At 45.2% G+C, this 60,948-nt stretch overlaps 2 protein-coding genes and 2 long non-coding RNA genes across 4 annotated transcripts; 3 read left to right on the forward strand and 1 right to left on the reverse strand.

The window, feature by feature from the left end:
* Positions 1-33,433: 33,433 nt before the first annotated feature.
* LOC136466253 (uncharacterized) lies at positions 33,434-35,080 on the reverse strand. Its single transcript, XM_066464659.1, has one exon. The coding sequence runs from the start codon at positions 35,078-35,080 to the stop codon at positions 33,434-33,436; it is 1,647 nt and encodes a 548-aa protein (XP_066320756.1).
* Positions 35,081-37,675: 2,595 nt separating this feature from the next.
* LOC136464716 (uncharacterized) lies at positions 37,676-38,732 on the forward strand. Its single transcript, XR_010761253.1, has 3 exons — positions 37,676-37,921; positions 38,499-38,570; positions 38,654-38,732. It is a non-coding gene; the product is annotated as an uncharacterized lncRNA (long non-coding RNA).
* Positions 38,733-39,329: 597 nt separating this feature from the next.
* On the forward strand, positions 39,330-41,320 carry LOC136464717 (uncharacterized). The gene is made up of 6 exons (XR_010761254.1): positions 39,330-39,490; positions 39,574-39,783; positions 39,873-40,046; positions 40,121-40,511; positions 40,599-40,799; positions 41,095-41,320. It is a non-coding gene; the product is annotated as an uncharacterized lncRNA (long non-coding RNA).
* A 2,963-nt stretch (positions 41,321-44,283) lies between these two features.
* Positions 44,284-46,860, forward strand: LOC136464718 (uncharacterized). The gene is made up of 2 exons (XM_066463672.1): positions 44,284-46,302; positions 46,387-46,860. Exons 1-2 carry the CDS (start codon positions 44,284-44,286, stop codon positions 46,708-46,710), a joined length of 2,343 nt encoding a protein of 780 aa, XP_066319769.1. The 3' UTR covers positions 46,711-46,860.
* Positions 46,861-60,948: the final 14,088 nt, after the last annotated feature.

The following is a 60,948-nucleotide window of genomic DNA, read 5'->3' on the forward strand; positions in this document are numbered from 1 at the left end:
GCACGACGCCATGGAAAGGTGCTCGGATGGGGTAGAGGTTCGTTCGGTCGATGCCCATCTCATCGAGCACCTTGGCGTACATGATGTTGAGGCCGCTGCCTCCGTCCATCAGTACTTTCGCAAGCTGCTTTGGGCCGACGATCGGGTCGACGACAAGCGGGTACCTTCCCGGGTGTGGGACGGCATATGGATGGTCGGTCCGGTTGAAGGTTATGGTGGATTCTGACCACCGGAAGAAGGCAGGCGTGGCCGGTTTGGCCGTATAGACCTCGCGGCGCGTGACCTTCTGGTGGCATTTGGAGTCATAGGCCGCTGATCCTCCGAAGATCATGAGGGCGCCATTCGGCGTTGGGAAGGCGTCGTCCTTCTCCTCGGCATCGTCTATGCTGGGGGTAGATTCCTTCCCCTACTCCCCTTTGTTGAGCCCTCCAGACAAGTATTTGCGCATGAGGCCACATTCCTTGTATAGATGCTTGGCCGGGAAAGCGTGGTTTGGGCATGGCCCCTCGAGCATTTTTTCAAAGTGGTTCGGAATGCCCTCCGCGGGCTTTCAGCCACCTTTGGGGTCAGCAACGACCACGAGCAAGTTGTCGCGTTGTTGCTTCTTATTCTTTCTTTTGGCGGGACGGTTGGAGGTGCCTTCGCCGATGTCCTCATCCCGCCTTGCCTTGCTGTCGGGGCGGTCGAAGATGGCTCCGACCGCCTCCTCTCCTGAGGCATGGCTGGTGGCGATGTCCAGGAGTTCCTTGGTGGTCCGCGGGCCCCTGTGCCCCAGCTTGTGGACCAAGGATTCGCAGGTTGTCCCGGATAGGAAGGCTCCTATCACATCGGCATCGGTGACGTTAGGGAGCTCGTTGCACTACTAGAAGAAGCGTCGGATATACTCATGGAGGGTTTCATCGGCCTTCTAGCGGCAGTTCTTGAGATCCCATGGGTTTCCAGGGTGTTTGTACGTGCCCTAGAAGTTCCCCACAAAGATCTCCATCAGATCCGCCCAACTTTGAATGGCGTTGGACGGTAGGTGCTCCAACCACGCTCGTGCCGAATCGGCCAAAAATAGCGGGAGATTGCGAATAATGAAATCGTCATCACTTGCACCACCGGCTTAATAGGCAAGCCGATAGTCTTCGAGCCAAAGCCCGGGGTTTGTTTCTCTAGAATATTTAGGGATATTGGTGGGCGGTCGGTACCTCGGTGGGAAAGCAGCGTTGAGGATGTGTCGGCCGAAGGCCTGAGGGCCTGGTAGGCCGGGGCTCGGGCTCCGGTCCTTGCCGCTGTCGTAGCGTCCGCCGCATCAGGGATGATAGCTGCGGTGGGCTCCTTCCCTTCCGTCACCGTGGGTGCGCCTGTAGGTGTCGATGGTGCTGCGCACGTCACAGTTATGGCCGAGACGTTGATGTACCAGAACAGCAGAGTGCTGCCTGCCGCCTGGTGGTGTCTGGTGAATAGATGCATCCTTGGCGGGGCATACTGAGGGCATGCGCTGGCTGGAGTCAGGCTTGCGTTACCTGGACAACGAGCTTTCTGCCTGCTACGCCGCTGCACGCTCGAGCAACGTGTGAATCTCTCGGTGGGCCCGGTGATCCTCGGACATCGCAGCCTCTGGGAGGCCATGAAGCAAGGCTGTCGCGGCGGTGATGTTCTGGCTTGCCCGAGCAAAGTGAGGGAGAGTCCCATCATTGGTGAGGATCCTCTGGTGCACATCATGGGCCACGACGTGTGCGTGCCCACCGTCTCCGCGACGCTTGATTTCCTCATCGATCTTCTGGTACTCCCGGACAAGCTGTTGTCCGGCGTCATCAATCTCCAGCTTTCGAGCTCTTAGCTGCTCCATCCTTATGTGAGATGGAGCCACCACCTCCCCCGCAGTCCTGGCGTTAGGGTTGCCTATCGGGGTTGCCTCTTCTCCGAAGACGCTTTGGACGTGCCCCTCGGGGGTTTGCGCCATGAAGCATTCCCGGGAAGGGTGATGGCTCCCCTTGCTGGAGTCAGAGCTGGAGGATGACTTTGGCTCCTCCGTGAGGAGCCCATGGAGTGTCTCCAGATCGTGTTCAATTGCCCCCACGAACTCACTATCTGTGGGCGGCTGAACCATGCGTAGTGCCAGATGGTGGCCAGCAGTTGCCGCAGCATTGCGGAGGCTGAACGGCAACGTCATCGAGGCGTGCCGTGTGGAGCGTTCCGAAGAGAGGGTGATGTGGCGCGGGGCCTCCCTGAATGACTGGGGCCCAAGGGAGACGCCGGGCTAGCCCTCAAGCCTCCGGTAGCTGAAGTTGACGGGAGGGAGAGATTGGACGGCCGTGTGGGCCAGTGCCAGCTCTCCGCCCAGTGTGACGATGAAATCCAAGTCACCGAAACACACGTGTCCCCCTAGGACACAGCTGATTGCGTGGTTAGCCATCCGAGGCCTGATTTGGAACGCGCAAAGTCCCCTACCTAGCGCGCCAACTATCGGTGTTTCGAATAAGCACCGGCGAGTGAATTTATATTTATGCGCGTTAGGCCCGGATGGTGCGCTAATGGACACAAGATTTATATTGGTTTGGGCTGAATGTCCCTACGTCCAGTCTGTTGCTGCTTGTGTTATTAGCACCGAAAGTGGTTCATAGTAGGGGATACAAACGGTCGAGAGAGAGACTGGTCCTAGGTCTCTGATAGAAGGGTCGAAAGGATGTCAAGAGCCTGATAGTAGCTTGACCGTGTGTGATGTGTGTTGTTCGTCAAGAGTCCGTCCCTCTAGTGGAGCCCTGCCCTCCCCTTTTATAGACCAAAGGGGGGGAGCAGGGGCTATAGATGGGAGAAAGAAGAAAAATACCAAGGGTATAGAAGGTCCTTAGGAGAAGCCGGGTCTTTCTTTTTTCCCGCGCCTGCCCTGTATAACCTGACAGACCGTGTCAGGAGCAGTGTGCTTGTTGATCTTCGTAGGCCATGCCCTGGTCTCTTTTATCAAGTGGGTGCGTCCCATCCCGCCCCTGCGGGCGGCGTGTCGGACGAGGTTGTCGATCTCCGACCCCTTGGGGAGCGGATGGCACGGTGACTGCTTGTTTATCACTGTAGAGTTTGTGGACCCCGTCGGGAGTCCCTGCTTGGAACATAGTGGTTGTCGTATGTCCGCATTGGGTTCTTCGCCCGGAGGTTGAAGGCGGCGCCTACAACACTGTAGGGCGAAGAGCACGCGCCCGCAACACTATTCAGGCTCTACCACGCTTAGAGGGGTCTAAGCGCCCGTCCCGTCACACTCTGATGGTGCTTTCCTGCAGGGGTGCAGGGTATGGTCCCTGATGCGGCAGTTGACCCGAACATCTTGTCTTACCCTATACCTATCATCATGAGGGAGCAGGGAGTGGTTGTCAGGCGAGGCGGAGCCAGTCTTTTATTCATCGAGCGGGGCTGAGTCTAGCCCTTAGCCCTCGGGTGAGGTGGATCTGGCCCATGGGCATCGAGCAAGATGCATTCTAGCCCTTAGCCCTCGGGCGAGGCAGAGCTGGCCCATGGGCGTCGGGCGAGGCAGAGTCTAGCCCTTAGCCCTTGGGTGAGGTGGAGCTGGCCCACGGGCGTCGGGCGAGGCAAAGCTAGCCCACGGGCGTTGGGCGAGGCGGAGTCTAGCCCTTGGCCCTCAGGTGAGGCGGAGCTGGCCCACGGGCGTCGGGCGTGGCGGAATTAAACTCCCGTCATTTGGGCAAGAAGCGTAGTAGCGCCCTTGTCTGTCCGGGAGTTTTCAATGTTCGATGGTTATTAGTTCCACCTCCTTGGGTACCCCAGTATTATATCCCGACACAATGCATGGAAGAAAGGCTCAAGTGGAGATTAAATTCATTTTAATTTAAGTCTTGAGTATAGGTATGCCACACTATCAAGAGGGATGCATCATTGAATTTGAGACAAACAAATGGCGCTCAGATTAACCTATGTGCGAAAACTTAAGAGTGAGAGACAAAGAGAGAGAAGAAAAGCCAAAACCCTAGCCTCAGCTTAAAAACTGGCCAGGCCGGGTTTTAGACCCCAATGACTAGTTTTCAAAAAGCCGACCAAGACGGGTTCCCAAGCCGGCTAGGCCAGGTTTGGCCGAGTCCACCCAAACTACTAGTTTTGTCTTGGGCTCTACAAATACTTCTCCCACTCCACCTTGGCTTGCTGTTGTTCCTCTCCACTTCTCCCACACGACCAGATGCCCTTGGCCAGTTGGCCACTCCTCTCCTTCCCTTTGTGGGTGTGGTTACTTAGAGATTCACTAATCCTTGATTAGAGAGTGAGCAAAGCTTCACTAGTAGGGATGTGAACATACATGACAAACAACTTTCATCACTGAAGAAGTGAAATTCATCATAAATTCATTTTTATGACATTGTGACAAACCCGAGCTACTCGTCGTAGAACTGGTTTGATCCATGACAAAAAAAAATAACCATCATAGAACAGTTTTTGCATGCATGGCAGGAGGCAGCCACGTAGGCGGATGCTTCCATTTGAGATGCTAAAACGTGTAGATGCTATGGCCAGTTTACATTAGAGATGTTTTAGGTCACGTGTCACCTTCTTATCTGACAACGTAGTCCACTCTTGTTGCACATTTCAGGTTTTTATTGGACCACGTGCCAAAGTCTCTATTGTTCCGCTTATAAGTTTTTTATTGGCACACATGTCATGTTCTTGTTAGCCCATATGTCACTTTTTATTGGATCATGTGTCGTATTTTTATTGGTCCACGTGATCGTTTCTTATTTGACCATGCATCATGATGCTGGCCATGTGGTTTGACGTATTTCTTCCATGTGTCGGATTTTTATTGGCCCATATGTCGTGTCTTGGCTATTTCACGTGTCATGCACTGATTCATCCACGTGTTAAATTTTTATGTGATCACAAGGACTGTGCTCATTCTACCACGTGCACAACGATCATTTCATCAGAAAAATAATTCGAGATCATCACTGCTGCATAGAATGACTACATAATTATTCAACCTGGCAATCAAATAACAACAATTCACAGTTCACATGTCAGCAACAAACCACTAATAGAGTTTCATCGCATCAAACCAGCACACGAGTCCACACATCAAACCACAAATGTTCACTGCATCCAACCCACAGAGTTCAAGCCTGAAAGTTACCAGAGCTGAAGCACCTGATGTCCTCACAAAGCTTATTGTACTCATCATGTTGATGTTTCTTGAACTCCTCAAACTCCCTTTTAGTATTTTCTGTCTCCCTCTTCAATTGATCCACTTGTTCAACGAGGACAGTGAAACTTTCCTGTTCAGCAACAAGCTGTTCCTGAAGCGTTCTCTCTGCCAATGTCTCTGTTCTCGTGGAGCTTGTCGAGATACCAGCATTCTTAAAAAAGGGTGTTGCCGCTGCCCTGGGAGAGGACCTTTCCCTGATAAAGGCAGAGGACCTTGAAAACAACATTAGCACTAGGCATTGGTTCTACTCGTATATTCAAAGCTTCCTGTGAAATTCAAGCAGTAAACATTAAGTTACATATAGTGGAAGATGACTTAAGTTGAAAAATCAAGAGATTAATTCATAACAAGTAATGCATAGGTCTTCCTCAGCCTAATGTTGATAGAGATTACATAAGCACAATGCATAGGTCTTTCTCAGCCTACTACTGATAGAGATTACATAAGCATAATGCGTAGATACCATATTGATTGGTGCAAAAATGTAACTTTAAAATTAAATGATGATACCACATTAGGCTCCTGTTACTTTTCCTTCTTTTATGGCAATTGATTCAACAGATTTTAAGGAAAGCAAATGAAGGTACTTACAACTGCTTCTCTTATAGCATCGATCAGGATATTTTTCCTATTGGTATGGAAGTCCTGGAAGACTTCCACGACATCAACATCCTCATCAGGTCGACCATGTTGTTCATCACGTTGTTCATCATGTTATGTGTCCTTCCTGTTGTTCTCCTTTTGTTAACATTGCACATGAGTTACTGTTTATACAAAGGTAAGAGTAACAATAAAACACAATCATCACTTACATATGATTGCAGCTGGACAATATAGGAGTGAAATCCTATAGTCTAGTGGTACTTCACTTTTGCACGGTTTTGCTTGTTCTTCTCAAATACTTCCTGTAAGTACATTTGTGTTAGACGTAGCACAAGTAACCATAGCAAGACTAGACAAGAAATCAATGAGTTCACGCGCACACCTTGTTCTTAGTACGACCACTTTTTGACAAGTTTACACCACTGTGCATTGGTCATGTATGTGACAGGAGAGATCATAGGAATCTGATCAACAGAGACGCCATTAAAGTAGGCTTGCTTCAGCAAGGACCACTTTTGCATGGTGCCATTTTTTAAACCTGCGTGCTGTCGTTTTCACATAACAACATCAATGTTTCTGAAACCTGCACACTACTTGTTCATGCAGCTTTGTAACAGCACAATATTTTCACATAACCACGGCAATATTTTAGGTTTCCTGCCCTCTAGAGATCATGTAACAACAATATTTTTAGAAGACACTCATTTATGGAGACAATCCACCTGTGAAAACAATTAACAGAGGTAGACCTATTAACGCGTTTATCTATGAAAATAAGAGTTATTTTTCAGAGACAGACTCCTTAAATGACCTGGCTTTGGAAAAACAGTCAGCCCATTTACCCATCGAGAGTCCCAACACCATTTTCGTGTATATATATATATATATATGTGTGTGTGTGAGAGAGAGAGAGAGAGACTTAGTTTGGGCTCTTCTCTCTCTTTCTTCATTTCCAGCCACCGCTTCCTCTCCTAAGGTGCTCTCTCCCCATCATATCTAGGCTCTCTAGCCTAAGCTCACCGAGGAGGCGCCCTACCAGCGATGGTGATGCACAGAGATGCTAGGGCCCCAGTCAGGTTGGAGGCACATGGAGGCGTAGGGCCCCCAACTGAGTTCACTGCATACGGAGGCACGTGGACAGCCGATCGAGATGGCGACTAACTGAAGCGGCAGGAGACGGTGCTGGAGGCTCCTCTGTTGGCGCCGCTGACCGGAGTGGTCTGCCCGACGGCGATCTACGAAGGACGGCGCTCGCTCTCTGCACTCACGACGTCGCACACGACACAAAAAAACGCAAGACGCAAGAGCAGTTTTCGCCGTGCACTATCGCGGCCCCTTCAGGCTTTCTTCTTTGTTATTTATTCAACGGTGTTTACAACGATCTGTGATCCGATATCCCCGCCACATCACTCACGCTGTGCCGTGCCCGCCTTGTGCGTGAGAACGATTTTCATGCGCCCATGGCGGAAGACTCGCTCGCCGCACCGTGAACGCAGCACGGCTCTGGCTCCACACCGTTCTACTACATGCAGCTAACTAACTTGTGAAAAGGAAACATGCACTGCCTAAGTACAAGTATGTCAATGCAAAACGTGCACGGGATTCAACTAATAATCACCCCCTAATCCCGCTGCACATCTATCACACCTAGCTGCTGCCTCAGCTCTATGAACCTGACCTTGCCAAGCACCTTCGTCAGGATGTTAGCGAGTTGGTTCTGAGTGCTCACATGATCAATGTCAATGTTGCCATTCTCAACACATTCTCGAACATAGTGATACCGTGTATCTATGTGCTTGCTTCGATCATGATGAACTGGGTTCTTACTCAAAGCTATGGCAGACTTGTTATCAACTAGGAGACTGACCTTTGGAGCCTGAATGCCGAGTAGTTCTCCCAATAACCGGCTGAGCCAAATTCCCTGGCAGGCTGCATTAGCACTTGCAATGTATTCAGCTTCGCACGACGATAGAGCAACCACTCTTTGTTTCTGCGACACCCATGTAACCAGATTCATGCCCAGGAAGAATACTGAGCCACCTATGCTTTTCTTGTCATCAATATCACCAGCCAGGTAACTATCACTGAACCCCAGAAGTTTAGGTTCTGATATGCCTGATCTCATGTACCTGCAACCATATCTCACAGTTCCAGCCAAGTATCTGAGTATCTGTTTCACTGCAGCCCAGTGACTTGTTCTTGGTGACTCCATGTATCTACTCATAATACCAACAGAATAGGCAATGTCTGGTCTTATGTTCACAAGGTATCTTAGGCTCCCAATCACACTCCTGTACTTTGTTGCATCAATAGGTGGGGACTTATCATTCTTGCTCAATTTCAACTTGTTCTCCATTGGAACATGACAGGGATTGCACCCCTTCATACCAGCTTGCTCGAGAATCTTCAGAGTGTATGCACTCTGACACAATGTGGTCACCCCCTCTCTCTGATCAACCTCCATCCCCAAGTAGTAGGACAGTAGGCCTAGGTCACTCATACTGAAGTTGTTCATCATTTGCTTCTTGAAGGCAACAATGCTCTCTGTGGCAGAACCTTCTAAGTTATAGGGCCCACATGCACCTGTCACTGTCCGACGACCTTTGACATCTATGCATATGTTTCCATGAACTTAAAAAGACTGTCGGGTGTCCTCGGGGAACCCCGAATCATCCATGATTTCTGAGCAGGATCACGTTACAGAGTCATTGCAGTATTACAACATTTATTCAAGTATCAATACCAGAGTAAAAACAGCGGAAGTCTTACGATAGCATAGTTTACAAACCAGTTGTTTCAAACCTTACAAACTAAGTTCGATAATTATTACAAACCATAGTAGTAGTGGAGCGGCATAATTAATATATACATAACACACAAAATAAACATCCTGCCCAAGGATCACACAATTTACTTCTCATCGTCAGAACGAACGATAGACATGCAGCACGATCCAAAACAGATCTGCTCATGAGGCTCACCTGCAACAAGGGGTCAACAAACCCTGAGTACAAAAGTACTCAACAAGACTTAACCGAAACAAAATTGAGAAGACTCAGGAATGCAGGCTCAGGGATTCAAGGTATAGCTTTAACAATAATCAAAGTTCTTTTGCGTAAAAGCTCTTTAACAAAATTCTTCATATAGAAAACTTCATAAAAACATATACAAAGCTGACATGATCCATGTTGAGATCATGAAACTTCATATCCAACACCTTCACAAGCCTTATTCGAGTTCCAGTTATTAATACTACGATGATGAACAGAGAAGTGAGTCTCCATAACCGAGGAGCAATGACGATTCGAACCGATTAAAACCCAGCTGGGGATTCCAGACCACACGATATATGCAGGTCCCCGACCTACATATACCAACCTACCCTCGGATCCTCTAAACAAGAACGGGTCCGTGCCACCCGAGAATACAGTACTCCACCAATCCAGCCCATTGCCACGTGGGTACATGCTATTCCCGCCATCTCTCCACTCCTAGTGCGCGAGTAGCCATTCTCGTAATAGAATCGCCAAGTTCAGGCTTACCAGAGTATGTGGTTAGTACTACAAAGTCTCACCGCACACAGTTCAACAACGGACGTGCCTTAATCGACCCAGGCGGAAAGAACCCGCTCACAAGACCTCCATGTCTTGTGGCTCACACACACCGAGTCCACCCGGTCTAGATTTATTACTCCACATGCTCATATTTCATGATAACATAAGTAACCAAAGATCCATTTAAAACCTGCAGGTGACAGGTAATCACCTGGCTAAGCATGACTAAGCATATCTAGTCATTTTCGAATTAAAACTGGTAACAAGGTAGATATGGAAAAACAAGGTTGGTAATGCACCAATTAGGTTTCCACTTAACTCCTAATCACTTAATGCAGTAACGGAAAGCAAAAGCGAATTTAATTTGTAAAACACAAGGTAGGGTTGTATGCATCCGGGGCTTGCCTTCGTTGATGGAAAAGTCCGGCTCCTGCGACGTTACACAAGTATTCGATCCCACCTCAACAGACGGATTAACCTCCTCCACAACTTGATTAACTACCACGTGCTCACCTTCGTTCACTACACGTAGTAACATTGCCATGTTTAACATGATGCGAGATACAAAATATGATGCTCGATGATGGATGCCAATTAACAACTAATTAAACATATTCATAAAACTTATTTCAATTGAACTCAATTTTTTTTTTGTAAAAGTTCATCACATGATAACTAAGTGGCAAAACAATTTTCATAATTTTTGGATAATTAATTAAGCCTAGAAAAATCATGAAAACTCATTTATTAATTAATTGAGCAATTTTTATCACATTCAAAAATGAATGAAAAGTAACATTTAATATTTTTCCTAAATAATATACATCACAGAGAGGTCACACAAAAATTTTCATAATTTTTGGAGCTCTAAATAAATCTACACAAAAATAACAAATTACAGCACTATTCAATCATTTCTGAAAAAGGAAAAATTCCATTTTGAACTCACCCGCTCACACAAACAACTCGGAAAGAACCAGGAGTCACACAAACAACTCGGAAAAAAAACCTAGAGCTCACACAAACAACTCGGAAAAAGAACCTGGAGCTCACACAAACAACTCGGAAAAAGAACCTAGAGCTCACACAAATAACTCGGAAAAGAACCTGGAGCTCACACAAACAACTCGGAAAAGAACCTGGAGCTCACACAAACAACTCGGAAAAGAACCTGGAGCTCACAAAAACTACTCGGAAAAGAACCTGGAGCTCACACAAACAACTCGGAAAAAGAACCTAGAGCTCACACAAACAACTCGGAAAAAGAACCTGGAGCTCACACAAACAACTCGGAAAAAGAACCTAGAGCTCACACAAACAACTCGGAAAAGAACCTGGAGCTCACACAAACAACTCGGAAAAAGAACCTAGAGCTCACACAAACAACTCAGAAAAGAACCTGGAGCTCACACAAACAACTCGGAAAAGAACCTGGAGCTCACAAAAACAACTCGGAAAAGAACCTGGAGCTCACCCCGAACGCACTGGAGCATAAAGCTGGATCAAAAGAGCAATGGATGAGTGGTTCGACGTGCACAGGAAGCACCAGTAGCTCACCCTAAACTCGATGGAGCAAAGAACAGGGCTGGAGAAGCAACGGTGAAGCAGGTTGACGATCCGAGCAACCACGGCGGAGCAAAACGTCGACGGTGGCGGTGCTCCGGCGACTGCGGTGGACAAAACTACCAAGCAACAAGGTATTAAGCACCACGGCATCAAGGCAAAGCTGGAGCTACGCCGAGCAAGGACAAATACGCACCAGAGAGCTCTGGCCACGGCGACACGCTCACGACGGCGGTGCTGCCGGCCGCGAGGAAGAAGAGCAACGAACGGGGGTTCCCGATGAAATCAAGTGACCAAAACTGGCTGGCTGGGTGCGCAAGGATCAGGCGAAGCTAGGACATGCTTTGCTGGGACGGCAACGGCGCTGAATCGACGGTGAAAGCTCGACAGAGCAGCGGCGATGGCGACGGGAGAAAACAGAGAAGGGAAAACGAAGAACGACGACTGCACAGGCTTTATAGGACGGCCAAGAAGCAAAGAGAAGCCACGCATGGGCCTTTCCCATGCCAGCGCAAAGCCAAGGATGGCCACAGTCGCGTCTGGAAGCAGAAGGAAGATCGTAGACGGTGATTTGGCTTCCGCGGTTACTGTTCATCAGAATTACCAAACTGCCATTCGATTTAAAAATCCAAATTACTCCCAAATTTATGTAACAACTCAAAAATCTCCAAAAATAAAAGTTGTTCCAAATTTAAAGTTCTACAACTTTGCTTTTATAACCATACCCAAATTCGGTCTACATTTTGAAATGCAAATTTGAATTCGAAAAGGGAACATTTAAAGAATCTCGCCTTTTCAAATTACTTCAAATTTTTCTAAACAACTTTGAAAACTCCAAAAACAAACTTTGTATAACTTGACAAGCTCTACACTTTTTCTTTTAGGCTCAACCCCAAAATATGCTTAGATTTTGAAATGAGTTTTTCAGGGTAGGCTTTAAATACTGAAAAATCAAGGTTTTCTTGAAAATTCAAAATCCAAACCAAATTTTTAACTCAATTCAAACCATACAAGGCAACACTCATAACATAAATGTAGACTTGTTTTAGTGAATGCATATCAAAGTTTTCCATATAACCAAATGCTTTGCAATGCATATGATGACATGTCCTGTTTTAGTATTTAAACACCCGAGGTGTTACAATCCTTCCCCTTAAAAGAAATCTCGTCCCGAGATTCAAAGTCATAGGGTAAGTAATAGAAAAGGAAATGTGTCAGTCCAAAAATATCCAAAATCTGTTCATAAAACAGCTGAGGTTCCTTTACAAACTTGATTGGTAACAACATAGTACACTAACATTATTCTATATTGCCGCAAGAAACTCTGGAAATTTTTCTAACAAGTAATCTTCGGATTCCCAAGTAGCTTCTTCTTCTGAATGTTGATTCCATTGTATTTTGTAGAACTTGATTGTCCGTCTTCGAGTAACACGATCTTTCTGATCTAACACTCAGATAGGATATTCGGAATAAGTTAAATCCGGTTCTAGTTCCACTCCTTCAACTTCAACATTCTGTTCAGGCACTCGGAGACACTTTTTCAATTGAGAAACATGGAACACATCATGCACAGCTGCGAGATGTTCAGGTAATTTCAAGCGATATGCCACTTTTCCATACCTCTTCAAAATTTGATATGGTCCAATGTATCGGGGTGCCAACTTTCCTTTAACACCAAAACGGTTGACTCCCTTCATTGGTGATACTTTCAGATATACAAAATCTCCTTTTTTGAATACCAATGGTCTCCGCCGTCTATCCGCATAACTCTTTTGGCAGGACTGAGCTATCTTTAGATTACTCTGTATTTGCCTAACCTTGTCTTCTGTTTCTTTCACAAGGTCAACTCCAAAGAATCTTCTCTCTCCCGGCTCAGACCAACTCAATGATGTTCTGCATCTACGACCATAGAGTGCTTCAAATGGAGCCATTCTAATGCTTTCCTGATAACTATTGTTGTATGAGAACTCAGTCAAAGGTAAGCACTCATCCCACTTATTGGAATAGTTAAGGACACAACACCTTAACATATCTTCAAGTACTTGATTGACTCTTTCAGTCTGTCCATCAGTCTGTGGATGATAAGCTGTACTATACAGAAGTTTGGTACCCAATGAAGAATGCAATTGTTTCCAAAAGTTGGAGACAAACTGTGTACCCCTATCTGACACAATAGTCTTGGGTACTCCATGGAGACTCACAATTCGCTCTAAATACATCTTGGCATACCGTATAGTGGGATATGTATTCTGGACTGGAAGAAAATGTGCTGATTTGGTTAGTCGATCTACAATAACCCATACTGAATCAAATCCCTTTGATGTCTTGGGTAGACCAACAATAAAATCCATACTTATGTCCTCCCATTTCCAAGATGGAATAGGTAATGGTTGTAATTCACCAGCAGACCTCAAATGTATTGCTTTCACCTTTTGACAAGTATCACACTTCGCTATATATCTAGCAATCTCTATTTTCATTTTAGTCCACCAAAATCTTTGCTTTAAGTCATGGTACATCTTGTTGCTTCCCGGATGGATAGATAACCTAGTAGCATGTGCCTCTTCTAGAATTGACTGCTGCAACTCAGGAACTTTTGGTACCACCAGGCGATCCTTGAACCATAACACATCTTCATCATCTATGCTGAAGTATTCTGCTTTTCCATTCTTGACTCTTTCCTTGATATGGGCTATACCCTTGTTTTCCTTCTGAGCAACAATAACTTGATCTCGAATAGTGGCTTCAACAATTATGTTGGTCAAACTACCTTGTTGAATTACCTCTACATTCAACTTCTCCATTTCTTGACATAGCGTCAAACCCATTGTTCTCACTGTCAGACAATTGCAATAACTTTTGCGACTAAGGGCATCTGCAACCACATTTGCTTTACCCGGGTGATAATGTACTTCCAAATCATAATCCTTAATCAGTTCTAACCATCTTCTTTGTCGCATGTTCAAATCCGATTGAGTAAAGATGTACTTTAAACTCTTATGATCTGTATAAATATGGCACGTATTACCAAGCAGGTAATGCCGCCAAATCTTCAGAGCATGGACAACTACGGCTAACTCTAGATCATGAGTCGGATAGTGTTCTTCATGTTGCTTAAGTTGCCTAGATGCATAGGCAATGACTCGGCCTTCTTGCATCAACACACATCCAATACCAATACCTGAAGCATCACAATAAATATCAAATGGCTTCTCGATATCAGGTTGGGCTAATACTGGTGCAGTAGTCAACAGCCTCTTTAAAGTCTGGAAAGCCTCCTCACACTCTGATGACCAGACAAACTTGACTTGATTCTTCAACAACTTAGTTATGGGCTTTGATATTTTAGAGAATTCTAGAATAAACCGACGGTAATACCCCGCCAATCCAAGAAAACTCTGAACTTGATGAACTGTGGTTGGCGGTTTCCAATCAAGCACATCCTTCACTTTGCTAGGATCAACTGCAACTCCTTCGGCTGACAAGACATGTCCAAGAAATTGCACTTCCTTAAGCCAAAAATCACACTTGCTGAACTTGGCATATAGTTGATGTTCTCTCAAGCGGGTCAGAACAATCCTAAGATGTTCCGCATGTTCTTTCTTATTCTTGGAATATACTAGAATGTCATCAATAAACACCACTACAAACTTGTCTAGCTTAGGCATGAATACTGAGTTCATCAGATACATGAAATGAGCTGGAGCATTTGTCAAACCAAAAGACATTACCAAGTATTCATACAATCCCTATCTTGTGGTAAATGCCGTTTTGGGAATATCCTCAGACTTAATCTTGATTTGGTGATAGCCTGACCTCAAATCTATCTTGGAGAAAACTTTGGCTCCGGCCAGTTGATCAAAAAGCAAATCTATCCGAGGTAAGGGATACTTATTCTTGATAGTCACTTCATTCAACGGGCGATAGTCAACACATAACCTCAGGGTCTCATCTTTCTTTTTCACAAATATTGCCGGACATCCCCAAGGTGAGGAACTAGGTTGGATAAACCCCTTCTCAATCAATTCTTGTAACTGAGTCTTCAACTCGGCCAATTCCTTAGGTGGCATCCTATAAGCCCTCCGAGAAATCGGAGCTGTTCCAGGTTGCAATTCTATGTTAAACTGGACATCCCTATCAGGTGGTAGACCGGGTAGATCTTCTGGAAACACATCTAGAAATTCACACACTACCGGAATATCTCTAATCTCTTTGACAACAGTTGCACAAACCTTGCCCACTGATCTTCTTAGAGTTGGAAGTTGGATGAGAAGTTGAGAATTACTATCAGGCAAACTTACTCTTAAAGTCCTATTCAAAGCATCTATAACAGCCTTATGCTGATACATCCAATTCATTCCCAAGATTACATCTATATCCTGATCCTTAAGGATAATCATGGTAGTGGAAAAAATATGCCCACCCAGGTTTACGGGTACCTGGTATACCATTTCCTTAGTACACAGACGTCCCCCGGGCGACTATATAAAGAAACTTTCCTTTGTTGCCCCAATTGAAATTTCATGCTTCACGACAAATGTTCTATTGATGAATGAATGTGATGCGCCAGAATCAAAAAGTATAACTGCAGGGTGATTGGCAACAGGAAACATACCCATCATCACTGGCTCCCCTTCTGGAATTTCTCCAGCTTGAATATAGAACACCCGTCCTGTCTTCCTCTCATCTTTGCCCTTCTGAGCATTCTGATTGGGGTTCTTGTTTGGTGCCTGACCGTGTTGTCGATTGGCAGGGGCCTTCTGATAATTTTGATTAGCCTGCCTAGGATATGGACATTCTCTGGAGAAATGACCAGTCCTTCCACAATTGTAGCATGGGTAGTTGTGACCCTGGGACGTTGGAGCATTGCCACCAGAAGCATTGGTTGACTGTGAATTCGGATAGGTTATAGCAGGACGGACATTTGACTGTTGCCCAGCCTGAAACTGCGGCGGACGATAAGGAGGACGATTATGATGTACTGGATGATAAATCACCCTCTGCCTCTTCTAATTTCCCCCAAAAGATCCAGATGGCACACTCTTTTTCTTTTTGAGCTCCTTATGCTGCCGATACTTTGACTCTAAAGCAATTGCAATATTTACTGCCTCATGATAAGTGACATTGGTGCAAGTTGTCATCATTGTTTGCAGCTTGGTATTTAAACCTCTCATAAACCACCTCTTCTTCTTGGCATCAGTATTAACATGTTTAGATGCATATTGTGACAGGTGATTGAATCTTCCCACATACTGCATCACTGTTTGATCTCCTTGTTTCAAAGCAAGGAATTCATCTAGCTTCATTGCCATCACTCCTTCAGGGATATAATGGGCTCTGAAGGCAGTACGGAACTCAGCCCAAGTTATTGGAATGCCAGCTGGTTGCATAGCCACTAAGTTCGCCCACCAAGCACTTGCTGCTCCTCTAAGTTGCTGGGTGGCAAACGTAGGTTTCTGATACTCCGTGCATGGAATAAGGTCAAATTTCTGCTCCATGGTTCGAAGCCAGTCATCAGCCTCCAATGGTTCATCTGCCTTGGTGAACACCGGTGGTCTTGTGTCTATAAAATCAACATATGTAGCCTCCTGTCTGTTATGGTGACGACCACGGTTTCCTTGCATCTGATTCTGATTACTTAGGGCGATCTCATGAAGCAAACGGGAATTTTCAGCCGTCACATTGACAAGTGCAGTTATAGCATCAGCTAGATTTGTTGGAACTGGTGGCGGATCTAGAATACCATCCTCATCTTGTGAAGTTCCAGGAACATATGAACCCCGCGTACGACGCATCTGCTCATAACAAACCAAACTTTATTCACAAGCCTTTATTGAATTGCACAAAAGCTTACTCCAGACATATTACATAGGGTTTACTACTATAAACACCAGACCCTATAAGTACCAAAACAAGATACATAGCTTAACCATAATTAACGATTATACAACTCTACTCTTTTCCATGATTACTTCAAACTTCAGGCTCGGTATCCATTCCGGAATTATTACCGCCTTCATCATCACTTTCATTGATCATTACTAATTCTTCAGGATCTTCTTCTTCTTCCTCTTCCGATTCGTTATCATCGGCAAGGATGACACCGGGGTCCATGGCATCAGCTTGAGGCTCATGATTTGGATTTAGTAGATTGCTAAGCCTATGAACTTCCTCATGTAGATAGGTATTATGTTCTTCTAAATCTTCTACATAGAATTCTAGCTCATGAGTTCTAGCTCTAGCTACATTTTCCCTATGCCAAGCCTCATTTCGTCCCTCCACCGTACGAACTAACATGCTTTCACAGTTCCTGTGTGCGGTGGTGAGACGCCTTAATTGATCCTGTAATTCTCCTACCTGTATAGCATCCAAAGCCCTATCTCTAGTAGCTTGTGCTAATTCTGCAGAAATTCTCTGTATCTCCGCTTGGGGATCAGGCCTAGAACTGCTACTACTAGCACCGTCATTCCTAGGGGCAAGTTGGTGATGAGGAACTCCTTTGGGTCCAATGGACTTACGGGGCGTCATCTTGGTACGAGCCATACTGTAGGAAGCTAATTTAATCCAAGTAAGACCACTTGATCAAAGTCTAAAGAGCAGCTATGATGGATTACATTACTTAAACCAGACTCACTACTCAACTCTAGACTCAGAGGTGAAGGAAGTAACGAGTGAATTAATAATGATGCATGAATCGTTCTTACGAACAAAATCATCAAAGCTTATAATGCACATAAATAACATTTATTTTTATATAGGGCATAGTAATATTACTACTCCACCACACAAAACCTTTTTAATCAAATAAGGAATGGTGAGAAAGAAATAAGATAAGTCAGAAGCAATTTGGACCAAATTAGCAAGTTAAATTTAGTCATCCCAAATCATTTTGAAGTTTTTGTAAATCAATACAACAAAAACCTTGTAACGATCGCTCTGATACCATTCTGTGGCAGAACCTCCTAAGTTATAGGGCCCACATGCACCTGTCACTGTCCGACGACCTTTGACATCTATGCATATGTTTCCATGAACTTAAAAAGACTGTCGGGTGTCCTCGGGGAACCCCGAATCATCCACGATTTCTGAGCAGGATCACGTTACAGAGTCATTGCAGTATTACAACATTTATTCAAGTATCAATACCAGAGTAAAAACAGCGGAAGTCTTACGATAGCATAGTTTACAAACCAGTTGTTTCAAACCTTACAAACTAAGTTCGATAATTATTACAAATCATAGTAGTAGTGGAGCGGCATAATTAATATATACATAACACACAAAATAAACATCCTGCCCAAGGATCACACAATTTACTTCTCATCGTCAGAACGAACGATAGACATGCAGCACGATCCAAAACAGATCTGCTCATGAGGCTCACCTGCAACAAGGGGTCAACGAACCCTGAGTACAAAAGTACTCAACAAGACTTAACCGAAACAAAATTGAGAAGACTCAGGAATGTAGGCTCAGGGATTCAAGGTATAGCTTTAACAATAATCAAAGTTCTTTTGCGTAAAAGCTCTTTAACAAAATTCTTCATATAGAAAACTTCATAAAAACATATACAAAGCTGACATGATCCATGTTGAGATCATGAAACTTCATATCCAACACCTTCACAAGCCTTATTCGAGTTCCAGTTATTAATACTACGATGATGAACAGAGAAGTGAGTCTCCATAACCAAGGAGCAACGACGATTCGAACCGATTAAAACCCAGCTGGGGATTCCAGACCACACGATATATGCAGGTCCCCGACCTACATATACCAACCTACCCTCGGATCCTCTAAACAAGAATGGGTCCGCGCCACCCGAGAATACAGTACTCCACCAATCCAGCCCATTGCCACGTGGGTACATGCTATTCCCGCCATCTCTCCACTCCCAGTGCGCGAGTAGCCTTCTCATAATAGAATCGCCAAGTTCAGGCTTACCAGAGTATGTGGTTAGTACTACAAAGTCTCACCGCACACAGTTCAACAACGGACGTGCCTTAATCGACCCAGGCGGAAAGAACCCGCTCACAAGACCTCCATATCTTGTGGCTCACACACACTGAGTCCACCCGGTCTAGATTTATTACTCCACATGTTCATATTTCATGATAACATAAGTAACCAAAGATCCATTTAAAACCTGCAGGTGACAGGTAATCACCTGGCTAAGCATGACTAAGCATATCTAGTCATTTTCGAATTAAAACTGGTAACAAGGTAGATATGGAAAAACAAGGTTGGTAATGCACCAATTAGGTTTCCACTTAACTCCTAATCACTTAATGCAGTAACGGAAAGCAAAAGCGAATTTAATTTGTAAAACACAAGGTAGGGTTGTATGCATCCGGGGCTTGCCTTCGTTGATGGAAAAGTCCGACTCCTGCGACGTTACACAAGTATTCGATCCCACCTCAACAGACGGATTAACCTCCTCCACAACTTGATTAACTACCACGTGCTCACCTTCGTTCACTACACGTAGTAACATTGCCATGTTTAACATGATGCGAGATACAAAATATGATGCTCGATGATGGATGCCAATTAACAACTAATTAAACATATTCATAAAACTTATTTCAATTGAACTCAAAATTTTTTTTTGTAAAAGTTCATCACATGATAACTAAGTGGCAAAACAATTTTCATAATTTTTGGATAATTAATTAAGCCTAGAAAAATCATGAAAACTCATTTATTAATTAATTGAGCAATTTTTATCACATTCAAAAATGACTGAAAAGTAACATTTAATATTTTTCCTAAATAATATACATCACAGAGAGGTCACACAAAAATTTTCATAATTTTTGGAGCTCTAAATAAATCTACACAAAAATAACAAATTACAGCACTATTCAATCATTTCTGAAAAAGGAAAAATTCCATTTTGAACTCACCCGCTCACACAAACAACTCGGAAAGAACCAGGAGTCACACAAACAACTCGGAAAAAAAACCTAGAGCTCACACAAACAACTCGGAAAAAGAACCTGGAGCTCACACAAACAACTCGGAAAAAGAACCTAGAGCTCACACAAATAACTCGGAAAAGAACCTGGAGCTCACACAAACAACTCGGAAAAGAACCTGGAGCTCACACAAACAACTCGGAAAAGAACCTGGAGCTCACACAAACAACTCGGAAAAAGAACCTAGAGCTCACACAAACAACTCGGAAAAAGAACCTGGAGCTCACACAAACAACTCGGAAAAAGAACCTAGAGCTCACACAAACAACTCGGAAAAGAACCTGGAGCTCACACAAACAACTCGGAAAAAGAACCTAGAGCTCACACAAACAACTCGGAAAAGAACCTGGAGCTCACACAAACAACTCGGAAAAGAACCTGGAGCTCACAAAAACAACTCGGAAAAGAACCTGGAGCTCACCCCGAACGCACTGGAGCATAAAGCTGGATCAAAAGAGCAATGGATGAGTGGTTCGACGTGCACAGGAAGCACCAGTAGCTCACCCTAAACTCGATGGAGCAAAGAACAGGGCTGGAGAAGCAACGGTGAAGCAGGTTGACGATCCGAGCAACCACGGCGGAGCAAAACGTCGACGGTGGCGGTGCTCCGGCGACTGCGGTGGACAAAACTACCAAGCAACAAGGTATTAAGCACCACGGCATCAAGGCAAAGCTGGAGCTACGCCGAGCAAGGACAAATACGCACCAGAGAGCTCTGGCCACGGCGACACGCTCACGACGGCGGTGCTGCCGGCCGCGAGGAAGAAGAGCAACGAACGGGGGTTCCCGATGAAATCAAGTGACCAAAACTGGCTGGCTGGGTGCGCAAGGATCAGGCGAAGCTAGGACATGCTTTGCTGGGACGGCAACGGCGCTGAATCGACGGTGAAAGCTCGACAGAGCAGCGGCGATGGCGACGGGAGAAAACAGAGAAGGGAAAACGAAGAACGACGACTGCACAGGCTTTATAGGACGGCCAGGAAGCAAAGAGAAGCCACGCAGGGGCCTTTCCCATGCCAGCACAAAGCCAAGGACGGCCACAGTCACGTCTGGAAGCAGAAGGAAGATCGTAGACGGTGATTTGGCTTCCGCGGTTACTGTTCATCAGAATTACCAAACTGCCATTCGATTTAAAAATCCAAATTACTCCCAAATTTATGTAACAACTCAAAAATCTCCAAAAATAAAAGTTGTTCCAAATTTAAAGTTCTACAACTTTGCTTTTATAACCATACCCAAATTCGGTCTACATTTTGAAATGCAAATTTGAATTCGAAAAGGGAACATTTAAAGAATCTCGCCTTTTCAAATTACTTCAAATTTTTCTAAACAACTTTGAAAACTCCAAAAACAAACTTTGTATAACTTGACAAGCTCTACACTTTTGCTTTTAGGCTCAACCCCAAAATATGCTTAGATTTTGAAATGAGTTTTTCAGGGTAGGCTTTAAATACTGAAAAATCAAGGTTTTCTTGAAAATTCAAAATCCAAACCAAATTTTTAACTCAATTCAAACCATACAAGGCAACACTCATAACATAAATGTAGACTTGTTTTAGTGAATGCATATCAAAGTTTTTCATATAACCAAATGCTTTGCAATGCATATGATGACATGTCCTGTTTTAGTATTTAAACACCCGAGGTGTTACACTCTCTTGGCTTGTCCCTATGATGATCAGGTCATCTACATAAACGCCCACCAACAGAAAATTTTTGTTCTCAGCACGCCTATACACTGCATGTTCAAGTGGGTTCCTGACAAAACCAAGCTTCACCAGCTCTTTATCTAGTCTTGCATTCCACGCCCTGGGTGCTTGACGCAACCCATACAATGCTTTCTTCAGTTTGAGTACCTTTTCTTTTCCATTTTCAACAACAAAGCAAGGTGGTTGTCGGACATATACCTCCTCAACCAAGTCTCCATTTAAGAACGCCAATTTAACATCCATGTGATGCACTCTCCAACCACTTCTTGCTGCTAGAGACAATAGCAATCTCGCAGTCTCAATTCTAGCTACAGGAGCAAAGACTTCTTCAAAGTCCACCCCCTCACGCTGAGCATAGCCTTTTGCCACTAATCTAGCCTTGTGCTTGATTACTTTTCCTTGAGGATCCTTTTTCACCTTGAAGACCCATTTGAGACCAATAGCTTTATGGCCCTTTGGTAATTCAGCTAGCTCCCAGGTTCTATTAGCCTGAATCGACTCCATCTCAGCAACCATTGCATCTCTCCAACATTTCTCCCCTAGAGCATCTCCAACACTATTTGGTTCTTCTGCAGCCAGGTAGCACAACTGAAAGCTCTAGTTTGGTTTTGGTGAATTGATGAAACCCTAAGTGCTAACCTAGTTTATCAAGTGATCATGAGATAGGTAGCACACTTCAAATGGAGAAGCTAATAAAGATCATAGCATGACAATGGTGATGGCATGGAGATGATCAAGGGCTTAAACTTGAAAAGAAGAAAGAGAAAAACAAAAGGCTCAAGGCAAAGGTATAACTTGTAGGAGCTATTTTGTTTTGGTGATCAAGACACTTAGAGAGTGTGATCACATTTAGGTTTGATAGCCGTACTATTAAGAGGGGTGAAACTCATATCGGAATACGGTTATCAAAGTGCCACTAGATGCTCTAACTCATTGCATATGCATTTAGGATCTAGTGGAGTGCTAACACCCTTGAAAACATTTGTGAAAATATGCTAACACAAGTGCACAAGGTGATACACTTGGTGGTTAGCACACTTGAGCAAGGGTGAAGAGAACGGAGGAGATGCCAGCGTCGGTCATGTGACTGGACGCTGGATCCAAATGCACCGGACGCTGACTGCCTGCGTCCGGTCGCGCTGACTGGCGGTACAGTGGCTAGGGTTTACCACCGGACGCTGGGCTGTGTCCGGTCGAGGTGGACCGGACACGTCCGGTCAAGGAAAACTGGTTTTTGACCCTTACTATACTCGACCGGACGCTGAGGCTCCAGCGTCCGGTCAGTTTTGCCAGAGCGTCCGGTCAGCTTCGTAGCCATTGAAATCTAATGAACATCGTTTGAAGCTAGTGACGCGTGGTGTCCATCAGTGGACCGGACGCTGGGTCTAGGGTCCGGTCAGTAAGACCAGAGCGTCCGGTCAGAGCGCAGTGTGCCTAGAGAAGGGGTATAACGGCTCTATTTCGTGGGGGCTTCTATTTAAGCCCCATGACTGGTTGTAGCTCATATCTTTGGCCATTTTTATTAACATAGCAACCTTGTGAGCTAAGCCAAAGCTCTCCCACTCATCTCCATCATTGATTCATCATCATAGTGAGATTGGGAGTGATCCAAGTGCATTGCTTGAGTGATTGCATCTAGAGGCACTTGGTGTTCGTGTTTCACTGTGGATTTTGCTTGTTACTCTTGGTGGTTGCCGCCACCTAGATGGCTTGGAGCAGCGAGGATCATTGAGCGGAGGGTGGTGATTGTCTCCGGCTCCGATCGTGGTGATTGTGAGGGGTTCTTGACCTTTCCCCGGCGGAGAGCCAAAAGGTACTCTAGTGGATTGCTCGTGGCTTGTGTGATCCTCATCTTGTGTTGGTTGTGCGGCACCCTATTGAGGGTTTGGCGTGTGAAGCCAATTAGCGCGTGAACCTCCAAGTGAGTGAATCGCCACAACGAGGACTAGCTTGCCGGCAAGCAAGTGAACCTCGGTAAAAATCATTGTGTTCATCTTTTGATTCCGAGGTGATTGGTATTCATTATTATTCATCTTTGTGATTGATTGGTTCACTCCTCGACACGACGGTATAACCCTCTTAATCACTCTCTTTACTTTACCGCAAACTAGTTGACAAGCTCTTTAGTGTAGCTAGTTGTGAGAGCTTGCTTGCTTGGTTGGTGTGGCTCTTTAGTTAGCTTTTGAGAGCACACTAACATAGGGTAGTGTCATAGCTCTTGTGTGAATCGATACTATCTAAACTAGAATTGTGGTAGGTGGCTTGCATTTTAAGTAGGCTAGCGCAACACTTACTTCGCCTCATAATTGTCTAACCTTTTGTTAAGTATTGTTGAAGAAATTTTATTAGGCTATTCACCCCCCCCCCTCTAGCCATTAGGACCTTTCAAGTGGTATCAGAGCCGAGGTCACCGTGATTTGAGGCTTAACAACCTTCGGTGTAAAAATGGCTCAAATCAACAACACCAAGAAGCCACCCCAATTTGATGGCACAAATTATCCCTATTGGAAGGCTAAGATGACAACATATATCAAGTCAATCAATAGGAAGATATGGAAGGTGGTAGAAACAAAAATTGAAATTGAAGATGAAGAGACTCCCACCGCCGCTGAAGAATTGCTACTCCAAAACAATGACATTGCTCTTAGTGCCATCCATGATGCTTTGGATGAGAGAACATTTGAGCAAATCAAGAACATTGAGAGAGCTCATGAGGCATGGAAGAAATTGGAAGAATCATTTGAGGGCACCAAGGAAATCAAGGGTGCAAAGGCATACATTCTCAAGGATAAATTTGCAAGTTTCAAGATGAAGGAAGATGAAAGTGTGCCGGACATGTTCCATCAGATGGAAGTGATTGAAAATGATCTCAAGGCACTTGGTGAGAAGATAGAGGACAAGGAGTTCTCAAATAAGTTCTTGAGATGTTTGCCCGCAAGATTTGGCATGTTGGTCACCTTGCTAGTGAGGAGCGGTTTGAACATAATGACACCAAACCAAATCTTGGGAGATATCATGACCGATGATGCTTATAGAGATAATGATGAGAAGGAAGAAAAGAGGGAGAAGAAAGATGACAAGAAAGATGACAAGAAGAAGAGCGTGGCATTCAAAGCCACATCATCCAAGGGCAAAGCAAAGCAAGAAACATCAAGTGAAGAAGATGAATCTTGGGATGATGATGATGATGATGAAAGGATGGCTCTATTTGTCAAGAGATTTGGCAAGTTCATGGTGAAGAAGGGCTACCGTGCTAGAAGAAAGAAGTCTTCATTCAAGAACAAAGAACAGTCAAGAAGGTGCTTCAAGTGTGGAAGCAAAGATCATCTTGTTGCTCAATGCCCATACAATAGTGATAATGATGATGACAATAAGAAGAACAAGAAGAAGGACAAAAAGAAAAAGAAAGAGAAGAAGGACAAGATGGCCTTCAAGAAGAAGAAGGGTGGTTCATATGTAGTCACTTGGGATAGTGATGCTTCCTCAAGTGATGATGATGATGATGATAGTGATGATCACAAGACCACCAAGAAGAAGGTTCTTGCAAGCATTGCCATTGATGAGAAGCCTTCTCTCTTCGAATCTTCATCATGCTTCATGGCTAAGGCCACTAAGGTATAATCTTGTGATGATGAAAGTGATGAAGAACATGTTGATGATAATGAACATGAAAATAAAAATGATAATATAGTGATGATGATGAACCTACTAAGGATGAATTATTTGACATGCTAGAAGATGCTAGAGAACACTTTGATATCAAGAGAAGGGAATGCAAAAGTGTGCGTAAGGAACTAAAAGCCCTTAAGCAAGCTTTTGATGAGCTCAATGCATCTCATGGGAGGCTAGAGGAAGCCAATGAGAAGCTTGGCAAAGCTCACAAAAAGCTTGAAAAGGCTCATTCTTCTTTGCTTGATGAGCAAAATAAAAAGAAGCATATTGAAACTTGTAATGTAGGTTTAACTTGTGATATAATTGATGAACCGCTATCTATGCCTATCATTGTTGCTCCTACTAACCCTTCTTGTAGCACTTCCACTTCTACCTCATCTAGTAGTGATGGTCTCACTTGTGATGCCTCACTAGTGGTTGAGAATGAGAACCTCAAGAAGGAGGTCACTAAGCTCACTCACAACCTAGCTAAGGCTTATGGTGGTGAGGACCGCTTGCTTATGTGCTTGGGTAGCCAAAGAGCTTCTCTCTACAAAGAGGGATTGGGCTATACCCCCAAGAAAGGCAAAGCGGCCTTTGCTCCTCACAAGACTAGTTTTGTGAAGAACAATGGTCGGTTTTGCACTAGTTGCAAGCAAGTGGGTCACAAAGAGCAAGAATGCAAAAATAAGAACAAAAATGCTAATGTATCCTTTATTAAGCTTGATTCATGCTATATGCTTACTAAGGGTACAAATGGTGTAAAGGCTAAGTTCATTGGTAAACCATGGATGGGCTCAAAGAAGAAAGCCATTTGGGTACCAAAGAACCTAGTGACTAACCTTTAAGGACCCAAGCAAGTTTGGGTACCTAAAAAAAATTGATCTTCTTTTGTAGGTCAATTACAAAGCCGGAGGAAGGCATTGGGTTCTTGATAGTGGGTGCACTCAACACATGACCGGTGATGCAAGAATGTTCAACTCAATCAACACCAATGGCAATGATGGTTATGATAGTATCACATTTGGTGATAATGGCAAAGGCAAGGTCAAAGGGCTTGGTAAGATTGCAATATCCAATGATATGAGCATATCCAATGTGTTGCTAGTAGAGAGCTTGAACTTCAATTTGCTATCCGTAGCTCAATTATGTGATCTTGGATTCAAATGCTTATTTAGAGTAGATGATGTAGATATCATAAGTGTAGATGGCTCTAACTTGATCTTCAAAGGCTTTAGATATGAGAATCTATACTTGGTTGATTTCAATGCTAGTGAAGCTAAATTATCTACATGCTTGTTCACTAAGTCTAGCATGGGTTGGTTATGGCATAGAAGGCTTGGTCATGTTGGAATGAAACAATTGAATAGATTGATTAAGCATGACTTAGTTAAAGGCTTGAAAGATGTTGTGTTTCAAAAGGATAAGCTTTGTAGCTCTTGTCAAGCCAGCAAACAAGTTGGAAACACCCATCCTAAGAAAAGCATGATGAGCACTAGTAAAGCATTTGAGTTATTGCACATGGACTTGTTTGGGCCAACACAATACACTAGTATCAGTGGAAATAAATATGGCTTTGTGATAGTGGATGACTACACTAGATACACATGGGTATTCTTTCTAGTGGACAAAAGTGATGTATTTGCAACATTCAAATTATTTGTCAAAGGCATTCACAATGAGTTTGAAACAACCATCAAGAGAGTTAGAAGTGACAATGGTAGTGAGTTCAAGAACACTAGAATTGATGAGTTATGTGATGAATTTGGAATTAGACATCAATTCTCGGCCAAGTACACTCCACAATCAAATGGCCTTGTTGAGAGGAAGAATAGAACACTCATTGATATGGCAAGGTCTATGCTTAGTGAGTACAATATGAGTCAATCCTTTTGGGCCGAAGCTATCAACACGGCTTGCTATTGTCACCGATTGAAAGAGAAGACACCATATGAGCTCTTGAATGGTAGAAAGCCCAACATTGCATATTTTCGGGTCTTTGGTTGCAAATGCTATATCTTAAAGAAAGGCACTAGATTGGGCAAGTTTGACAAGAAATGTGATGAATGATTCCTACTTGGTTACTCCACTACAAGCAAAGCATATAGAGTTTGGAATTTGGATAGTGGTACTCTTGAGGAAGTTCATGATATTGAATTTGATGAAACCAAGGGTTCACAAGTAGAGGATGAGAACTTAGAAGATGTTAGAGGCATTCAACTTTTAAATGCCATGAAGAACATGGATGTTGGTGAATTGAGGCCTAGGCAAGTGAATGATGATGAAGATGATCAAGTGCAAGTGCTCTCTAACTCAAATGTGCAAGATGATACAAATCAAGCTAGTGCAAGTGACTCTCATGACATTAATCAAGATCAAGTGGCTAGTACATCATCTCAACCCAATGATCTAGCAAGTGCAAGCAATCAAGTTCCAATCCTTCAACCAACAAGTATTGCAAGAGATCATCCCTTGGATACAATCAATGGTGATATTTCAAGAGGTGCAAACAAGATCAAGATTGGCATCATTTTGTGAACACTTCTCATTTGTGTCATCCATTGAACCAAAGAAGATAGATGAAGCTTTGAAGGAGGTTGATTGGGTAAATGCTATGCATGAAGAATTGAACAACTTTACAAGAAATCAAGTATGGGAGTTGATAGAAAGACCAAAGGGACACAATGTGATTGGAACCAAATGGGTCTTTAGAAACAAGCAAGATCAAGATGGGATAGTAGTAAGGAACAAAGCAAGATTGGTAGCACAAGGCTATACTCAAGTTGAAGGTCTTGACTTTGGAGAAACATATGCCCCGGTTGCTAGATTGGAAGCAATTAGAATCTTGCTAGCCTATGCTTATGCCCACAACATCAAGCTCTATCAAATGGATGTCAAGAGTGCATTTCTAAATGGCTACATCAATGAAGAAGTATATGTAGAGAAACCTCCCAGTTTTGAAGATGACAAGAAGCCCAACCATGTATACAAGTTGAAGAAGGCTTTGTATGGCTTGAAGCAAGCACCTAGAGCATGGTATGAGAGATTGCCTACTCTCTAAAGGTTTCACAATGGGCAAGGTTGACACCACTCTTTTCATCAAGAAGATTGGAAAAGATCTATTTGTTTTGTAAATCTATGTTGATGACATCATATTTGGATCAACTAATCAAGAATTTTGTGATGAGTTTGGAAAGATGATGGCTAATGAGTTTGAAATGTCCATGATTGGAGAGTTGAGTTACTTCCTTGATCTTTAAATCAAGCAATTGAAGAATGGTACATTTGTGAGTCAAGGCAAGTACATCAAGGACATGATCAAGAAGTTTGGCATGATTGATAGCAAAGTCATTAGCACACCAATGGGAACCAATAGCAACTTGGATAGTGATGCAAGTGGAAATATGGTAGATCAAAAGTTGTATCGGTCTATGATTGGAAGCCTACTCTATGTGACCGCATCAAGGCCGAATGTCATGTTTAGTGTATGCATGTGTGCAAGATTTCAAGCCTTATCAAGATAAAGTCATTTGAAGGCTACAAAGAGGATATTGAGGTACTTGAAGCATACACCAAATGTTGGTTTGTGGTATCCCAAAGGAGCAAAGTTTGAGCTAGTTGGTTACTCTAACTCAGATTATGCGGGATGCAAGGTTGAAAGGAAGAGCACCTCAAGCACATGTCAATTGTTGGGAAGATCACTTGTTTCATGGTCATCAAAGAAGCAAAATAGTGTTGCATTATCAACCGCCGAAGCCGAATACATATCCGCCGGTAGTTGTTGTGCACAAATACTTTGGATGAAGGCCACTTTGTGTGACTTTAGAATCAAGTTCAAGAAAGTGCCATTGCTATGTGACAATGAGAGTGCAATCAAGCTAACCAACAATCCAGTGCAACATGCAAGAACAAAGCACATTGATGTCCACCATCATTTCATAAGAGATCACCAACAAAAAGGGGACATTTGCATTGAGAGTGTAGGCACCGAAGATCAACTTGCCAACATATTCACCAAGCCATTGGATGAGAAAAGGTTTTGCAAGCTAAGGAATGAGTTGGACATATTGGATTTCTCAAATATGTGTTGATGCACCTCCACTCATATGACATGCCTCTCCTTCGAGCAATCCAAGGTAAAAGTTGATTGGCATGACATACATCCTTGCTAAGGACATGTTTAGTGCATCTAGTCATATTTACAATCTTATTAGGACCTTTCAAGTGGTTCTAGTTTATTAGGCTCATTTATGAAAATCAAATAAATTTTGATGTCAATATGGTATCACTATTGCTTCTACGCTTGACTTGATCTAGTGATGGCATATGACATGTTTATGGGCTTGTAAACCTAGTGTTTAATCTAGAAAATGACATATAAGTGTTTAACTCAACATGGTACAAGGTAACCCTCATTTGGAGGTGTGAAGAAGCTTGTCCTTGGATCAAACCGAGTTAAATATCTTTGGGAAATAATCTAGATTGGACCAAATTTGGGAAAATCATCCTAACCCCATTGATTGACATTGATAATCTCGACCCTACAAGTAATACTATCTATATTTAGACCCTTTGTGGTCATTGATGACAAAGGGGGAGAGAAACAAAGATAAGGGAAAGAAATATCTTAAAATGAGAGAAACATATGATATCTTGATATATGACATAGGGGGAGAGATATGACAAAGAAAAGGGATCAACTAAAATTTTGAGCACACAAGTAGGGGGAGCAAGCTCATGAACTTGTATGGTGCATTTGAATGTGCATTTCATATGTTTGCTTGCATGGCACAAGTATTAAATTTACACATCCATGCTTGTGTGATGAATGTTAGTTGTAAAATTGAATGATGAAATGAAATCACTAGATAACTTTCATTTCCATGTAAGTTTTTACAAGTGGTATCTTTTCAAGCATTGTTTCCAAGTGATATAGAACTAACCATGGTACTAAGGATGGTATATTGGTGCACTCCGATTGGTATCACGCTTCAAAGGTCCATCTTTTATACCTTAGCATCATATGGTAGACATTGACTCCTACTTTTCCTATCTAAGCATATGTGCAAGCTATAATCCAAACTCTTAGCACATATGTAGGGGGAGCAATTGCTACCATTTGAGATTCATGAAACTTGTCCATATCCTTTTACACATGATAAATATGCTTGAGTAAGCAACATGGATTCAACTAAATTTCAATTCATATCTTTGTATAAGGGTTGTCATCAATTACCAAAAAGGGGGAGATTGAAAGCTCTAGTTTGGTTTTGGTGAATTGATGAAACCCTAAGTGCTAACCTAGTTTATCAAGTGATCATGAGATAGGTAGCACACTTCAAGTGGAGAAGCTAATAAAGATCATAGCATGACAATGGTGATGGCATGGAGATGATCAAGGGCTTAAACTTGAAAAGAAGAAAGAGAAAAACAAAAGACTCAAGGCAAAGGTATAACTTGTAGGAGCTATTTTGTTTTGGTGATCAAGACACTTAGAGAGTGTGATCACATTTAGGTTTGATAGCCGTACTATTAAGAGGGGTGAAACTCGTATCGAAATACGGTTATCAAAGTGCCACTAGATGCTCTAACTCATTGCATATGCATTTAGGATCTAGTGGAGTGCTAACACCCTTGAAAACATTTGTGAAAATATGCTAACACATGTGCACAAAGTGATACACTTGGTGGTTAGCACACTTGAGCAAGGGTGAAGAGAACGGAGGAGATGCCAGCGTTGGTCATGTGACCAGACACTGGATCCAAATGCACCGGACGCTGACTGCCTGCGTCCGGTCGCGCTGACTGGCGGTACAGTGGCTAGGGTTTACCACCGGACGTTGGGCTGTGTCCGGTCGAGGTGGACCGGACGCGTCCGGTCGAGGAAAACCGGTTTTTGACCCTTATTGTACTCGACCGGACGCTGAGGCTCCAGCGTCCGGTCAGTTTTGCTGGAGCGTCCGGTCAGCTTCGTAGCCGTTGAAATCTGACGAATAGCGTTTGAAGCTAGTGACACGTGGCGTCCATCAGTGGACCGGACGCTGGGTCCAGGGTCCGGTCAGTAAGACCGGAGCGTCCAGTCAGAGCGCAGTGTGCCCAAAGAAGGGGTATAACGGCTCTATTTCGTGGGGGCTTCTATTTAAGCCCCATGACCGGTTGTAGCTCATATCTTTGGCCATTTTCATTAACATAGCAACCTTGTGAGCTAAGCCAAAGCTCTCCCACTCATCTCCATCATTGATTCATCATCATAGTGAGATTGGGAGTAATCCAAGTGCATTGCTTGAGTGATTGCATCTAGAGGCACTTGGTGTTCGTGTTTCGCTGCGGATTTCGCTTGTTACTCTTGGTGGTTGCCTCCACCTAGATGGCTTGGAGCAGCGAGGATCATTGAGCGGAGGGTGGTGATTGTCTCCAGCTCCGATCGTGGTGATTATGAGGGGTTCTTGACCTTTCCCCGGTGGAGAGCCAAAAGGTACTCTAGTGGATTGCTCGTGGCTTGTGTGATCCTCATCTTGTGTTGGTTGTGCGGCACCCTATTGAGGGTTTGGCGTGTGAAGCCAATTAGTGCGTGAACCTCCAAGTGAGTGAATCGCCACAACGAGGACTAGCTTGCCGACAAGCAAGTGAACCTCGATAAAAATCATTGTGTTCATCTTTTGATTCCGAGGTGATTGGTATTCATTATTATTCATCTTTGTGATTGATTGGTTCACTCCTCGACACGACGGTATAACCCTCTTAATCACTCTCTTTACTTTACCGCAAACTAGTTGACAAGCTCTTTAGTGTAGCTAGTTGTGAGAGCTTGCTTGCTTGGTTGGTGTGGCTCTTTAGTTAGCTTTTGAGAGCACACTAACATAGGGTAGTGTCATAGCTCTTGTGTGAATCGACACTATCTAAACTAGAATTGTGGTAGGTGGCTTGCATTTTAAGTATGCTAGCGCAACACATGCTTCGCCTTATAATTGTCTAACCTTTTGTTAAGTGTTGTTGAAGAAATTTTATTAGGCTATTCACCCCCCCTCTAGCCATTAGGACCTTTCAACAACCCACTGTACTCAAAGTCTTGGACTTCTTCAGAGGTATCATTAATATTCTGCACAGTTCTATATCTCATTTGAACCCTTTCTGAATCCACTGAATCCCTAGATGGTGGTGTTGCAAATTCAATTCCTGGTGCATTAGGACTACCTGGAGGTGTCACTTGGGGTGATCCTGCATCAGTGTCAATCGACCACTGCACAGGTGAAAGAGGTTCTGCAACTGAATCTACTGAACTTTCAGTCATTGACTGTGAGCCTGAATCTGCACTGTCAGTTACTGTACCCTGTCCAGCAATAGTGTAATGTTCAACTTCAAACATAGGTGTTCCAGCATCTGACTCAGCTTCTTGATTCCACTTCCAAGCTCGGCTTTCCTCAAAGATCACATCCCTGGATATGTGAAGCTTCTTAGCTACTGGATCATAGAGTCTGTAGCCCTTTGTTCCTGTTTCATATCCAATTAACACCATCGGGACTGATCGATCTGACAGCTTGGACATACCGGGGCCTATCTGCTTGACATGAGTGATACAACCAAAGGTACGCAGGTGATGCACTTTAGGCTTCCTATTATACCATGCCTCATACGGTGTTTTACCTTGGAGGCTTCTTGTCGGAGCACGGTTTAGCAAATAAACTGCCGTTGTCACTGCCTCTCCCCAAAACTCTCCCGGTACACCCTTACTCTTCAGCAGGCACCTCGCCATCTCCACCACGGTGCGATTGCGCCGTTCCACAACGCCATTTTGTTGTGATGTATATGGCGTCGTGGTATAATGCTTGACACCATGCTCGTTGCAGTACTCTCTAAACTCGATGGAGTTGAATTCACCACCGCGGTCACTACGAAAAGCTCGGAGCCTCCCACCTTGTTCTATCTCTGCTAGCGCCTTGACACGCTTGAAACACTTGAACGCTTCATCTTTGGTTGCCAACAGCTCAATCCACATGTATCTTGTATTATCATCAACAATAAGCAAAAAATAGCTTTTACCTCCCGGTGTCTTTGGCCTAATTTGGCCACACAGATCGGCATGGAACAAGTCCAGGGGCTTCTCACCTCGGTGATTTGCCACAGCAAGAAAGGGTTGTCGATGCTATTTTCCCAACGCACAGCCATCACAGAACTCCTCCACCCTGTCAATCACCGGCATCCCTTCCACCATTCTCTTCTGACCAAGATCACGGAGTGCACGAAAGTTAAGATGACCATAACGCCGTGCCATACCCATGCCTTGTCATCAGTCTTGGCTGTCAAACAAACAGGAGCTGCCAGCTGCGTTGTCAATAGATACAGGTGGTTCTTGACACGTGGTGATCGAGCCAGCAGAGAACGCTCAACATCGAACACATTGCAGTAGCCTTCTTCTATCACAATTTTGCAGCCGCCCTCTTCCAATTGACCCAAGCTTACAATGTTACTTCTGAGTTTAGGAATGAAATAGACTTCGGTGAGTACCTTATGCCCCTTTGCCTTGGTTTGGAGCACCATAGAGCCAATGCCCTCGATCTCGACGAGCGATCCATCGCTGAACCGTACCGTGCCGCGCACAGACGTGTCCAGCGATGCAAGTGCCTCGCGACGTCCCGTCATATGATTGCTGGCCCCCGTGTCGAGGACCCAGACATCTCCGGCTTCATCACTATCACCGGGGTGGACCTTCTTCTCATTGAGATGCACGACCTGACATGTCGCGCACCCCCTTGGCTGCTCGTCGATGCGCAAGTGCACACGCACGGCGTGCACCGTGGCCAACAGGATCGACGGGTGTTCCGTGTCCGCCTGTGCGTGATGAGCCTCCTCCTTGCGCTCCTTCTTGGGCCTCTTGCAGTCCTCCGCCCAGTGGCCATAGATGCCACAGTTCCTGCAACGCCCCTTCCTCCTCGGAGTGCCCATCGATGTCAATTTGACAACGGGCTCTCTCTTCTCGCCGCGGTCACCGCGGTCGCCTCGTCCTCCACCACCTCCATTCTTCGACTTCCCAGCCTTCTTCTCGCCTCCACTCGACGAAGAGGACTCGGGCATGAGTCGATGGCGGTTCCTGGCCACCCAGTCCTCCTCCATCAAGAGGAGTTTGCCTGTTTTGTCGGTGACGGCCTCGATCCCGAGGCGATCCTCGGCCATCTTGAGACGCCCAACGAGCTCCTCAATCGTTAGGGTTTTGAGATCGAGTAGCGTCTCGATGGAGATCGCGATCTGCAAGTAGCGCTTGGGGAGGACTCGGAGCATCTTCTTCACCACTCTCGCGTCTTCGATGGCTTCACCAGCCGTGCGTAGATCCGCCGCCAGGGCGTTGATGCGCAAGGCGAATTCATCCACCGTCTCTCCGTCCTTGAACGCGATGTTCTCGAACTCTTGGAGCAGGCGCTGAGCGTTGGCCTCCTTTACGCGTTCAGCTCCAACGCGCATGCTCTTCACCACCTCCCATGCCTCCTTGACGGTCTTCTTCGCCCCCAACATCTGCCACATCTCCTGAGGAACGGACCGGAGAAGTCCGCCCATGGCCTGGCGATCATCTTTTCTCTTCATGCCTTCACCTCCCGGTTCAACCGCCTCCCACACCTCCAAGATCTCAAAGTTGCACTGCATCAGAGTTGCCCACTCCGCATAATTGGAGCGGGTGAGCATCGGCCACATCAAGGAGCTCTCCCGAACTCCATGTGCCGAGCTGCTTGATGCCGATGGCGATTTGTCGCCCATCTTCACCGACGACGACGATGATCTTGGTGGGATGACGAACTTCTTGCGGGGTGGTTCACGCGGCGGGCTCACCGACCCACCGTAGAACATACAATGCGGCTCTGGTACCACTTGTTGGCGCCGGTGACCGGAGTGGTCTGCCCGACGGCGATCTACGAAGGCCGGCGCTCGCTCTCTGCACTCACGACGTGACACAAAAAAACGCAAGACGCAAGAGCAGTTTTCGCCGCGCACTATCGCGGCCCCTTCAGGCTTTCTTCTTTGTTATTTATTCAACAGTGTTTACAACGATCTGTGATCCGATATCGCCGTGCCCGCCTTGTGCGCGAGAACGATTTTTATGCGCCCGTGGCGGAAGACTCGCTCGCCGCACCGTGCAGCACGGCTCTGGCTCCACACCGTTCTACTACATGCAGCTAACTAGCTTGTGAAAAGGAAACATGCACTGCCTAAGTACAAGTATGTCAATGCAAAACGTGCACGGGATTCAACTAACATCCTCGCTGTCGTCTTCCTCGTCGTCTTCTACCACGACGCCGGTGGGGTGGGGTGACCATGAACTAGGCACGGATTCGCGATATCATCGGAAGGGGTGACCTCGTCCTCGACCCCATTGGACGGGACCACCTCGTTCTCGATGCCGCGATTGTCCCCTTTGCACTGTTCTTCCTCATCGTCGACGTGGTGCACTAGATGCCATGGGCGGTGGGTCCGACATGGAGCTTGAATCCGCCACTACTCGAGGAGCACGGTGGACCGGATCTCATGACGCGGTGGAGCTCGGATCCGCCACCGCCTGAGGAGCTCAAAGACGTGATTTTACGATGCCAGGTGGATCTCATGAGGCGGTGGAGCTTGGATCCGCCACTGCCTGAGGAGCTCGAACGGGAGAGGATGACGACAGACAAATCCCATGGAGTCACGGCAGTGGAGAGGGCAACGGCGAGGAGCTCGGATCCGCATCATGTCTTACGACAGGTGGATCTCCATGATGGGCACCATCAGAGCATCCTGTCACTATCAGAAAATGGAGATTTCGTGAGGGGGACAGTTTTTCGTGAGAATGAAAAATACACTCTCACGAATATATTCGTTTTTACGAGGGTGATGTAAATCCCGCCGCGAAAACTTATTTTCATGAGAGTGCTCCACCCACCGTCATGAAATCAACTATTTTCGTGAGAGTATTTAATACCCTTTCATGAAAATGACTACTCCACCACGAAATTATCTATTTTCATGAGAGTGATAGTTTTCATGAGAGTCAACTTGCACCGCCACGAAATATGGGTTGCTCATTGTTGTGAATTGATCTTGAAAACTAAGAACATGAACAAAGTTTTCCTCCTTTTAATCTACGGTGAAATTTTGTAACTAATCTTTCTCCCTCATGCTAACACTAAATGTGATGATTTTTTTTCTAAAAGTTTTTAAAATCGTGATCTATCAATTTATGGTATTCTTACTGCTTTTTTATTTCTGTTTATTGGTCATTTTATTTATCAAGCAAATAGAGAACGATTGTTGTGAAGCTACCTTTAGGAAAAGTGCCTTTCATATTCCAAAACTTTTTTTTAACAAGCAATAGCCTACATATATGTTGCTACGTAGGAGTTTCAAAAAATTTGGAACCCGTTGATATTTTCTATTATTTAAATGAATTTATGCGTGCTTTCCGAAAGTAATTCCAAATTGAACTGTGTGTGTCTCTAATAGGAGTAACAAAATTACAAAGAACATATTTATGGTCATACATTTCACTCTATCCCATATCTCAGAGTTGTTAGGGAAAATCATTTGTTTGCTAGGGAGAATTCATCCTTCTGTTTCTAAATTACCATAAAATAATTGTAATGATTCTAAACTTTGTCAGAAAATTCTATAATTTTGCATAGCAACATGTTTTTGTTGCATAGTCTTTATATTAAAAAAACTCAAATGATTTTAAAAAGGTGGCAGTATACATTGTTCACAAATTAATAAATCTCTCGTATAGTTATATGTCAACATATAAAAGATATATCTAATTGTGAATAATATATACTACCACTGTATGAGATGGAGAAATGACCAAAACAAAAGTTGTAGATCTCGATGAGTTCTACAACTTTGTTGTTGATGATTTTTTTCATTTGAAATCATTTACTATTACAAAATTCTGTTGGAAGCTCTCATATTTTCAAATTCAAATTTTGAATTGTTCAAACAAAGTTGGATGGAGAAATGATCAAAATATGAGTTGTAGATCTAGATGATTTATAAAACTTTGTTTTTGATGACTTTTTCATTTGGAGTCATTTACTGTCCCAAAATTATGTCCGAAATTGTCCTATTTTGAAATTCAAATTTTAAATTGTTGAAATAAAGTCGGATAGAGAAAGGACCAAAAACCGAAATTGTAGGTCTCGATGGGATCTACAACTTTTTTATTGACAACTTTTTTATTGAAAATCATTTACTACTCCAAAATTGTAGAAGTTCGTAAATTTCTAGAAAGTAGAAAAAAGAAAAAGGAAAGGAGATCTAAGATTTCCTATTCGGCCCACGATTTGCTCTCCGTTGTGATTCACGATCAGATGGATGAAATGTGCATAAAACTCAAACCCTAATTTATTTTCCTCCCACTCTTATCCCCTCCCACCCCCACCCACACCGCGCCGCGCCCGTACAACACCCCACCGATGCCGTTCACTGTGCATGATGGAGCGGTTACGTTGTGCATGATGGGATGGCCCGCACGAAAACACTGGATGCGGAGACGTGGACGGCATCCATGCGGTACTGTACCGTGGGCGGAGAGCTGGAGAGCGGCGACCAGAACACGGCGGCACAGGCGAGGTCCCGTGAACGTCAGCGGTGAGGCAACCAGACGGCTCCATGCCCTGCGTCGTCTCCTTCAGCATACCCGACACCAATGATACCTCCGCATCAGTAAGCTTTCCCATTGCTTTTCCTTTTGCTACTTAGATCTGATGCTCAGAAATCCGGCTTTTGGTGCTGTATTAATCTAGCGCCCACAGCTATTGATGAAATATATATTTGCTCCACCGATAAGTTTTAAACTATTAGGATGAGACAATACTCAATGTCTTGTAACGTTCCATTTATGTTTAGACTCCACTTCTTCGTTATCTTTCCGAGTCACAGCCATAAGCTTGAACAGGCGTCTAAAATGGTGAGATTGGGCAACATGTTTAACTTACAGTTTGAATTGCCTGGACTTCGGCTTGTTTCAACTAGTGAGGTGGTTGACAGACAGGGAACTAGTTTTGGTGCCGACCTCGCTCCAAGCCTTCAGATTGCAGTGCCTCCAATAGATGTCTGCCTCTAGGACCATTTAGGTGGAAATTTCTCATTGTTTCAATTAATCCTGATAAACTTTGTATGGAAAATACTATTATGTACCATAATCCTGTATGCCTCTTTTTGGCAATTTTTTCCAGAAAATACTTTTTACATATTGTGTTCCTTGTGTCTAATTTATTCACTTAGGACATTTCTGGTGCAGGACCGTGATGCAAATAAAGTTGTCAAAGAGGTAACTTTTGGCCCAGGAGGCAAGAAGTATCTGTTCTGCAAGGTATGATTTCAAAAACTTGCCTGATAGCTACTATGGGATGAGAGAATTTGATGTCTTAATTCTTTACATGATCTACCATGCAGGTTGCATCGTTGCCTGATAGCCATTGTGGGATGAGAGAATTTGATGGCTTAATGCTTTGTAAGTTATTTGTTCCATCACTTATGTTGTACAGCAGAGGTTCAGTTTCAATTATATGAGATGAGATGAGATTTATCTTGCATTATTTTGTTGTAACTGTAACTCATTGGTTATTTGGAAATTGGTAATCTCAGTCTCTGATTTCAAGTTAGAAACCAGTATGGATATTTAATTGTTCTTCGTGCTGCAGGGCATGTGAGCTCGCACTACTGGAGACGGCCTCTTTGCCGAGGGCTTCTGGGTTTACCGAGGGCTAGCTCTCGGGCACTCGGCAAAGGGGGTCTTTGCCGAGGGCCAGCCCCAGAAGCCCTCGGCAAAGCTAGGCCCTCGGCAAATAAGCCTTTGCCGAGGGCCTGGCCCTCGGCAAAGAAACGACCCTCGGCAAATTGGCCCTCGGCAAATATGGCCGGATGGGTCACGGCGGCCAGTGGCGTCAATCTTTGCCGAGTGCCCGCCGTCAGGCACTCGGCAAAGATTTTTTATTTTTTTTAAATATTCTTTGCCAAGGGCCCAGATCTAGGGCCCTCGGCAAAGATTTTTTTATTTTTTTTTAAATATTCTTTGCCGAGGGCCATTGGCCAGGCCCTTTGCCGAGGGCCAGACTAGGCCCTCGGCAAAGATTTTTTTTTTTGGTTTTTTTAACCCAGTTTTTTTGTGGTGCTATAATACATTATTTAAAACTCAATTTTAAAATTTGGGCCTCCAACTAGGACAAGTACGCGCTGGTCACAGATGACACTTACCGCAACAAGCAGGAGCGGGTATTGGCGGAGTTTTGGGTAAGTTTCTCTCGCACAACATTGCTTAATACATCTCATTCATTGGTTAAATGTTTTATTGAAATAATGAATGGATACATCAGTTTTGTATGCAGAAATGTTTCAAGGCCGAAGAAGGACTTGAGGCCCAGGCGGATCGGGCGGCTGTCGCAGCTTGTAGGAAGTACGTCACCGAGATGCACCACCATGGGCGCGTCCAAGCCCACATAGACTACTACAGGTCGGTACTTAAGCAGTCCCTCCCCAAGCCTCAAGCAAGACTGATTACGTTGACCCGGGACCAGTACCTTGAGGTAGGCGAATAACATTCATAATAATTTGTTTTGATATTAAGTAGGTTCAATTTCATCTTCTTATATGTCAAATACTCGATGACTTGTAGGTGATTCCCTGGTGGTGCCGATCGTATCCCGAGTGCTGGGCCATGATCGTGGACAAGTGGTTATCACAGGACTTTGTTAACACACACGAGAGACAGCAGGAACAGCGTCTGATGAGGCAAGGTCCAACTCACCATCAAGGCAGACGCAGCCTCCCCGGATACAAACAAGCATACGTAAGTGATTTCTTTCATTTATTTTGATGCTCAATTCTGCTTGATTTCTCACCATCTTCCCGTCTTTCTCGCAGGAGGCTGCGCACCCAGGTGAGGAGGTCTTGGAGTTCTCTGCGTGGGCTATGTCCCATATGGGCAGGGCGTCGTCCTCTGTCTCCTTCGACCCAGCTGCCCCGCCCCCAGGTGTACTTCGACCCGAACGTGTACACTAAAGTCCAAAAGTACACGTCCTCGGTAAGGGAGATCTATGGGGAAGATTACAATGTGCGCACTCAGCCCATTGATGCAGAGACGATCATGAGGCTCGGAGGAGGCAAGAAGCACGGGCGGCTGTGGATTGCAGACGGCGCCATCGACTTCACCACTGTTCCCTCCCTCGACGCTATCCGAGCACGGAGCACAAGCTCCAGCCAGCCCATACGCTCATGGCCTTCTCCAGCACTGTAGCAGGTCTAGGCACTCCAGGTAATTCCTGTTTTACTCGTCGTACGTTGATATTTACACACCTAAATTAGATTTGCATTACTGATACATTGGAGTGAAATATTGCAGGCCGAGCTGGAAGAAACAAAAAGGCAAAGTCAAGAGCAGAACGCAGAACTGACCGCACAGCTGCAGGCCCAGCAGGTCACGTTCGAGGCCGCGCAGAAGCAGATGGCGGAGATGATGGTGATCATGCAAAGTCTTGGACAAGCATCGGGTGTACCTGTGTAGTTTTCAGCTCCTCCACCTCCTACTCCTGCAGCTACTCCTGTAAGTATGAAAGTTCACTTTTCGCTTGTGCTTTGCATGTATGTCGGCCTTCGTGTCGTTGTGGATGTCGGCGTTCGTGCCGTTGTGGATGTCGGCGTTCGTGACGTTGTGGATGTCGGCATTCGTGCCGTTGTTTCTTGTAGGTTTTGGAAACCTCCCCATGCAGGGGAGGTGCTGCCGAAATTTTCAATTGAGTCTAATCTTTTTGTATTCCTAGATTACTAGATGCAATCTCTAAGTTCCAAAACTGTTTTCCCGGATTACTCACACATGCAATCTCTGCTCCTTTGTGCAGCCTCCGTCCACGGGTTCCAATCATCCCGGTAGTGCGTCACCGGCTGATCCTGCCTTTCCTTCACCACCGTCTCATAGGCTACCTTGATGAGGACTAGTGCTAGGTGATGTGGTTGGACTTTATTATAATATTTGTGGTTTATGGTTCTGACTTGTGCTTGGATTTCATGAACTTGTCGTAATAAACATGTGAATGATGATGAACATGTGACTTGTCGTTGTAATATATTGTGATTTGTGGTTCACGATTATGGTTGTGATATATTATGAGAAAATGGGTTCTGTGTGATATATATATGTGATGGTTCATATATATATATATGTATATACATAAAATGCTTGTGTTGATGTAATGCAAAAAACAAAACAAAAAATTAAATTTCTGCCTCTTTGCCGAGGGCAATGACCAAGGCCCTCGGCAAAGAAGGGTCCTTTGCCGAGAGCCGTCCCATTGCCCTCGGCAAAGATTTTTTTTTAAAAAAATAAAATTTCTGCAACATTTCTTTGCCGAGGGCCATGGTTGGAGGCCCTCGGCAAAGACTTTTTTTTAAAAAAAATAAAATTTCTTTGCCGAGGGCCTGCGTGGAAGCCCTCGGCAAAGATTTTTCAAAAAAAAAAGAATAATTCTTTGCCGAGGGCCGTCCCATTGCCCTCGGCAAAGATTTTTTGAAAAAATTGTGCACATTTCTTTGCCTATGGCCATGGTTGGAAGCCCTCGGCAAAGATTTTTCAAAAAAAAAGAATAATTCTTTGCCGAGGGCCCCCGGAGACGGCCCTCGGCAAAGACTCCGTCCCAGGCGCCGGCGTCGTAACGGCTGCTTTTCTTTGCCGAGTGCCGCTCCAGCCCTCGGCAAAGGCTTTGCCGAGTGCCCGATAAAGGGCCCTCGGCAAAGACCCTCTTCGTCGACTCAAAATTCCCCGAGAGCTCTTTGCCGAGGGCCGCCCTCGGCAAAGCCTTTGCCAAGGGTTAATGGGCATTTGCCGCCTCAGGTCCTCGGCAAAGAGGCCGTCTCCAGTAGTGTAGAGAGGAGCACAGCAAGCCTTTCAGGAATTTCTTTTCCATATGGCTGTTCTATTTTGGTGCAAGGCACTACCAGTGCACGCGGGACGGGCACAACCCAGTGCATTTTGTCAGGCACTTCGCCGGCGTGCGGGTTGTGAGGGTGCTGCATCAGATGCTTGCCAACAAGGTACACAAATGAAAGATTTTCAGTTTTACTCACAAGTGTTTGCTGTTTACAGCTGCTGGTGGAATTAGTCATGCCTATAATGTGCTATCAGATGGATGGTTCTTGTGCTTGGAGTACACGATTAGAGCATGACCAAGAATCTATTTTAGCATGGCCAAAATCCGTTCTCAGTTTGCCCTTTCCACTGCTTTATGTGATTTTGAAGTGTGCTTTCGCCACTGAATTTAGCTTAAGTCCTGTCAAGTCACAATCGAACAATCTATATATTTCTTAGTAGAACCGTAACTCATATGACAAGTCATACAGTTGTATTTATGTGATCGTCCTCGTGCCTGGTTTGTTAATTCTCAGCAAATGCTACAGGTTGAAGGCCTTGGGAAAATTACCTGGAATGACTTTGCAGCTGCCATCATGAACTGGAAATTACATGTAGGTTTATGTGCACTAGTTGTTTATCCAAGGCATTGTTCACAACTTAAGTGGATGCCTAGCGCTTATGACTTAGTGTAGGTGTATGTTTGTACACATGACATTATCCTTTTAATGTAACAGTTGGGAATTACTCATGGATATGATGTGTTGGAACGAGATTTGGCTTTATATATGTGCAAAATTTAACCCTCAGTTGTGTTGGTAATTTTCATGGAGGTTTACTGCCATGAAATAACTTGTTTTCGTGATGGTGTCCTCTCACGAAATCTATTTCATGATGGTAACTCTCCGAAATATCAAACTCTCACGAAATCTATTTCATGGCGGTGACTCAAACGAAATACCAAACTCTCACGAAATTATTTCATGACGGTGACCTCCCATGAAATACCGCGAAAAAACCGTCATGAAAACATATGCAAACCTGGAGGCCACGTTATTTTCATGAGGGTGGCCGTCACGCGGACTCCCGCCACGAAAAGAATTTGTGGCGGTGAACTCTCATGAAAATGGTATTTTCGTGTGTCTATGCATGACGGTGTACCCTCAAGCATTATTTTCGTGAGAGTAAAACCATATTTCGTGACGTGTTTTGCACTCACGAAATCTCTGGATTCTGGTAGTGTGTGGAGGCTACAAATGCTCCAACCGGCAAAAGACACAAACCAGTACTTCTGGAGGAAAAGCTGAGATGTGCTGTGAGAGAGCAAAGGCCATGCTTCTATATATAGAGAGAGAAAATGGTGAGATCAACAATAAATAAAGCAACGTAGCCTAGCGTAGGAAAAAAAATCTTCAGCCATTCTTTACCAACTTCCTCAATTTCAAAATAAGTGTCTTTCTGGCTTCCGAGAAATCAAATGTTTTTAACTTTTGACCAAATATATATAAGAAATACTAATATTTATAGTACATAATTAATATCATTAGATAGATCATTGAATCTATTTTTATAATAAATTTATTTAAAGATATAAATATTTTGCTAACAATTTTTATAAATCTAGTTAAATTTAAGAAAGTTTAACCGGTACTGACACTTATTTTGAAACTAAGAGAGCAGTACATGGCAGCAAACTTCTGATTGAGACCGACCACTAGCGCCTGCATAGGGGCTGCCGTAGCACTTGAGACCTTGGAATATCATCATGGACACGCAAAGGTTAGACCGTTAGAGGCTGGGAGCCTGGGATGCAACAAAAGGTGCAACATCGTACATACAGCTAGCCTGCCGACTTTGTCTTTTTCGTTTCTTTTTCTTTTTCTTTTCTTTTCCTTTGTGCCTTTGATAACGTGGCGCCCAATCAGAATGGTAGAAATGAAATGCTACTACTACATGACAACTAAAGTGCATGCGTTTAGTAAAGCTAAAGGGTTCCCAAATGTATGGAACAAGTTAATCCGAGGCTAAGGGTTCCTAAGTTAATAGTACTAATCGGGAGGCAGCCGCGGCCATTGCACACTACTAGACGACCTGTGCCCTTGCATGCCGATTCATTGTGATACTACACAAAGACACGTTAGAAATAGAAAAACACACACACAGAGAGTGAGAGAGAGAGGGGGAGATGTTTGATGTGTGGAGTGTTGTGGGATGGTGGGACAAGTGGCAGCTGCGCATCCTCGTCCTCGGCAGCCTCGGCCTTCAATGGTTTCTGATGGTGGCCGCCCCCATGCGCAAGTACACCGTCCGGCCCTGCTTCAGGCTGTGCATCTGGCTTGCATACATTAGCAGCGATGCTCTGGCCATCTATGCGCTGGCCACCCTCTTCAACCGTCACGCCAGGGCGAGCAGCATTAGCTGTGAAGGCACCGCGAAATATAAGGCGACTACCCTGGAGGTCCTATGGGCTCCTGTCCTGCTCATCCATCTCGGCGGGCAGGAGGAGCTGACTGCCTACACCATCGAAGACAATGAGCTGTGGACAAGGCACACCGTGACCCTTGTGTCTCAGGTCGCGGTTGCCATGTACGCCTTCTACAAGTCGTGGCATAACCCCAGCGACTGGAAGCTACTGGCATCAGCGATCCTGCTCTTCATCATTGGGGTGGTCAGTTTCAGTGAGAAGCCATGGGCCCTCAAGAAAGCCAGCATTAATAGATTGGCATCTGTGTCGGCGACGATACAAGGAACACAGAAGCGTACAAGATTGGCGGTGTACTTGGACGATCTTCTGTTCTCCGATTGGTACAACAGCTTCAAGTCCGGCGAGAAGAGTAACCTGCCTGGAGGTGTGAGTTGGTACGACTATTGCTTCTCCACCGAGTCGAGCAACAAGGATGTGGGCTTGTCGGACGCAGATAAAGTCTATATGGTGCTCTCGGACATGTCGCTGTCAGCTGCTGCCGATGACCTTGTGCAACGAGGCAGGGCTGGAAATGTCCAGGATGTTCTTCGGCCTCTGAGCACAAAGGCGGAGAAGGAACTCAAGCGCTGGCTGCGCGGCGCGTTTGGGCTCATATATACCAGAGCTAATTTGGTTTTCACTCGCACATACCTGGTTTACCATGTGCTGGTGGTGCCGATCCTGCACATCGCCGCCCTCGCGCTGTTTGCGACGAGCCACAAGGATGTGTACGACCGCACCGACGTGAAGATCACATACATCCTCCTGTGCCTCACCGCCGCGCTGGATGTCTTTGCGGTGTTCATCCGTCAGCTCCTGTACCGGGCGATGTCTGCAACAAGTGTCCCGGCGCTGTGCGAGACGGTACCAGGCTACAACCTCATGGAAGCGGTTCTCCGGCGGAGGCAGAAGGCCATTGGGTGGCTGGTCAAGTGTGCCACCAGCCTGGGCTGCAAGGAAGAGTACTTCGACTACTGCAACTGCAAAGCCGGCGGTCAAGACGACAAAAAACTGTACAAGAATGTGTCGGAGATGGTCCTTGCAGATCTGGTGGATGCACAGGGCCGCGACCTTGCCAATTACAGGGTCTTCACGGTGCCATACGACGCACCATCAGGCGGCACTGCTGAGCTGCCGGCGGACCATGAAGAGGCAGCAGCAGCAGGTGGTGTCGAGATAAAAATCTGCGGTAGTCAGAAGCAGGAGCCCTCCCCACGCCAAAGGCAAGACGACTCGACGGTCGTCAGAGCAGATTCGAGACGGCAGAGCAGCAGCCCGGGCGCGGCGGCGGCCAACTGGGCTCTAAGTGAGGAGCAGCAGAAGGTGTGCGGCCCCAAGATACGGAGCACCCTGCGTGGGTCGTTCGACAGGAGCGTCCTCGTCTGGCACATCGCCACCGACCTCTGCTTCCGCGTGGAAGCTGCTCCTCCCGCTCCCGGTCCCGCCAACGGCGAGGAAGACCAAGAAGACCCACTACACTTGCTTCGCACCAAGTGCACGGAGGCAATATCCAGCTACATGGCTCGGCTGCTGAATTCCCACCCGGACATGCTGCTCACCGGCAGCAGGCAGCACCTGGTCAGTGAAGCCATGGATGAATTCGAGACCATCTTGGGCCTCACCATGGATGATAACAGCGGCAAGCCACTCAGCAAAGGCGACCTGATCAAGATCATCGACGACGGGGAAGAGGCACGTTTCTTGCAGGTGCCCATTGGTAATAAAGATGAACACAAGGAGGTAAAATCTTTTTCCACTTGCAGATGCCCATTGGTAATAAATAAAGCTGAAGACCAAGGAGGTAAAATCTTTTTCCACTTGCAGTTGCAGGTGCCCATCGAGAGTAAAGCTGAAGACAAGGAGGTAAAAAAATCTTTCTTCCACATCCCCGAGGCATGCGGGCTCGCAAAGGAGCTGATGAAACTTGAACCGTCCACGCGCTGGAGGGTGATGTACCGGGTGTGGCTGGGCATGCTCTTCTACTCCGCCAGCATGTGCAGGGGCTACCTGCACGCTAAGAGCTTGGGTGAAGGTGGTGAGTTCCTCTCCTACGTCTGGCTCGTCCTCTCGCTCAAGGGTGCCAAGACCCTGGCCGACAAGCTTCAGATGCTGGAGGTGGAGGGCGACGACAAGGAACCAACACCCTGATCGATGCCCCCACCACTAGCTGGTTTGGAAATTAATTCAATCCTCCAGATGCTTCACTTCGATCGCCGATGCCATGATTTTATATATCAATTCTACTGTTTGTTTGCTTGTTTGTTTAATTTCTAGCTAGCGTTCTACGATCCAACTACTGGCCGGTTTGTTTGTTGCCTTGCCTTGCCTAATAAAGCTCATTCCCTGAGTCTGATTCAGTGTGTTTCATTTGCTGTCTTGTGTGATACCGGTGTCTACTGCTGGATGTACCATTTCTTCTTCTTCTTTTCACAAAGCCTTCTCGGCGAGCTATATTCATCTGAGAAAAATGTTACATCGTTTGCTAAAAGATAAAAGATATAGTTAGGGGGTTCATCGACCCAAATACAAGGCTCTTTAGACACAAACGCTTGCCGAGCTAATTCATGAGCAGCGTTGTTGGCTTCTCTATTACAGTGCTCAATGGAGACTTCTGCGAAATCCTTCCATAATTCATAGCATTCATCAAAGATAGGAGCTCATGCTGTTGCCAAAAATCACCCATCCTTTATTGTTTCGACCACCTCTAAGCAATCAGATTGTACCATGCATAAACCTGCTGCAGCCCAAATGTTGCGCCAACATCAGTCCTTCCTTCAACGCATACGTTCCAGCCATTTGAGCATCAAGCACTTAAGGGAGAGGTTTATTTGCCGCCTCTTTGAAACCTCCTCCTGAGTCCCTGATGACCACATCTGTGCTTCCATTGCCTGACTCAAACGCAGCATCTATGTTTATCATGAGTTTCCCGCTGGTGGTTTCTTCTATCCTCGGCGTTCCCTTGAACCCTTTTGCATCGACCTCATGTAATTATTTGCGAAAGTAGCAATGTCCAAAGCCGCACTATGAGGATTCTGTATAGGATCTCCGTGGGTTACTTTCCTCCTTTCCCACCAAATGTATCACTCGTCAGTACCAGTTCAGCCAGCCAGCCCGACGTTTTTCAGACGAGGAACAGTACCTCCGCTCCTAATAGCTTCTTCAGTCATCTGCTGACCCAAGCAATCACCATTTGTCAGACTTTCGATGTGTCTCCATACCCCCAACGCAGACCAAACCGCTTTTGCTCGGTCACAAGTAAACATCATATGCTTAATGTCCTCATTATTTGACTGGCATACCGTGCATTCTGCACTGTCCAACACATGCCGATTAAATAGGATACCTTTGCAAGGAATCAGGCCGTTGAGGATTCTCCAACCTTGAATTTTTATCTTCCCCAGTATGGACATTTTCCACAGCCTCTTCCATATCCTGTTGTCCACCATATTTGCTGCTACACCTTCAAACTTTGATGTCCACTGGCAGTGATAGGTAGATCGTACTGAGAACAAACCCGATCAGTTATAATGCCATGCTACCACATGTAGCACCCGGTTTTAAGAACAAAACCAGATACGCACCTTATGGCTTGGGCCTCGTGGGGAAACAGCAGAGGCAGGGCGAGCCGGGCCTTATGGCCGAAGGGAAAAGCTAGCAGGCCTAGAGGAGAGGGAGAGAGAGAGTTTTTTTCGTTTTCTTTTCTCATTTTTCAAAGCCATTTCAAAATTCCTTTTCAAATTGAATTTGTCGGTGCGAAAAGTGACCAACACGTAAATATTTATAGTTTTGTCGTACATTGTGATCGGATGTGGCCTAGCACTCAATGACACAGGGTTTATACCGGTTCAGGCAACGTGCCCTACGTCCAGTTTGAGTCGGTCGGTGACTTTATTCCTGAGCCTAGGTGCTTGAAGTTTGTTGTGGGGTTACAAACGAGATGGAGTAAGATGAGGGTATCAGAGGTCCGGTCGAACTCCGGACCGAAGGGCCAAGAGTGATGGGAGCTCCGACGTGCGCTAAGTGTTCGAACGTACGCTCTATCTGGCTTTAGAGTTCTAGAGCCAAGCAGAGATAATCGTAATCAGTTGTCTGGATTCTTGCCTATGTGAATCGTCTGAATCCTCCGAATCGTCTTCTTTTGGAGAGAGTGCATCCCTTTTCATAGATGAAGGGGACAGCTTTATAAGAGAGAGAGAGTGTGTGTGAGAGAGAGTGTGTGTGCGTTACCTAGTCTTGTTGCCCACACCGTCGGGTACAAGTTGGTTTGTCGGTGCCCACAATATTGTTGATGCCCAGATGCATGTGGTAGGCTCCATCGTCTTCTTCTGGTATGGCAAATATCGACGCCTATCATACTGTAGGACAAATGTTGGCGTCCACAATACTTTTCGTGTTCTGACATGTCTGAAAGGTTGCACAGCACCCTTCTGACATAGCCTGACAGTACTGTCTTGCAGATGTGCAGGGTACGGTCCTTGGTATTGCGGTTGACTTGAGAGCCCTGCCTTATCTGCTCCGCCTGATTTCTTGGGTCCTTACCAAGCAGGCGTCCCCGTTCGGTTGTCCCCAGTCGGCTCCGACCGCGCTGGTCGAAGAAGAGCTGTAAGCAGGGGTTCGGAGTACTCCTGGTCGGAGAGGCGGGTCGAAGTCAGAAGCGAGCGCCGTCCTCTCCTTGGCCAGGCCTTCCGGTCGGAGAGGCGGGTCAGAGTCGGAAGGGAGCGACGTTCCTCCTTTGGCCAGGCCTTCCGGTCAGAGAGGCGGGCCGGAGTCGGAAGCGAGCGTCGTCCTCTCCTTGGCAAGGCCTTCCGGTCAAAGACTGGATCGCCCTTCTGGCCTGTCGTTAGGTATTTGGGTCGGCCCAGAAGTTGCGCATCGTTCGCAACGTCGTCTGCTGGGCCGAGCTTTTGTTGGAAAACAGGTCCATTAGGGACCCCGGGTTCATAAACCCGACATAATCATTTTTGAGTTTTAGATAAAAACACTCATCACGGTAAACCATATGCACCAGCATGTATTGCACAACAAGTTTGCTACTCCTTACGATAGATTTTTAACTTGATGAAAAAAAATATTATTTCTCTATGTTTTTACGAGCACAAAATACATAATTAAATCATTTTAACTCTATTTCAAAAGATGCAAATTTTAGGGCGTTACACCGCATCCTCTCTTCCCTGAGATAGAGGGATTTTAAGTATGCGTTGGACATCAACTGGCAGAAACAAAGATCTCAGCAGGTCTACATCCCAGTTGACATCTATCGGATTAATCAACTCATCAACGTTACTAACCAGGTTGCGCCCTCTCGGAGTTTGGATTTTGAGGTCTTGGCTACCGGCCGGTAGCCAATTGTCCTTCCAGATATTGACTTGTGCTCCATCGCCCACTCACTAAATGTAACTCTTTCTGAAACACTCCAGGCCACCCAACACACTTTGCCATATGAATGAACTGCTATAGTGAGGAAGACTGCTCTGATGCTCTCCTCTTTTAAAAAAACTGCACAAATCTTAAAGCGTCATTATTATATTATGTAATTAATAATTAATTTAACTTTTTCACCCGTGCTCCATCTGCATCCGTCAAGACCCGAGCCCGCACAGCCCATACTCGGCCATCTAGTCAATCACAATTTCATCTTCCTCTCGATTCTTTCTCGCTCCAGAAGTTCTTCGTGAACAGCGGCGGCACTGGAAAGACTAGCCGAGGCCTCGGCCACCTCTTAACCGGCTGGCGGTGGCCACTTGCACGTGCTTTCCGCAACCTCCAGCTAATTCTACATCATGCCCACGCCAGTAGCTGCGTCCATGTCCTGTGTGTCCAGTCCGGTGTCCGCCGTCTCGCCGGTTAACTTCGCAATTTCGCATCGTGCACAAGTCGGCGGCCGCGTCCAAATCCTGAACGCTGCTGGCCTGTTCCTAATATTCTGAAATCTGAATCTATGTTGAGAAATAAATGTCCACCACGCAGCTGTCACAATGGCATATATATGATTCCTCGATGACCAAGAGCCAGTGGTGGAGATATGCATGCCGTGCCGTGATCCAACAGGACGAGGGGCGCGGCTTGGAGCGGCTGCTTCCATGCAGAGACTCTCGTCGAGCGTGGCCATGTCAATTGTGAATTTGCTGTGTATGGGCTGGACGTGGGTAGATCGTGGCCCAAACAAGGTCCAGGCAAATACTTAATTAACAAATGGCAAATAAATAGTTCCCTAAAAAAATGACAAATAAATAGCAATTTGCTTTTGTGATGCGTGAGCAATTCTCATCTATATTACTTGGTTCTTTATGTTGAGAATTCTTATGATCAATTAGGGAATAATCTCAAGGGGTGTCTTTTTAGGCAACATATCATGTGTAAACCAACCAACCTATGCAAATTTGGAAACTACTAATCAGGACCACTGGATGTTGATCCAATGGATGAGGTGGGAGGGCTTAAGCGCGAAAAAAAGGATGGCGGGTGGGGGGTTTAAGCTCAAAAAAATCCCACATCTCACCCCATTCATTGGATCAGCATCTAGTGGTCCTGATTGATAGTTTTCATGTTTACACATGTTAGTTGATTTGCACCTGATATGTTGCCGTCTTTTTACCCCTCTCTCTTTCACACTTTTTAACTACCCATGTAGGCTCCGCGTGTGTGTATATATATATATATATATATATATATATATATATATATATATATATATATATATATATATATATAACACTTCATTTTGCATCGTTCCATCTGTCTCGCTCTCTCTACTTTTAACACGTTCTTCCCTGAGAAGAAAGACCGACAAGCAGTTCCCTGGAGACTTTGATCGCCGGAGAAGTTCCAGCGAAGGAAAGCAGAATGAGGAAGAACAGGAGGCCGCCGGTCTCCATCCTCGCTGATGAGAGGATGCTTGTTGGAATCAGCCACGTTTTTCGTCATGTTCCTGTCCCAGACCATGCCGAACAAGAGCATCTGGACTGGAGTCTGGACACACAAAAGTTGTAAGTACATATGTGAATTTGTTCTCTTAGCTTTCAACGGCATTGACGCCGCGGCGTCGCTCGCGCCTGTATGCGACCATGTGCTCGTTGGCCCAAGGTATGCACACGAACGCAGCCATAGGCCATAGCCATGGCCAGGCCGAAATCGGCAGTGCCCGCGCGCCCGGTGTGGCCACGGTGTCTGCACACAACCTGGCCCGTACGCTTGCCCGGCGGTTGGTGGCCGGCTACGGCCAGGCCCGCGACGGAGGCTGTCCTACGCCTGCGCCTCGCGCGCCACGGCCGGCGGCTCCTGCGCCGGGGGATGGCGACCCCGCACAGCGTCCTTGGCCCGATGCTCGAGGCCTCGCGCGGCACACATGGGTGGCGACGGCATCTATGGCCGAATTCAGCGTAGGTTGCGGCGACGTCCGCGGCTTGGCGCTGGCGGTTGGATCCACGGTGGCGGTCGCGCCCCTTCGGCTCGAAGGGGGGGCGGCTCAACCCTTCGGCCCATGGCGACAGCACCCGAATGCCTCGCCTGTGGCTACGGCTGTGGCACCCGCTCGCCCAGCCACACGACAGCGGCTCTGTGTCCCGTCGGCGACGGCTGGGGCTACGAACCCGCTCGGCCTGGCACGACCGCGCACCCGGTAGGCAGCGGTTACCGGCACCAACGCCTGTTGCGCCCCGTCGGTAGTGGCGTCTGGCCCGGAGGGCAGGCCTCGATGCCTTACACGGAACGGCGGCGGCGGCTGGCCCTGAATCCGAACAGACGGTTTCGAGAGAAGCCGCACCTGTACCGCTGTACGTGGCCGTGGGAGAGGATAAGGCTGTGCAAATTGCACATAAACCCTTATACTTTATGTGAATTACATAATGATTCTAAATGCATATATTGATAGTATATTTTAGTCCTATATGTTTTAGCCTTCGGATTTTAGTATCACCACTGCAATACATTGCATTTATTTGTGGAATAAATGCTTGTTTTAGACCTGAGTTTAAACGAATTATGATGCACATTATTTAAATGTGTAAATAGATGTTTTTTTAAGACTTATGAGTCTTTAGAAAGTGCATCATGATATTTTATATTGCGGGTGAATTTACTATATAAATATTTAGACATGATTTATGTGTCTATAAATTTCTGTTTTAGTCATGAACTTTAACAGTATCTGTATGGAAGAATTTTTAATCCCATACATTGTTCAGAGCACAAAATTATACATGTCTAAACATATGTAGTTTGTCGGTTTTGTTGTTTAGCAATTAATTTTAGTTGCAAAAAAATCGGATACTATTCATTATTGATAGTTAATTAAGGATGGATGTCGAAAAGGTAAAATGGCAGCGAAACCATATTTGCTAGTGAGGCTAACATAGGAATTGGATTTTTTTTTTTGCTTTGATCCTATGGGATTTTGCATAAATTATGCCACTATGCAACTATAGCACTTTGTGCTTAGTAAGTTTTCTATTTGTAGTCTATGACTTTAGCATTATTAGTACATTTGTACTTTGTCAACATTGTTAATTTGGTAATTTTTTCATAAATTGCATTTTAACAATGGTTGATTCTCTTAATTAAGATTTTTCTTAATTAACGATGGATTATGCAAAATTCTTAATTTCATATCTTAGATATATTCTTTTTTTTTGCGGAAGATATATTCGGGATCATAACACAAGTGATGGAGTCCTAGGTGTAAGCGACCGTGACGTCTAAGATAGAGAGTGAATTAGGCAACTTAAAAATCTACTCTAAACTATGGCATCTAATTCCACCTAGTCAAAACCTATGCAAGAAAGTAATCTATCTAGATGTGCAACTACAGTTTTACTAGGTGTGTTGCTATCTCTACCGCAAAAGAGTTATGCAACCTATGTTCCAATACTATCAACTAGCCTATCAACTAAGCTAGGAAAATAAAGCAATCAACCAATATAGCAATGTAAATGCGGAAGGTAAAGATGAGGTAGAGATGTAAATTTCCGTCGATGACTCTGATATTTTTATCGAGGTATCGAGAAGCGTTCAAGCTTTTCCCTAGTCCTCGTTGGAGCCCCTCTCAAGGAATCTCTCGCAAGGGCTAAGCTCCCGGTTAGGTAACTCCGTGGATAGCATCGGTCCTTCCTCACGTGCAAGTGGGTCTCCGGTGTGCCTTTCGGTAAGCCTCTCCTAGAACGCTCCCCGCCGTCTTCACTATCAAGCTTCCAGCTGAACCGCTGTGGGTCTTGTTCCCTTCGATACACGGTGACGGTCATACCACAAACGTGATTGGTATGATCTTACAAGACTACAAGCCTCTCTGATGTACAACAATGATGCGCACAAGCACCGAGTAATAAGATGTGTGCAAACCTCACTAAACACTTGGCCTAAACCTAAAGCAAGCGCATAAGCAGTGGTCTAATCAACCTAAGCACTTTGCAAAGCACCTACGCTAATCACCTAATAAATCACTAAGCATTATGCAAATGGAGATCACTAAAATGGTGTATCAATATCCTTGTTATGTTTTCTCAGCTCTCCACACTTCAAATGGCCGGTTGGGGGGTTATTTATAGCCCCACAAGTGAGAACTAGCCGTTGGACGCCAAGATCCAACAATCTGCTAGTGATCGAACGCTGGTCAAGTCCACACCAGACGTGTCCGGTCTTTCCGACCGTTGAAGCTGGCGCGTTGATCGGACTTGGCGCTGAGTCCGGTCACTTGCCACCGGACGCATCCGGTCACGTCTGCGCCTCTCTAGAACCTTTCTGGAATCGATCGGATGCTGCTGCCTGGTGCGTCCAGTCATCCATCTGTCGTGTCCGATCACGCTGAAGGTGTTGCCATGATGATGAACAGTGCCATTGTCGTGTCTGGTCATGTTTCTTCTTCAGCGTTCGGTTGCCTACTGACACTTGCCGCTATCTTGGACTGTCCATTGGACGTGTCTGGTCCTTACGAAGGGCGCGTCCGGTCGCCTCTGCCAAGCTTATTTTTTCTTGGTTTTGCGTCCGGCTTGGTTCTCATCTTCGTGCTTGGATTTTGTTTGATATCTTGGGTCTTCTCTTGTGCTTCTAGGATCTTGCTTATAGTGTTGATCGTCGGATCATCATGTCGCCATCATCTAAGTCACGTCTTGCACCCTATTGAACTACAAAATAATTACTTGCAAATTCATTAGTCCAATTTGGTTGTATTGGTCATCAAACACCAAAATCCAAAATAAATGGGCTTAGGGTCCATTTTCCTTACAACTCTCTATTTTTGGTGATTGATGACAACACGACCAAAGCAAACAAATAATAAAAATTTTGAAATTTAAAAACTATCTAGTTGCTAGAATCTAATGCAACGGGCAAGGTTATATGATGCTAAAGGATACCACGTGTAAACATCTTTGGAAACTTATCTTGCCCTTGCAAATGTCCCCATGTGGCATTATGGATTTAAGCCTCCCTCTAACTCCATAATTCAGTATACTCCCTTTCTCGGACCATTACCTCTTATAAATTATTATGATCGGACTTGTTTTTGGTTCTATAAATTCTCTTCCTTTGGAATCAAACACCGAAAAGGAAGACATTAGTAGCACAAGGGAGGGTCAAACTTTGTGATCCTTTGTATGTGGAGTGAAATATATCACAAAATTTGACTCTCACATTACATAGACTAAGCTTTCCCTAAATATATGCATACATATTATGGAGGATGAAATATATGCATAATTAACAAATTAATGCTCAAGTGAGTTTAATCTATATAATGCATAGAGAAAGCATATAAATACCAAAGTGAAATCAACATGATGATATCAATAGAAATACCACGTGTGGAAATCAATTTGATTGACACCACTTGCAATAGGTGGTGATTATTTGAAGTTTGATGCTTATCTCCGGGGACTCAATTTTCCATGCAATAAGACTACTACACACATGATAAGCTTGAAATAGTGTTAGTCTCAAAGCATCCAACTTATAGAATAACCTCTCCCTAAATTTGTGCATACAAGCATGGAATACTTATAGGAGACATGCATACTTATAGGAGATATGCACATTGATTTTAGAATTAAAGATACCACTTAAAAGATGATATCGCATGAGTGTGAGAATCATTTTCAAAAGTGATAATCGAGGGAAATTATCTATAATTTAGACTTTGGCATATATTAGATAAACAATTGTAAAACAAGCTATGTGCCATACTCCTAAGCAATTTAAACCATGTAGGTTTGCTCCAAGGGTAAGAGTGATACTGAGTAAACCTACCATAAGATATACCTAGTGTATGTATGACAAAAGATTAAACATACAAATGTAAACCTAGGCACAAAAAGGAACTAGATGATAGTTGAGATTGCAAGAAATTAATCTCGTTACCTAACATGTGAAGGGAATTTGGGTCTATAGTATTCACTAACCCACTTGGCAATTACCTTGACCATCATGATGCACCCTATGAAATGCACCCAAATTATGCCAAGTCTCCAAATTCCCAAAGTCCATCAAACTTCTCACTTTCCCTTCAGGATCCAAACCTTCTTGGTGCTCTTCATGTTGAAAATGATCTTCTTTGGCACCCAAATGCATTTGGCCCCATTGTTGGCCTGCTTATTCACCTTGATGGCCACCACCTTGTCATTTTTTCTTCTTCAACAGATAAGGTGTGGAGGCCTTTTTGTCCACCTTATTGATGTAGGTGTTGGAGAGCTTGCTTGTTTCCTTTTTGTTTTTCTGTTTCTTCTTAGCTCCTCCCCCATTCTTCACCTTGTACTCATAGGACTTGTGGCCTTCCTTGTGGCATACATATCAAACCATGGTTTGTCCTTCATCAAGCTTCTTCACTCCCTTGACGATGTTATCTTGATGAAGTTGGGCTTGCTCCGTTTTGCCTTTTACTTAAGTTAAGTCCTTGGTAAGGCGAGCCACTTCTTACTTGAGTTGCTCATTCTCCATTGCGACCTCTTGTGTGCATGTATCTACAACAACTTTCTCAACACAAACTTGGTTGCACAAGGGTGAGTCTAAACATAAATCATTGCAAGAAGTAGGGGCATCCTTTTTAGGCATGTCAAAAATTGATTTTTTTTAGGTGCCTCGGTGTGGGTAGTATCGACGGCTTCAAAATTAGCAATTTTATTTATTAGCTCATCATAATGTTTGCACATGATTTCTATTTTAGCAAGTAAACTTTTATATGCATCTTGTGAGCTAGCTAACTTTTCTTTTAATTTTTTTATTTTTCTTTATAAGTTGCTCATCATTGATTGTGCATGCATTTGTTGTTGCACTAGCCTCAAGTTACTCAATTTTAGTAGATAGTTCAATATTAAGATTAGCAAATGTCTCATATTGTTCAAGCAAGGTTTTATATGCTTCTTGTGAACTATCTAGCTTTTCTTATAATATTTTTAGCTTCTTTTGTTGACTAGTGTAACTTTTAGCATATTTAAGATTTTTTTGCACAAGTTGCTCATAAGAAGGTAGCTCATCATCACTATCACTATTATTGTCACTATCACTAGGGATAGACTTTTTGTTACCTCGTGCCATAAGGCACACTCGTGAAGTGCTTGATGATGAGTGCTTGTACCATCGCCTCTTGTGATGGTCTTCTTCTTCATTTAAAGAATCATCCCATGACCTTATTGATGTGAGGGCTTTGTCCTTGCACGCCTTCTTCTTTGTCTTGGGTGTGGGCTTATTTGGACAAACTTCCACAAGGTGCCCTAATTCTTCGCATCCATAGCATCATTTCTTTCTTTGCTTATTTTTTTGATTGGTGAAAATGAAATCTTGAATTTGGATGAGCACACCCTTGACATTGAGCCTTTGGATCATCTTCTCCACCTTGTTGATAAGTTTAATTGATTCTTCATCAAGGTCAGAGGTGGAGGAGGAAGATTGATCATCATCTTCTTCTTCTTCTTCTTCTTCTTCACTTGAGGGGCTTGGGCTTGAGCTTATCTCAACTTGCTTGCCCTTCATCTTCTTGTGCTCACTACAAGTGAGAGCTTTGCCTTTGCTTGATGAAGAGGCTTCTTCATGACCCATCTTATGTGACATCTCAAATGCCACTATCTTGCCAATGACTATGGCCGGTGTTATGATGTTCAAGTCCTCCATGTTGTGAAGGATGGTGATGATGCTTGCATATTTCTTTTGTGGTAGCACGGAGATGATCTTCCTCATGATGTCCGCATCACCTAGTTTTGTTAATCCTATAGAATTGAGCTTATTGATAATTAGATTCAAGCAAGAATACATATCACGAACAAGCTCATCATCATTCATTTCAAAAGAATCATAACTTTATTAAGCTAGGCAATGTTTTTACTCATGAACATTACTTGTGTCGTCATGGAGCTCTTATAATTTTAACCAAATTTCATGTGCTGTATTTAAAGTGAACACTTGGTTAAACACGTCCATGCTAAAAGATTCAAACAAGCAATTTTTAGTTCTAGCATTGAAATGAATTTCTTTTTCTTCACTCTTTGTGGGTTTATCGGGATTCTTAATGGGTTTCATCCCGTCATGAGTAACTCTTCAAACACTCAAATCTACCACCTCAAGATGACAAGCCATTTTAGCTTTATAGTAGAGGAAGTTAGTGCCATCAAAGTGTGGAGGCCTAGAGGTATCCATTCCAACCACTCTAAATAGCATCAGCTCAACGGCGGTGAAGCCAGAGATCTAAATTGAGCCAACCGGCTTTGATACCACTTGTAAGTGACCGTGACGCCTAAGAGAGGGGGTGAATTAGGCAACTTAAAAATTTACTCTAAACTATGGCCTCTAATTCCACCTAGTCAAAACCCATGCAAGAAAGTAATCTATCTAGATGTGCAACTACAATTTTACTAGGTGTGTTGCTATCTCTACCGCAAAAAAGTTATACAACCTAGGTTCTAATCACCTATTAACTAAGCTAGAAAAGTAAAGCAATCAACCAAGGTAGCAATGTAAATGTGGAAGGTAAAGATGAGGTAGAGATGCAAACTCCCATCGATGACTTTGGTATTTTTACCGAGGTAACGAGAAGCGCTCAAACTTTCCCCTAGTCCTCATTAGAGCCCCTCGCAAGGAATCCCACGCAAGGGTCAAGCCCTTGGTCAGGTAACTCCATGGATAGCCTCGGTCCTTCTCCACGTGCAAGTGGGTCTCTGGTATGCCTTCTGGCAAGCCTCTCTCAGAATGCTCCCCGCAGTACTTCACTATCAAGCTTCCGACCGAACCGCTGCGGGCCTTGTTCTCTTTGGTACACGGTGACGGCCACACCATAAATATGGTTAGTATGATCTTGCAAGACTACAAGCTCCTCCGATGTACAACAATGATCCACACAAGCGCCGAGTAATAAGAGGTGTGCAAACCTCACTAAACATTAAGCCTAAACCTAGAGCAAGCGTATAAGCGGTGGTCTAATCAACCTAAGCACTTCGTAAAGCACCTACGCTAATCACCTAATGAATCACTAAGCACTATACAAGTGGAGATCACTAAAATGGTGTATCAACACCCTTGGTATATTTTCTCAGCTCTCCACACTTCAAATGGCCGGTTGGGGAGTTATTTACAGCCCCACAAGTGAGAACTAGCCGTTGGACGCCAAGACCCAACAATCTGCTAGTAAACGGACGCTGGTCCTGTCCACACCGAACACGTCCAGTCTTCCCAACCATTGAAGCTGATGTGTTGATCGGATATGGCGCTGAGTTCGGTCACTTGCCACCAGACGTGTCCGGTCACGTTTGCGCCTCTCTAGAACCTTTCTGGAACTGATCGAACACTGCTGCCTGGTGTGTCCAGTCATTCATCTGCCATGTTCGATCACGCTGATGGTGTTGCCATGATGATGAATAGTGTTGTCGTTGTGTTCGATCATGTTTCTTCTTTAGCATCCGGTTGCCTACTGACGCTTGCTGCTATCTTGGACTGCCCATCGGACGCATCTGGTCCTTACGAAGGGTGCATCCGGTCGCATCTGCCAAGCTTGTTTTTCACAGTTTTACGTCCGGCTTGGTTCCCATCTTTGTGCTTGGACTTTGCTTGATATCTTGGGTCTTCTCTTGTGCTTCTAGGGTCTTGCTTATTGTTGGGTACCTTAGAATAGGGTACCCCAAGCAAAACATCAAATGGGTCGGCGCCAGCTAGAAGGTAAGTCATGGGCCCCTCACCCACCATGACCGAGCCCACTGAGTCCTCCCCCTCCTCACCTCGAGCCTCGAGCAGGAGGTCTCGGCATCCTAACGCAAACTCCGCTTCGTGCGAGGCTCCCCAGGGAAGGCCTCGGCAGGGAACGCCGTCTCCGCCTCACCCGAGGCCTCTCGCCCGAGGCCTCGGCAGGAGGTGCGTTCTCCGTATCACGCGAGGCCTCTCGCCCGAGGCCTCAGCAAGGAGCCTGATCTCTATCTCGCGCGAGGCCTCATTCTCCGTGTCGCTCGAGGCTGGCTCATCCGCGGTCCGTTGCCCCCCCCCCCCACCTCGGCCGACCTTCCCGACAGCATGTCATGTCTCATTAATGCTTCAACCACTCCCGCAATCTCAGCCAGACGGTGGCTCAACGCCACAGGACGGCCGACATGACCCGAGGTCGCATCAGCGCCATACCGGCTAGGACAGGGCACGGCAGGGATTACCGGCCACTGTGTCCTACCGCTGTTTCCACGATCAGCGCCATACCGGCTGGGACAGGGTACGACGGGGATTACCGGCCACTGTGTCCAAACGCTATACCCATGATCGGCCGCCCGCTCAAGGCCTCGGCACTATACACCAGGGCCCCAGCGATCTTGGGGCTCGAGCCTGCCGAGACCCCCCCACCGCAGTACAAGCCTCGGCACCGACCAAGTCTCGGCCTCGCGCACAGCCCGTCCACAGTGGCTTGCACGTTCGCCGCCGCGTCCACTCCGAGGCATTCCCGGGGCTCCCACGACGCACAGGATCTGATGGGACGACCATGCCGCCACCGGAACAGGTCACAGGGTTCGGACATACCATCACGCCGCCACAGGAACAGGCCACAGGGTTTGGACATGCCGCCCCTGTTGGCATGACGCCGCATAGTAATACATGTACTGTCCCTGTCCTCCCTTCAACTATAAAAGGAGAGGACTTGGGCCACTTAGAGGGGGAGAATACCTGGTAACACACAGACACGCCCACACTCCCGCCACTTGAGAGCAACGTCTCAGACGGCCCACACGACACCTCGCCGAGACCTAGGATCAGCTCCCTCTCTCACCCAGCTTGTAACCCCCTACTACAAGCACTTCGGTGCAAGGAATACAAGATCAATCCCTCAGACTGGACGTAGGGCATCGATTGCCTGAACCAGTATAAACCTTATGTCTCTTTGCATCACCATCCAGTTCGGGAGCACGCAGTTCACATTTACTGGTCGGTTGAGGACCC

This window comes from Miscanthus floridulus, chromosome 7, assembly GCF_019320115.1.
Source record: "Miscanthus floridulus cultivar M001 chromosome 7, ASM1932011v1, whole genome shotgun sequence".
NCBI lineage: Eukaryota > Viridiplantae > Streptophyta > Magnoliopsida > Poales > Poaceae > Miscanthus > Miscanthus floridulus.

Bases quoted from the DNA above. Each gene is read 5' to 3' on its own strand.
- LOC136466253 (XM_066464659.1), bottom strand. From the start codon at position 35,080: ATGTTCTACGGTGGGTCGGTGAGCCCGCCGCGTGAACCACCCCGCAAG.
- LOC136464718 (XM_066463672.1), top strand. From the start codon at position 44,284: ATGTTTGATGTGTGGAGTGTTGTGGGATGGTGGGACAAGTGGCAGCTG. The intron at 46,303-46,386 runs GTAAAATCTTTT...TTCCACTTGCAG, and splicing joins ATAAAGATGAACACAAGGAG to TTGCAGGTGCCCATCGAGAG.